Below are 65,298 nucleotides of genomic sequence, written 5' to 3'. Positions count from 1 at the left end.
GGTTTCGAAGAGTCGGACATGACTTAGCTACTGAACGACAACAGCAGCCATGTCTTCCAATGAACTTGCATCATTTTCCACATACAGATAATTCCCATCTTCCGTTTTGTACTCTTAGGTGCTCTATTGCTTTTGTTGTGGTAAATGGTGTTTTTTTAAGATTACATTTCAAATTGCTTTTTGCTGGTATATAGAAATGCAGTTGATTTTCAATATTGATTTCTAGACCCCAAAACGTTAATAAGCTCTCTTTTATGTATACTAACTTTCCCATAGACACTTGGAAGTTTCTGCAAAGACAGTCACGTCGTCTGCAAACGACAGCCGTTTGCCTTTTCCTTTCCAACGCTATGCCTTTAATTCTCTCTGCTTGTGCTGGCCAGGACCTATATAGTACAATGTTATTGTTATAATAGCTGACTTCTTTCTTTCATTCTTGTTTTCTTTTTCTTTTTGTTTTTTTAATGTTGGTTGCACTGGGTCTTTCTTTTGTCCCTGTCTTTTTTTTTTTTTTTTTTAAATTTTGGTGTATACAGTGATATTTCATTATGGTCTTAGTGTCCATTTCTTTAATAAGGTTGGCCATTATGTTCACTTATATGTTCATTGACCTTGTGGATTTCCTCTTGTGAAATGCTAGTTCAACTCTTTGAAAAAGTGAGAAGCATTAGTCCCTCAGTCGTGTCCAACTCTTTTGAGACCTCATGGACTGTAGCCTGCCAGGCTTCTGTCCATGAAATTTCCCAGGCAAGAATATTGGAGTGGGTAGCCATTCCCTTCTGCAGAGGGTTTTCCCAACCCAGGAATCGAACCTACATCTCCTGCCTTGTAGTTGGATTCTTCACTGTCTGAACCTCTGAGGAAGCCCAGTTCAACTCTTTAGTTCACATTTATCATTTTTATTGTTAGGATTTTTTTCTTAATCATTTGTAGGAGTTCTTTACACATCCGGGACACATCCTTTGTCAGTGATGATGTTATAAATGCTTCTTTCTATTCTGTGGTTTGTCTTGATGAACAGATGTTCTTCATTTTAATGTAGTCAAAAGTATCAGTCTTTTCCTTTATGCTTAGTGTATTTGTCTTGAGAAAGATTTCCTTACCTTGAATTCATGAATAAATTCTTCTACATTATCTTTTTTTTTTTTTTTTTTTTTGGCCAAGCTGCACAGCTTGATGGTATCAGTTCCTGGACCAGGGATTGTACCCAAGACAAGGCAGAAAAAGCCCAGAACCTTAATCATTAAAAGTGACTGGGAAACTCCCTGACATTATTTTCTGAAACTTTTACATTTAAGACTAAATGTAGCAGAGTGGGGAATGAATTTCTGTATATGGCTTAAGATAGGGCTTCTGTTTTATTTTTTCTTATAGATATCCAGTTGTCACAGCAACATTGAAATTTGTATCTTTCTCTCCTGCTCAAATGTGCAAACTCTATCAGAAATCACGTTTATACATTTGTGAATTTGTTTCTGAGCTCTGTTTTGTGTTAGTGCCCAATTTATCTATCTTGTGTCAACACTATACTATTGTAATCCTTGGGGATGGTGGTGATTTAGTTGCTCCATCTTGTCCAATTCTTTTGCAACCCCGTGGACTGTAGCCCACCTTGCTCCTCTGTCCATGAGATTTCCCAAGCAAGAATACTGGATTGGGTTGCCATTTCCTCCTCCAAGGGATCTTCCTGACATAGGAATAGAACCGTTGTCTCTTGCACTTTTACCATCTGAGGCACAAGGGAAGCCCATCTTAATTATTGTAGCTTTGTAATTATGGCCTGGTATCTGGTAAAGCAAGTCTTTCCACCTTGTTCTTTTCAAGAGGCTATATTTGGCCTTTTGCATTTCCATGTAAATTTTAGAATCAGTTTGTCAGTTTCATACGCCCACAAAAAAAAGCCTGTTAGGATTTTGATTAGGATTGCGCTGAATCTGTGAATCTCTTTAGAGAGAACTGACTTCTCCATGATATTAAGACTTCTAATCTATGACTGTGGAATACCTCTCCATATATTTGAGGTCTTCAGTGTCTCACAATAAATTATAATTTGCTGCATGTGAGTCTCACTCATATTTTGTTACATTTATATAAGATATTTGATATTTTTCATAGTATTGCAAGTGATAACTTTAAAAATTATTCATCTAATTGTTGTTCATATATAAATATATTAATTGATTTTATATTTTCTTAACCAAACTCTTATTGTAATAATAATTTATTTGTAGATTCTTTTGAATTTTCTACATATGCAATCACAATTTCACATTTTATGTAAATGATACCTGCTTTGTTTCCTTTAAATAGAATTGGTGATACCAAGCATTCTTTTATCAGTCACAAACTTCCTTCTGGTTTTTTGGTTTTTTTTTTTTGACCACGCTGTGTGGCTTGTAAGATCTCAGTTCCCTGACCAGGAATTGAACCTGGGCCACAGCAATGAAAGCCCAGAACTGTAGCCACCAGGCCACGAGGGAACTCCCACAAGTTCCCTTCCAGTTTTCTAAAAGAAGATTTTTTTTTTTACCACAAATATATGTTGATTTCATCACATGCTTTTTCTATTGAGATGATTGTGTGACTTATTCTTTTAATACACTAAAATGATGAATAAAATGAATGTATTTTCTAATATTAAGCTACATTTAAATTCCTGACATAGAGTCAAGTTAGTCTAGATGTATTATCTTTTTTACACTTTGCTGGATTTAGTTTGCTAGTGTTTTATTGAAGATCTTTGTATCTATGTTAAGTGAAATTGGCCTGTAATTTTTTTTTCTAATATTGCCCTATTCTGGTTTCGTTATCACAGCAATTCTGGCCCCATAAAATGTTTTTTCTTTTCCTAACTTTTGGACAAGTTTATATAAGGTTAAAATGAGCTGCACTTTGAAAGCTTGGTGCAACTTGCGTGAAGGATGTAATTTTTACCTCCTTATTTTCCCTTTACATCTCATATCTCATCCATTTGCAAGTTCTGTTCACCTCAGTTTTAAACTACTACTCAGCTTCTCTGCTACCACCTTCGCCTAAGCCACCACTATTTCTCACCTGAGTCATTGGAGTACATGCTCAGTCACTTTAGTCGTGTCCAACTCTTTGTGACCCCATGGGCTGTAGCCCACCAGGCTCTTCGGTCCATGGGATTTCCCAGGCAAGAAAACTGGAGTGGGTTGCCAGGCCCTTCTCCAGGGGATCTTCCCCACCCATGGACTGGACATGCATCTCCCGCACTGCAGGCATATTCTTAGCTGGTCAAATGATCATATTCAAAAGTGTGGATGAACAGATATTGGCAGCATCAAGGGCTGTGTATTATTCAGTGCTGAGTCTTAACAGTTTGAAAGAAATAAAGGTCACTCGGAGTGTGCTTAGAAAAGAGCAACTTGAAGGGCAAAGGGCCCAGAACCACTTCAGCTGAAAAGAGATCTTAGGAGCCAGCAGTATTTAGCCAGGAGAAGGGAAGACATATGGTCCTGTCTTCAGAGATTTGAAGAGCTTCTCTCAAGGAAGTGAAATGAGCCTCTATTCAGAGGTGCCTGGAAGAGGCTGTTTCCAGGTTGTTTGACATTCTGTGATTCTATGATAAGTTCTTCATGAATCCAAAGAGTAAGTCTTAGTTCAAGCAGTTATAACAAGGCACCGTAGACCAGATTTAGAAGGGGTCATGGATCTTCCCTCCTAGCTCAGTCAGTAAAGAATTTACCTGCAAGGCAGGAGACCCAGGTTCGATTCCTGGGTTGGGAAGATCCTCTGGAGAAGGGAATGGCAACCAACTCCAGTATTCTTGCCTGGAAAATCCCATGGACAGAGGAGCCTGGCAGGCTAGAGTCCATGGGGTCGCAAGAGTCAGACATGACCTAGTGACTAAACCACCCATTGGATTAGGCTCCTAAATAAACTCGTTGTTTCTGTTTACACAACTGTCACAATATTTTAAACATGTGGGTCAGATCCTGTTACTGAAGGTGCAATCATTGGAGTACTGCAGCAAAGGTCAAATCCTCCATTGGTCAAAGGTCAAATCCTCCATTGGCTGTCCATCTCATACAAAGTAAGAACCAAAGACCTTACAATAGCCCACAAGGCCTGATATAACCTGGCCACCGTGTTCTCTCTTCCATCTCAGCCCATACTTCTCTCCCTTGCTCACTCTGATACTGACCAGGGTTCTTGGCCTTCCCCAGTCAATAGAAATTCACTAAAGGCCAAACAAACAATTCAGGCAAGCCTTCACTGGGGCTTCTGTGCCCAAAGGAGGGAGCGAAAACAAGGAACAGATTCTTGTTCTCCTCTGGGAGAGAAGGAGGAAGCTGGTTTCTCATATGGGGTGAGGATAGAGGTGTGGCCAGGGGGTTTTCCAGAGGTTGGTAGGTGGTTTGCCCACCCCTTTGTGGTGTTGAGTGCAGGGGACATTCGCAGTACCCTGCTTTTGCTCCTGACACCTTTTTTTCTCCCAGATCTTCAGAAGTGGCCATTTGGGTTTTTTTTGGTCCTTTTTTTGTATCTTTTTGTTCATAATTTGCCCCAGCTGTGCATGCATGCAGTTATTTTTGGCCCCACATAGTTTCTTCATATTTTGTTGCTTGCTCCAGGAGAGGTGTGTCCAGGTGCAAGCATTGCAGGGCTGCAGCAAGCGGTCCCAGGCCCCAGATCCCATCTGGTCTCAACTCAGCTCTAGCCACACAGGCCCCCCCAATGCTATTCCTCAAACTCATCAAGTATGTTCTCATCACAGAGGCTTTGCACTTGTAGTCTGCTCTGCCTGCATCTGGTCCCATCACTTCATGGCAAATAGATGGGGAAACAATGGAAACAGACTTTATTTCTGTTGGAAATGGAAATGGACTTTATTTTCTTGGGCTCCAAAACCACTGCAGATGGTGACTGCAACCATGAAATTAAAAGACGTTTGCTCCTTGGAAGACAAAGTATGACAAACCTAGACAGCATATTAAAAAGCAGAGGCATTACTTTACCGACAAAGGTCCATATAGTCAAAGCTATGGTTTTTCCAGTAGTCATATGTGGATGTGAGAGTTGGACCATAAAGAAAGCTGAACGCTGAAGAGTTGATGCTTTTGAACTGTGGTGTTGGAGAAGACTCTTAAAAGCCCCTTGGACTGCAAGGAGATCCAACCAGGGAATCCTAAAGGAAATCAGTCCTGAATATTCATTGGAAGGACTGAAGCTTAAGCTGAAGCTCCAGTACTTTGGCCACCTGATGCGAAGAACTGGCCATTGGAAGAGACCCTGATGCTGGGAAAGACTGAAGGCAGGAGGAGAAGGAGACATCATAGGATGAGATGGTTGGATGGCATCACCGACTCAATGGACGTGAGTTTGAGCAAGCTTCGGGAATTGGTGATGGACAGGGAGGCCTGGTGTGCTGCAGTCCATGGGGTCACAAAGAGTCGGACACGACTGAATGACTGAACTGAACTGCACTGAAATGCCTGGAATGTTGTCCGCACAGAAACCCATGTGACTTGCTCCTTTTTCTTTTTTTAAAATCTCTACTCCATTGTCACCTTATCAGAGAGGCCTTTCCTTGCCACCACATACATCATAGGAAACGTCTCTTGCATTTTCCATCCACCTTCCTTGTTATGCTTGCTTCATAATTTGCTTCTGACCAATTTCATGTTTGGACCTGTGTATTTATGGCCCTAGTCTCACCACAAGAAAGTAAATACCAAGAGGGCAGGTATTTTGTCTGTATCCCCAATAGTTAGAACAATGCCTGGTAATGAGAGGTGCTAAATATACTCCTTTGAATCAGTGATGAATATTTTATTAAGTGTCTGACTCCTCAGACAGCAGGCTGCTTCTCTAGCTTTATTTCAGTGCATCTTGTTTTCTACCCTTAGCATTAAAAACAAAGCACCTGGCACATGGCCTTGTGCACAACTGTCACTTAGTAACAAATAAATAACTGTTATATCCTAGGCTTTGCTTCAGTTTAATTAGCTCCCATTTTCTCCCTTGGAGATCTTTACTTTTCTTCCCACTTTCCCCACTTCTTGCTTCATTTCTTTTTTTTTCCCATCACATCTACCCCTCCTCCTCTTCTCTCTCTGCCTTTTCTAATCTCACTTGTTTAGTCCATCCCCTCTTCTTTCTTTCTCCAAATTTTCCTTTCCTATTTATTTATTGTCCCCTCATTTTCTCCTCTTATTCCTCTTTCTCTCATGGAACCATGAAGCATCAGAATCAGAGTTGGCCTTAATCTCTCCACTTTCACTTTTTCACTTTCTCTCACTTTACACACATGGAAGAGGAGACACCACAAGATGGCACAATTCCCTTTAAGGTCACAGCTAGAGTAAAACTGAAAGAAATCAGGACTAGATCTCATATTACCTCTTTCTCCCTCTTGGCTTGTCCCTTTCATTTCTGCTTTCTCTTCTCTGTCTTAGCATAGTGTTGAAGTCAGACAAACTTGCATTTGGATCTCGGTTCTATCACTTATACTTGTGATTTTCAACAAATGATTTACCTTCTGTGATCCTTAATGCCCTCACTGGGCTTCCCTGATAGCTCAGTTGGTAAAGAATCTGCCTGCTGGGACTACCCTGATGGTCCAGTGGCCAAGACTCTGTGCTCCCAATACAGGAGGTCTGGGTTTGATCCCTGGTCAGGAAACTAGATCCCACATGCTGCAACTAAAGATCCCACATGTCACAACTAAGACCAGCGCAGCCAAATAAATAAATAAAAATAAATATTAAAAATTGCACATACATTAAAAAAAAACTTTTTTTTTTTTTTTAAGAATCTGCCTGCAATGTAGGAGACCCTGGTTCGATTCCTGGGTCAGGAAGATCCGCTGGAGAAGGGAAAGGCTACCCACTCCAGTATTCTGTTCTGGAGAATTCCACAGACTGTATAGTCCATAGGGTTGCAAACAGTTGGACATGACTGAGTGACTTTCACTTCACTTCACTTTAGTGTCCTCACAAGTTAACTAAGATATAAAGGTACACCGCAAAGCATTGTTAAGGTTAAATAAAAATGACACAAGCATATACAGACCAAAAAAACCCTACAACTAACATTATACCTAATAGTGAGAAACTCGAAGCTTTCTAAGATCAGGTACAGGGGCTTCCCTGGTGGTCCAGTGGTTAAGACTCTGCACTTCCACTGCACAGGATGTCGATTTAATCCTTGGCCAAGGAAGTTACCCATGCTGTGAGGTGTGCCCAAAAAGAAAAAAAAAAAATAGAGATCAGGCACAAGGCAAGGATATTCCCTCTCACCATTCCTTTTCAACATTGTACTGGACATCCTTGCTAATGCAATAAAGAAAAAGAAATAAAAGATATACAGATTGGGAAGGAAGACATAAAATTGTCTTTGTTCACAGATGACATAATCATGTAGAAAATCTTAAAGAATCAACAACAACAGCAAAAGTCTGCTGAAACTAATGAGCAATTATAATGAGGTTGCAGAATACAAAGGTTAGTTTACAAAAGTCAGTTGCTTCCTATATACCAACCATGAACAAATGGAATTTGAAATTAAAAACAATGTCATTTAGAAACCAGAAATGTGAAATACTTAAGTATAAATCTAGCAAAGCATTTATAAGATCTATAAGGAAAACTAGAAAACTCTGATTTTAAAAAAAATCAAAGAACTAATTAAATGGAGAATTAGTCCAAGTACATGAATAGGAAAACTCAATATCATCAAAATATCAGTTCTTCCCAACTCAGCCTATAGGTTCAGTAAACCACAACCACAGTTGCAGCAAGTTATTTTATGGGTAGCAACAAACTGATCTAAAGTTGATATGGAGAGGCAAAAGGCCCAGAATAGTCAATACAATGTTAAAGGAGAGGAACAAAGTTGGAGGACTGACACTACCTGATTTCAAGACTTACTATAAAGCATTTTAATCATCAAGACAGTATGATATTGGTGAAAAAATAGACAAATAGATGAACAGAACAGAATAGAGAACCCAGAAATAGACTCCTATAGAGCCAACTAATCTTTGAAAAAGAACCAAAAGAAATGCAATGGAACAAAGATAGCCTCTTCAACAAATGGTGTTGGACATCCACTTGCAAAAAAAAGAAAGAAAGAAAGGAATCTAGACACAGACTTTATGCCCTTCACAAAAACTAACTTGACTAGATCACAAGCCTACATGTAAAATGCGAAACTATTAAGCTCCTAAAGATAACATAGAAGAAAATCTAGATGAACTTGATACCTTTTTAGATACACCACTAAAGGCATGATATGTGAAAGAAATTATTGATAAGGTTGACAATGTAAAACTTCTGCTCTGAAGCAGATAATATCGAGAATTAAAAGACAAGCTACAGACTGGAAGAAAATATTAATATTTGCAAAAGACACATCTGATAAAGGATTGTTATCCAAAATATATACTTTAAAACTAATATCAATAAAACTCAATAAATAAACAACCCAATTAAGAAGTGAACCAAGACCTTAACAGACACTTCACCAAAGAAGATATACAGATGGCAAGTTCCACATCATATGTTACCAGGGAAATGCAAAATATGTAATAAAAGAGCAATGAGATGTAACCACACACCTATTCAGTTCAGTTTAGTCGCTCATTTGTGTCCGACTCTTTGCGACCCCATGAATCACAGCACGCCAGGCCTCCCTGCCCATCACCAACTCCCAGAGTTCACTCAGACTTGCGTCCATCGAGTCAGTGATGCCATCCAGCCATCTCATTCTCTGCCGTCCCCTTCTCCTCCTGCCCTCAATCTTTCCCAATATCAGGGTCTTTTCAAATGAATCAGCTCTTCGCATCAGGTGGCCAAAGTACTGGAGTTTCAGCTTCAGCATCATTCCTTCCAAAGAAATCCCAGGGCTGATCTCCTTCAGAATGGACTGGTTGGATCTCCTTGCAGTACAAGGGACTCTCAAGAGTCTTCTCCAACACCACAGTTCAAAAGCATCAATTCTTCGGCACTCAGCTTTCTTCACAGTCCAACTCTCGCATCCATACACAACCACTGGAAAAACCATAGCCTTGGCTAGGTGGACCTTTGTTGGCAAAGTAATGTCTCTGCTTTTCGATATGCTATCTGAGTTGGTCATAACTTTTCTTCCAAGGAGTAAGCGTCTTTTAATTTCATGGCTGCAATCACCATCTGCAGTGATTTTGGAGCCCCCCCAAAAATAAAGTCTGACACTGTTTCCACTGTTTCCCCATCTATTTCTCATGAAGTGATGGGACCGGATGCCATGATCTTCATTTTCTGAATGTTGACACCTATTAGAGTGGCCCAGATCTAGAACACTGACAACACCAAGTGATGGTGAGCGTGTGGAGCAACAGGAGTTTTCACTCACTGCTGGTGGGAACACAAGTTGTACAGCCTAGTTGGACAGGCTTTCACCATATGATCCAGGAATTGTGCTCTTTGGTATTTCCCTGAGGGATGAGAAAACTTATGTCCACACTGAAACCTGAACATGGATGTTTAGAGCAGCTTTATTCATAATTGCCTAAGCTTGGAAGCAACCAATGTTCTTCAATAGCTGCATGCAAAAACAGTGATACATCCAGACAATGGAATACTATTTGGCACTAAAAAGAAGTGAGCTAACGAGCCACAAAAAGACATGGAGGAAACTTAAAGTGAAAGAAACCAATCTGGGAAGGCTACGTACTGAATGATTTCTACTCTATGACAATCTGGAAAAGGCAGTATTATGGAGATGACAAAAGTATAAGTAGTTGCCAGGGGTGGGAGGTGGAGAGAGATAACTAGGCAGATCATAGGGATTTTTTAGGGCAAGGATATTATGTATATATTATACATAATAATTATAGATATGTCATTATACGGTTTTCCAAACCCAATGAATGTATGCCACCAAGAGTCAACCCTTAGGTAAAATTTTGACCATGCTGCACAGCATGTAGGATCTTAGCTTCCCAACCAGGGATGGATCTCATGCTCCCTGCAGCGGGAGCATGGAGTCTCAAACACTGGACCACCAGGGAAGTCCCTAGACTGATGTTAATAATGGAGATTATGCACGTGTAGGCTCAGGGCCTATATGGCAAATTTCTATACCTTCTTCTCAATTTTATTGTAAACCTAAAACTGTTCTAAAAATATAGTCTTTAAAACATTGAACAAATAAAGACCTGGCACATGATAAAATATATGTTGACTCATTTCTCATTCTTTCCTCATATTTCTCTTTTTCCTTTCCTTTTTAAATATTAATAGATATGGTTAGATCGAATAATTATTTGGTTCCTCCAAACTTTGGACGGTTTTTTATGCCTTTGATTCCTTCTCACTTTCAGGTACCAACTCATTTATTCTTCTTTCTCCTCCCCTGCCTCTTCTTCCTCATTCTTTTTTCATCTCCTTCTCTCTTTTCCCTGTTTACTTAACTCCCCGAGGCCTGTTTTTCCATTTGGAAAAGAGAAACAATAATGAATTGTTTTAAGTATCATTGAATAAGTAAACTATTAGCTCAGTGCCTCACCCGAAAGCTCCAAGACATCATTAACTTTGCTCTGATTTGACCTTCTGCAAGGCCAGTATGAAATATAGAACACAATAGAAATGTTCGGAGAAGGCAACAGCACCCCACTCCAGTACTCTCGCCTGGAAAATCCCATGGATGGAGGAGCCTGGTAGGCTGCAGTCCATGGGATCGCTAGGAGTCGGACACGACTGAGCGACTTCACTTTTACTTTTCACTTTCATGCATTGGAGAAAGAAATGGCAACCCACTCCAGTGTTCTTGCCTGGAGAATCCCAGGAACAGGGGAGCCTGGTGGGCTGCTGTCTCTGGGGTCGCACAGAGTCGGACACGACTGAGGCGACTTAGCAGCAGCATAGAAACGTTACTTGTTTATTTTTTTTCACCCAAAGTATCATGGTGAATTGGAAAGATTTGAAAACACATGGGTTCCACGTAAAGTCGATTTTTATTAGCCTCAGTTTTTCTAAGCTGTACAGTAAGAGTAACAATATATGCCTTCCCTCCTCTTAGGTTTTTTTTTTTTTTCCCTTCCCCAGCAAGTAAAAGAGTCAATATTACAGAAAAGCATCGCTGTATAAACACATGTAATCATGATAAGATGGTGTCCTGGAGTCACAATGGGGACTCTGTTAAAAGGATTCAGTGGGATGCAGTTTTAATTTTAAAAGATGTCTGATCAATAGTTCAATTTGTTCAATTCAATAGTTAAATTCAATTTGTTGTTTAGTTGCTAAGACTCTTTTGCGACCCCATGGACTAGAGTCTGTCAGGCTCCTCTGTCCATGGGATTTCCTAGGCAAGAATACTGGAGTGGGTTGCCATTTCCTTCTCCAGGGGATCTTCCCAACCAAGGGATCAAACCGGAGTCTCCTGCATTGCAAGGTAGATTCTTTACCATTGAGCCACCAGGGAATATTCACTACATGGCAGTTATTACTATCTCCTTTATTGTTTTCACTTTTTTCTCTTGCTCCTCCAAAAAAATGAGTGGTTGCTATACCCAGGTGATCTCTGCTACTGGACCTCTACTACTGATGTCGTCATCTTCTCTTCTCTTCATCCTACCTTCCTTTTTCCTTTCTGACCCTCTCTTCCGATCACAACTTTCCTCTCACCTCAACCACCCCATGAAGCCAGAAGTCGAGCTATTAGGCTGCTGCTGCTGCTAAGTCACTTCAGTCGTGTCCGACTCTGTGCAATCCCATCGACGGCAGCCCACCAGGCTCCCCCGTCCCTGGGATTCTCCAGGCAAGAACACTGGAGTGGGTTGCCATTTCCTTCTCCAATGCATGAAAGTGAAAAGTGAAAGTGAAGTCGCTCAGTCGTGTCCGACCCTTAGCGACCCCATGGATTGCAGCCCACCAGTCTCCTCCGTCCATGGGATTCTCCAGGCAAGACTACAGGAGTGGGTTGCCATTTCCTTCTCCGAGCTATTAGGCAGGCAGCTTAGATCTAACTCTGAACAAGCCCGGACCTGCCGGAGACTAGGAGCCCCCCGTCATTTAGCGTCTAGCACCCGACCAACAATAAAGTTTTATTAAAACAGAGCAGGAAAAAAAGCCGCCCATCAGCCTTTCCTCAACAGCCAATCAGAGAGCAGAATGCCTGCGTCGCTCTCGGGAGCTTCACAGTCAGAGGCGAGGGCGGGGCATGTCGCGCCCGAAATCCTCCCCATAAGAGCGGAAGTACGGCCGGAAGCCAGCCATAGAGTTTAGGGGCTAGAGTGACCCTGCAGGGAGGTGGCAGGAAAAGCTGAGAACAGCTGCCGGAGGTGACGGAGCGGTGGCCCCGCCCGGTGCGCTGGAAGACGGAGCTTCCAGGTAGCGGGCCGCAGAGTCTGACCCAGAGTACGACGGGGTGGCCGGCGGGAGCCCACGGTCCCTCGGCGGCCTCTTTAAGGGAGGGGGCGGAGCCACGTGAAAGGATCGCTAGGGTGAGGTCACGTGGTGTGGGGCACCTGCGGGGCACAGTGGATATTTGGGGGAGCGTCGTCTTTGGGGTGAACACTATGTGACATCCCTTTCCCCACTGAGACTTGTGCTTTGGAGTTCCATGGGGTGCACGTGGTGGGATTTGGGGATAGGTTCAGACATGGGGGAGGTGGGCGTGACAACGCTGTATCAGCCAGGGTGCCATCGAAGTGGCTGATCTTAGGATTCCTAAGATACAAGGGTTACACTATGGTTACAAAGTGGCTCAGTGCTTCTGCAATCCAGCCCGTAGGCCTTGTGATTTCCAGCTTCCCCAGTTCAGAAACCTCCAGCTTCCCATCCTCTTTCCTTGCAGCTGCAGACTTCCTGAGCCCAGGTCCCCCCAGCTCAGCGCCAACATGAGTGCGGAGGTCAAGGTGACGGGGCAGAACCAGGAGCAGTTTCTGCTCCTGGCCAAGTCGGCCAAGGGGGCAGCGCTGGCCACACTCATCCACCAGGTGCTGGAGGCCCCTGGTGTCTACGTGTTTGGGGAACTGCTGGATATGCCTAATGTTAGAGAGGTGGGTTCCTGACCTGGATAGCTTCCAAGGAGGCTTGGGGCTAAAGACTAAGAATGGGTGGACAGGGCTCATTTTCAACCCGATAACCATTCAGCTGAATAAGAGCTTGTGATTCAGAATAGGAGACCTGATTCTAGCCTGTCTCCATCAATGTCATGGCTCTTAATCATATTACCTTGATTGTAGTATGTGTTATTTGCTCAGTGGTATCTGACTCATTGTGACCCCATGGACTGTAGCCCACCAGGCTCCTCTGTCCATGGTATTCTCCAGGTAAGGATACTGGCATAGGTTGCCATTTCCTACTCCAGGGGATCTTCCCCAGGAAGGGATCAAACCCGGGTCTCCTGCATTGCAGGCAGATTTTTTTTACTGTCTGAGCCACCAGGGAAGCCTGTTACCTTATCAGGTCACTTTTATTTTAGGACCTACATTTTCTTTTTAAAAACTGGACACGGGGGCTTCCCTGGTAGTCCGGTGGTTAAGACTCCACCTTCCAGTGCAGGCGGTGGAGGTTTGATCCCAGGTGGGGAAACTAAGATCCCACATGCCACATGGTATGGCCACAAAAACAAAACAAAATGGACCTGTTACTGCCCCTCAGTGTCGTAAAAATCAGGTGAGATTATGTGAAAGTGTAAAGTCTGGTACAAATAGAAGGAATGAATGTGAAATTGTCATGACCGGTAAATTCGCTTAAGTTAGCTAAGGTAGAAGTTATCTTTTTCTTCAAGACGCACAATAATATGCTAGGAACACAGGGGAGAGAACTGTTCCCACAGAAGTGATAGAATTAAGAGTTTGAAGTCCAGAGTGAGTAGATTACCAAGATGTATGGCACTAGCCAAAGTTCTGAGATACTCTGACAGTGGTAGGTGGGTGAACTCTGAGTAAATTTTTTGAGGGCCAGTGATTGAGTCAATGCAGTTAACCTTTTGGGATCCTTCTTGTCCAAAGAAAACTGGCTGCCTTCTTTCCCTGCTTTCCTCTGCAGTGGAATCAAAGAGAATCAAGGGGAAGGAAAAGAGGTAGGTTTGGGGTGCCTGTTTAGCATTCTTCTAGTCATCTGGAAATACCAGAAGAGTACAAACCACGGGGCTCCCCTTTTGAAACATACATTCCAGTTGTGCAGATAAGATGAATGGATATCCATGTATAAATCACTTATTTAGCAAGTATTTATCAGCAAAGCCAAGTACATGCACATTTTCTGCTAGATCTGAGTGGGATAGCAGGAACTAGGCTGTAATCTTGTTGAAAAGAAAGACCTTGTTAGGTAACAGCATCAGGTGGGCTTTGATGGACTAAGTGGGTGATCAGTGGTAGGAGGAGAGGAGGCCTGGGTGGACTGGCTTGAGTGATTCATGCTCCCAGCTGAGGCCAGTGTGAGGCAGAGGCACCTCCCAATGCCGGCCCAGATCCTGCAGCTGTCCAGGGAGTGAGGCCAAGGCAGAAGTCCTTGGTGAATTGGCGAGTACAGCAGACTCCCTAAAGGTATTCAAATTCAGAAATACTAGATATACTCTAAGGATGAAACAACACAGTTTGTAATGTCCGGGGGGTGTGCGTGTGTGTGAAATGTGTTAGATAACTAAACACTACGAAAGTTTTTGACTTTAGGGTAGGAATTGGGAGGCAGATGGAGGAAGAGGGTGTTGTGGGTCTGGGGGACAGACTCCGCAAAGGCCTGGAGGTGAAAATGAGGCTTCCTTGGGGAGAGCAATCCGAGACGCAGAGAATTCCTTTCGATGAGCTGGGAGAGCTAATGTTGGAGGGGAGAGCTGGGCCTGGAGATTGGAGTTCAAACAGGCAGGGTCTGGAGGGTGGAGAGAGAGGCCCTTCCTGTCATCGCTTCTCTTCCCTCGTGTTTCCGCAGCTGGCTGAGAGCGACTTCGCTTCCACGTTCCGGCTGCTCACAGTGTTTGCTTACGGGACGTATGCTGACTACTTAGGTAACCGGAGGGGTTGGAGCTCTGAAGACTGGAGGTGGGAGAAGGGCAATTTACAGAGGGACTTATAAGACATTCCTGGGGTACCTGACTTAGATCCCTTGGGTCAGGGTCAGAGTCAAGACCTGAATTGGCATGGAAAACTAAAAAAGAAAAAAGGAGGCTAGGACTTCCCACAAAAGTGCAAATCAGGATTTCCTACACTTTATTTTTTTCTAGCCGAAGCCCGGAATCTTCCCCCACTCACAGAGGCTCAAAAGAATAAGCTTCGACACCTATCGGTCGTCACCTTGGCTGCCAAAGTCAAGGTGAGTGACAGTCCCTACCGGGTCCTGAGTCACAGAACACCTTTCTGTATGTCCCTTCTCGAGGGTCCATCGGAAGGGAACGGTCACCGTGTTGCTTCTTCTTGCCCCCCTCAACGATCCTCCAGGTCCCACATCTGAACTCCATTACCTTCGGCCTTTGGGGCTGAATATGATTCTGGAAGTTTTCTCTTTTGCTTTTCGACCAACTCAGGTTCTAAGTAAAACACCTTTTGCGTTTGGATTCAGGATAGCAACACGGATGCTGCTGGCTGTGTCCTTCAACAGCCCCCTCCTCCCCTAAGATCCTGCAAGCTGTACCATGTGACCAAAAAGAAAGAAGTCTATAACCCAGAAGTGTTACACATTTGTATTCACTGTTGGGTCCTGTTTTTTGACTATCCCCCCTCCCATCTGCATCTCCCAGTTGTTACCTCACTCTCCTCCGTCATGCTTACGGTTTTACTTAAATCAGGCTGTCTCCTGTGAGATGCCTCTTTGGAAGTAGATGGAGGAGCTCCAGACCTCCCCCACACCATATCCTCCCGTGATGTCAGGCGGGTTCTTTACCACTAGTGCCACCTGGGAAGTCCAAGAGGGTGTATGTCTTTTATTTAAGATTCTTACCGTGTTATTTCTCAGGTGGGAATACTTGTTATTTATGTTACCTTAGAACCAGCCTCTTAGAGGAGGTGATCAGGAGTAGGAGTGGAGGGTGGGCAGGGGGGTGGAGAGAAGGGGATCTTGGAAGCCGTCTCTGCCACGGTCCCACACAAACCCCACTGCCCTGGGGCCCCAGTGTATCCCCTATGCAGTGCTGCTGGAGGCGCTAGCCCTGCGCAACGTGAGGCAGCTAGAAGACCTGGTCATTGAGGCCGTGTACGCCGACGTGCTACGCGGCTCCCTGGACCAGCGCCACCAGCGGCTGGAGGTCGACTACAGCATTGGGCGGGACATCCAGCGCCAGGACCTCAGCGCCATTGCCCGGACCCTGCAGGAGTGGTGAGACCCCAGAAGGGAGGGGTGCTTTTGGAGAGGGAGGAGGGCTGGGCAGGGCAGAGGATGAGACTTCGGAAGGGAAGGAGGAGGGGTGGGGGCCAGAGGGAGAAGCATGCCTGGAGTACCTGGTGCGGGCGGAAGTGGTAACCTTGAGTGGTAGTCTCCTGGCTAGTGGGTCACCCGTCTCAGGCTGGATGCAGCTCCCCCGATCTGTGACAAGCACTGTCCACAGACCACTGGCCTCCCCCACGTCTGTTTTCTCTGTGTTCTTGTCTGACTTCAGTTTGTTAACGTGCCTTCCTTTTTTCCTCTGTAACCTTTCCCACCCTGTTTCTGTTTTAGCTCCTACTCCTATTTTGGGGGGGCTTCCAAGGCAGGTAAAGAACCTGTCTGCAATATAGGAGACCCAGGTTCAGTCCCTGGATTGGGAAGATCCCCTGGAGAAAGACATGGCAACCCACTCCAGTATTCTTGCCTGGAGAATCCCATGGACAGAGGAGCCTGGTGGGCTATAGTTCATAGGGTCGCAAAGACTCTGACATGACTGAGTGACTAACACTTGCCCTCTCCTGTCTTGCGCATCACTCTAGGCACTGCCTATCTCCTCCCTGAGTGTCCTTCTGTCCTGGGAATTTTGTCACAGGCGGTCCCCAGGTGCCCTGGCGAAGCTTCTAGCTCAGACAGGGTTCCGGACACCAGGACCGAGGGGTCTTCCTGAGTCTTTTTCTCGTGAATCTGTGGTCAGCGCCCTCCCATGCTGACCGCCTCCCCACCAATTCCCACAGGTGTTTGGGCTGTGAGGTGGTCCTGTCAGGCATTGAGGAGCAGGTGAGCCGGGCCAACCAGCACAAGGAGCAGCAGCTGGGCCTGAAGCAGCAGATCGAGAGTGAGGTGAGCGGTTGGGGGGCCAGCCGGCCAGACCCAGCTCCTCCTCCGGCCTGGGCCACTTGTCCTGGGCAGAAGGGTTTGGACGGCGGCGGTGGAGACAGACCAGGTGGGCAGGGATGGTCAGGGTCTGGAACCTTCCTTGTTTCCCCCCATTCCTTTCCTCTGGGTAGGTCGCCAACCTGAAGAAAACCATTAAGGTTACAACAGCCGCAGCAGCCGCGGCCACATCTCAGGACCCAGAGCAGCACCTGACTGAGCTGAGGGAGCCGGCCCCAGGCACCAACCAGCGCCAGCCCAGCAAGAAAGCCTCCAAGGGCAAGGGGTGAGGGGGTGTGGGGGGCCACTCGAGTCCAGGCTGCCTGCTCCTGCCTCCCTCATCCCTTCAGATGCTTGTGGGGGTCAGGAATGGGGGGTTGCAGTGCCTAGCAGTTCCCTACAGCACCCCCTGTCTCTCTTTCCACCTTGCCAGGCTCCGAGGGAGCGCCAAGATTTGGTCCAAGTCGAACTGAAAGGACTGTCATTTCTTCTCGGGATATGGGGTGCTCACTGCCCACCTGCCCGCCTCGTAGGAGTCCTCAGCCTTCCTGTGCCCCTGGCCAGCTGATAATCTAGGTTCCTGACCCCTAGCCCTGCCGGCTCCCATCCCTGCTCCCCCACCCCGTAGCATAGGCCGCACCTTCCCCAGGGATGAGGGAAGTACAAGTCATGGTTTTGTTGGTACTTTTTGTTTCACATGACTTTCTTACGTGTTCCATTGTCCCCTCCTCCTCCTCGTCACACTCTTCGCCTTGTTTCTTTAGGACCCAGCATCTGCCCCCATTCACTACATACCACTGTCCCCAGCATAACCCCCCAAGTTCCTTTCCTACCACCCACGCCTTGCATGCCTCTCCCCGCCTGCCCCCACCCCCCCACCCCCAGCCTGTTAAGGCAGCATCCAAAGAGCCATAGGGCTCCCACCTTTATTCCCACGCCAAGAGCTCTGGGAGCCAGCCTGCCATTCTAGGAGTCGCTGGACACTTGCAGCCTAGAATCTTGTCCCTCTGCAGCCGTTCCCATCCTCTCTCCCCCCGTCGGGTCCTGGGAGCACTGCTGCCCCAGTGACCCCAGAGCCTCAAGCCAGCTGTTCTCAAGCTGTCATGAGATGGTTCTTTCTTGGCCCTGGCTGTCCTTGAAAGCCTGACGGCCATCCTGGAAGGATTTATACTTCCTCTTGTAAGTTTGGTGGGGAACGGGAGGGGATGTAGATTGTATAAAAAGAGTATATATACATATATCTATATGTAACATGACACACAAATAAATCTATGAGAAGTCTATCTACAAACTATCTCACCAGCCCTGCAGGGGGTGTCTTCTGTCTTTGGTATTTGTGGACGCAAAGAAGGCTCGTTTCCAGCCCACTCTAAAGCAAAGTGCCAGAAAAACAAGAGAACCAGGTACTATGCCGAAGCCTACTGGGTGCCTGGAGACCTAGATCCTAGGCCGTTGGACTTTGAACAGGTTGTTCAGTATGTCGGCATTCATTCAGGAGCCGAGGGCGCTTGCTGAGCACCAGCGTGTGCTTGGCTGGAGATGCAAAATGATGGTCACTGTCCCTGCTCTCAGGGAACTCCGAGTTCAGCCTGTTTACATCCACCTCATAGAATTGTAGGGGAAGGGTTGATAGTAAACTTTGATTTTTGCATCAAAACCCCATAGGAGGGCTTCCCTGGTGGCTCAGTGGTAGAGAATCCGCCTGCCAGTGCAGGAGACACAAGTTTGATCCCTGATTGGGCAGATCCCAAAGGCCGCAGAGTGGCTAAGCCCGTGCACCGCAGCTACCGACTCCATGCTCTAGAGCCCGGGAGCTGCAACTGCTGAGCCTACGTGCCACAACTACTGGAGCCTGTGCACCCTAGCACCCGCGCTCTACAACAAGAGGAGCCGCCACAATGAGAAGCCCACACACCACAACTAGAGTAGCCCCCAAAAGCCTGAGCAACAGTGAGGACCCAGCACAGCCGAAAATAAAGCAAATCACACAGGACTTTTAGGTCTCGGTAAGAAGCCACAGTTGGACTCCTGTCCCCTGTCCATGGCAGAGCATTCGAGAGGTGTGCTGAGAGGTTTGGTCCCCTTGGCTCAGTGCTCTGCTGTGCACACCCTAAACTTGGGGTGCTCTAGTGTAAGGGACAGTTGCTCTCCCACTTGCATGAGAGGCAGTTGCCTCCTGAGGGTCCCAGTGTTGACCGAGCTGCTTTCCCTAGCTTGTGCTGTCCTCTAGGGGGAGACTATCGTTTGCTGCTGCTGCTGCTGAGTCGTTTACTGATCTTAAAGTATCAGTTGAAATAGAATTGGAAGTAGGGGTGGATCCTGAGTGGTTAAAAGTGGACTGGGTGAGTCTGTTGTCTTGAGGGGCAGTGGAGACTTACTGAGACCAGTCCAGTGAGCCCTGTTGTCGCAGTTGACGCTCTTGGCCTCTCATTTTAGCTTTGGTCTAGACTAGCTGCTTGTTCAGTTGCTAAGTTGACTCTGTGACCCCATACCCTGTAGCACACCAAGCTCCCCTGTCCTTCACTATCTCCCAGAGTTTGCTCAAACTCATATCCACTCAGTCAGTGATGCCATCCAACCATTTCATCCTCTGTATTCCCCCCTTCTCCTGTCCTCAATCTTTCCCCACATTAGGGTAAACTTTTCCAGTGAGTTGGCTCTTCACATCAGGTAGCCAAAGTATTGGAGCCTATTGAGACTTTCGCATCTTGATTCAAGTCTTTACCTTTGAAATAAATCCCTTTTTCCTCCCACACTGTCCATTTCTGTAGAAGTCGCTAACTCCTGGTGTTTCGAGCTTGTGTCCTCTCCCTCTGCCCATACCCCACTTTTTCCTTGAACTTTAATATCTCGTTTTCCGGTAAGCTGCCTCCAGCTCTGACTCCATAACTGCCCTGATCCCTGCAGTTCCAACCTTCAGTGAGTGGCTCCAGGGTCTGATGTGGGTGGTCTTGGCCTGCCAGGTCCTATACCCAGAGGGAGAAGGGGCCATTCACAGCCTCAGGGACATGCAAATGCAGTTTGTCTTTGACTTACAAAGACGGAGCACTTGCCTCCCAAGGCTTGGATATGGGGGAGTGAATTATTGTGGACTGTTTTGACCATGGGATTGGTTCAGAATTTATGGATTCCCACGTGGCAGTAGTGGTAAAGAGCCTGCCTGCCAATGCAGGAGATGCAAGAGACGCAGGTTCAATCCCTGGGTTAGGAAGATCCCCTGGAGGTGGAAATGGCAACCCACTCCAGTATTCTTACCTGGAAAATCCTACGGACAGAGGAGCCTGGTGGGATACAATCCATAGGATCACAGAGTCGAACAGGACTGAAGTGACTAGCACATTAGAGATTCCATGTATAACAAAGCCTGGGGTTCCAGGAAAATTCTCCCAGCTGAAAATTCTCATCACTTGTACATTCTCACATGATGCTCCCAACTCGATGGCAACCCTAGCTAGAGGAGCTTAGGGCTGGGCCACTGTGATAGGAGGAGAAAGAGAACTGCATGCGAATTCAGAGTTCACACACATGAAACAGGTAACTTTGAGAAGGTTAAGCCAAGGTCTCTGGATAAAAAAGTGCATTTGGACGGGGGTGCACCTTCTACACAGAAAGCAAAGACAATGTCTCCAGTCATTATTTGATGTGCGTGCGTGCATGCGTCCTCAGTTGTGTCCAACTCTTTATGACCCTGTGGACTGTAGCCCACCAGCCTCCTCTGTCCATGGAATTCTCCAGGCAAGAATACTGGAGTGGGTTGCCATTTCCTTCTCCAAGGGATCTTCCTGACCCAGGTCTCCCAGATTCCTCTTCTCAGACCCGTGTCTCTTGCATCTCGTGCATTGGCAAGCAGATGCTTTACCACTGGCACCACCTGGGAAGCCCATATTTGATGAGATCCTACTAAAGAGAAAGAAATTCTCTGCTTAGGTGTATCTTCCAACATGAGTGGAGAGACAGTAGTTTAGAGGGGCATGTCTAGGCAGTGAGTGAGTTCTCTGTTGCTGTGTAACAAATTACCCTGAAACCTAGTGGCTTAAAACAACACATAGTTATTATCTCGGTTTCTTCCGCCCGGAAATCTGCACAACTCAGCACTACAGTTTTCTGCTGAGTTTTCAGGGTCGCTTCCAAGGCTACCGCAGGGTGTGAGTGAGGGTGTCTCAGCTCAGGGTTCCAGTGGGTGGGACTTAACTTCCAGGCATAGCCAGTGATTGTCAGCAGGATTCCCTGCCTCTGGGTTGTCAGGCTGAGGTCCTCACTCCTTGGCTGACTATAGGTCAGAGGCTGCCCCCTTCGTCAGAGCGAGAGCCAGAGACCACCCAGCAAGGTGAAAGCCCAGTCTTCTGTAACCTAATTGGGGAGGAAACATCCTGTCATTTGCCAGTCACCAGGTCCAGCCTAGTGATCGATCGTTAGAAGGCAAGGATCTTTGGAAGGTGTGTCAGAGGTGTCCTACCACAAGCAGTTTTTTTGGTCCATCAGCATCAGAATCATCAGGGCAGCTTTTGAAAATGCGTATTGCTGGACCCCACTCACACCCCAGTTCCTACTGAATTCGGATCTCTGTGGTTGGACTGGAAAATGGGACTTCACTGCCCGTTGACTCAGCTCGGAGCTGTGATGGCCCATTTATGTAAGCAGACTTGTCCAGATTAGTGCCACCTTGGATCAGCCGAACAGGCTTTGACCATTGGGCCTTGGAGGACGGATGGGGAGGCCAGGGGCACCATCTGGGAGAGAAAAATGAGCAAATGTGAAACTCTTGAGTACAGAACCTGTCTGCTCTCTGAGATTCTTAACTATATGCTTACATAATTAAGTTCGTGGTAAGTGCTAAGAAGTATAGGGTGACACGAAAGCCCTTACCAGAGAATCTACTTCTCATCTCGGGTCAGGGAAGCCTCCTGCGAGGATGTGACCTTTAAATTGAAACTAGATACCCAAGTAGCAGTTAACCTGATAAAGATAGGGGAGGATGAGCATTCTGAGTGGGAGGAATCGTGGGAAGAAGGCCTAGAGCTGGAAAGTTTTCTTCCTGTGACCTGCTTTGGCTCCCTAAAGTGAAATGTATTGTTTGGGGGACAGGACAGGGAATATAGTTCTATGCTTCTACTAATTGTTCATGTATCCAATCAACTAATAAATATATCTTGACTGAAAAATCTGAAATAATACAAATCATAATGCATATATTATACTTCTGGGCATTGGGATTTTGGGTGACTTTCATCTTTTTGCCCATCTCTATTTTCCAATCTTTCTATGATAATTGCTAATGAAAAATATTATTTATTATTAAGTACTATTAGTAATATTTATTAAGCACTTACTGTGATCAAGCACTCTTAGTGCTTTATGGACATAAACTCATCTAATACAACAACCTTCTGAGGTTAATATCACTACCATCCACTTCTAAAGATGACGGACATGGTACAGAGAAGTCGTCTTAACCTGCCTAGGGTCACACAGATTGTAAGCGGAGTAGACTCACCCCACCCTGTCTGACAGTCCTGGACAGAACGCACAGAGCAGTTATCTGAGATCTGTGGTGAAGAGTAGACAAAGCAGGGAAGTCCCTGGTGGTCCAATGGTTGGGACCCATGTGCTTTCCCTGCTAAGGACCTGGGGTTCGATCCCTGGGACCTGGGATCCTGCAAGCCACACAGTACAACCAGAAAAACTCAAAATGCAAACAAGCAAACAAGAAGTAAATGGTAGTTGGGAGAAAGACACCAGAATTCAAAGTTCCACTAAAGCAGTGGTGAGTTTTCCTTTCCCCCCACTCCTCCAGTATCACCCGGAATGAACTCAAAGGCTGCGCAAACCTAGAAGTGCACATCTGGTGTGAGCTGAAAGGCTCCCCTTGGAGCCCTCTGCTGCAGGTCTTAAGAAAGGGGCTCTGACAGTGGGGGGAAGTCCCCTCTTTCTTTCGCCTCTCCCCTCCAGCCCCACTGGACACCAGGGTGGCGGTAGCCAGTGACGGCAACGGTAGTTGGGCAGACACTGCAAACTCTGGGAAGGAGAGCCCTTCTCTCTGACCACTGGAACTGTGGGCACAAAACTGTGGAGCAAATCTGCGCTTCTTTTTCCTTTCTCTCTTCTCTTATTGCTTGACTCAGACACAGTAAGAAATGTCCCGCAGAGGGACTTCCCTGGTGGTCCAGCAGCTAAGACCCCCCAATACAGAAGGGCCCAAGTTTGATCCCTGGACAGGGAACTAGATCCTATATGCTGCAACTAAACATCCAAGCACCACAACTAAGACATGGCTCAGCTAAATGTTAAAAAAAAAATGTCCAGCAGAGCAGAGAAACTAAAACTCTGAATTTTGGGCCAGAGGATTGGAAAGAAAAGCTCCAGAGAACCAGAAAGTACTAGGAGATCACAGAAAGAGAAATCCAGAGAGCAGCCCAGATAGCTCTGTGCAAACTCCTGGGCTCACCTCTGAACTGGGCAAGGATAAATCTGAGCCTGAACAGCTTACCTGAAGCCTTGTGAGCTGAGCTATAGGATGGGCCACTGTCCAGGTCTGACTGGCCACTGGGTGGCACACATGTAGGACTGATCCAAATAGCACTGCAAACTGAAAATTAAATTGACCTTGGAACCACAGTGCAAAAAAGGGCAGGTTGCTGCCTGACTCTAACCTGATTGGTCACTTGCTGAAACAGAGGATATTCTCTTTAGTATTTTCATAAGACTCAGAGTCTTGAAACTGTATTCAAACTTTCAGGGTATGATCTGAAATTACTCAGCATACAAAGAGATCTCTAGGAAAAGCCAGAGATGACAGAGTTTTTGGAAGGCAAAGACTCCAAAACAGTATAACTGTACTGGAAGAAGAAAGGGAGAATGCTCTTGAAACAAATAAAAATATATAAATTAAAAGTTTCAGCAAAGAAGTAAAAGGTACAAAGAAGAAGTAAATGGAGATTTTAGAACCAAAAAATAGGAATAACCAAAATAAAATATTTGCTGGATAGGTTTTAATAGCAGAATGAAGATGACAGACAAAAGCATGAGTTTGAAGGTAGATCAATATAAGTTATGCAATTTGGGGGAATTCACTAGTGGTCCAGTGGTTAAGACTTGAGCTTTCACTGCCAGCGCCTGGGTTCAATCCCTGATCAGGGAACAAACATCCCACAAGCCGAGCGGCACAGCCAAAAAAAAAAAAAATTATGAAATCTAAACAACAGATAAAAAAAAAACAAAAACAACAAAAAAATGACCAGAGCCTCAGGGCCTGTCAAACAATGTTAAAAGGTCTAACATTTGTGTCAACAGATTCTCAGAAGGTGAGGTGAAAAATACAGAACAGAAAAATTATTACAATGGAAAATAATTTAAAAAATAATATGTGTATATGTGTAACTGAATCACCTTGCTGTGCACCTGAAACATTGTAAGTCAACTATAGTTCAATAAAATATATATATTAAGGAAAAAAAGAAATCGTAGCTAAAAATGTCCCAAATTTGGCAAAAGATAAACATCAGTTCAGTTCAGTTCAGTTGCTCAGTCGTTTCTGACTCTTTGCGACCCCATGGACTACAGCCAGGCCTCACTGTCCACAACCAACTTGCGGAGTTTACTCAGACTCACGTCCATCGAATCGGTGATGCCATCCAATCATCTCATCCTCTGTTGTCCCCTTCCCTTTCCGCCTTCAATCTTTCCCGGCGTCAGGGTCTTTGCAAAGGAGTCAGATTTTTGCATCAGGTAGCTAAAGATTGGAGTTTCAGCTTCAGCATCAGTCCTTCCAATGAATATTCAGGACTGATTTCCTTTAGGATTCATTGGTTGGACGTTCTTGCTGTCCAAGGGACTCTCAAGAGTCTTCTCCAACACCACAGTTCAAAAGTATCAATTCTTCGGTGCTCAGCTTTCCTTATAGTCCAACTCTCACATCCATACTTGACTACTGGAAAAACCATAGTTTTGGCTAGATGGACCTTTGTTGGCAAAGTAATGTCTCTGCTTTTTAATATGCTGTCTACATTGGTCATAACTTTTTTTAAAGGAGTAATCGTCTTTTAATTTCTTGGCTGCAGTCACCATCTGCAGTGATTTTGGAGCCCCCCAAAATAAAGTCTGTCACTGTTTCCATTGTTTCCCCATCTATTTGCCATGAAGTGATGGGACCAGATGCCATGATCTTAGGTTTTTGAATGTTGGGCTTTAAGCCAACTTTTTCACTCTCCTCTTTCATTTTCATCAAGAGGCTCTTTTTTTCTTCTTTGCTTTCTGCCGTAAGGGTGGTGTCATCTGCATATCTGAGGTTATTGTTATTTCTCCCAGTAATCTTGATTCCAGCTTGTGCTTCCTCCAGCCCAGCATTTCTCATGATGTACTCTGCATATAAGTTAAATAAGCAGGGTGACAAGATACAGCCTCGACATACTCCTTTCCCTATTTGGAACCAGTCTGTTGTTCCATGTCCAGTTCTAACTGTTGCTTTCTGACCTGCATACAGATTTCTCAAGAGCCAGGTCAGGTGATCTGGTATTCCCATCTCTTTCAGAATTTTCCAGTTTGTTGTGATCCACACAGTCAAAAAAGGCTTTGATGTAGTCAATAAAGCAGAAGTAGATGTTTTTCTGGAACTCTCTTGCTTTTTTGATGATCCAGTGGATGTTGGCAATTTGATCTCTGGTTCCTCTGCCTTTTCTAAAACCAGCTTGAACACCAGGAAGTTCACGGTTCACGTACTGTCGAAGCCTGGCTTGGAGAATTTTGAGCATTACTTTACTAGCATGTGAGATAAGCGCAATTGTGCGGTAATTTGAGCATTCTTTGGCATTGCCTTTCTTTGGGACTGGAATGAAAACTGACCCTTCCCAGTCCTGTGGCCACTGCCAAGTTTTCCAAATTTGCTGGCATATTGAGTGCAGCACTTTCACAGCATCATATTATAAGATTTGAAATAGCTCTACTGGAACTCCATCACCTCTACTAGCTTTGTTCGTAGTGATGCTTCCTAAGGCCCACTTGATTTCTCATTCCAGGATGTCTGGCTCTAGGTGAGTGATCACACCATCGTGATTATCTGGGTCGTGAAAATCTTTTTTGTACAGTTCTTCTGTGTATTCTTGCCACCTCTTCTTAATATCTTCTGCTTCTGTTAGGTTCATACCATTTCCATCCTTTATTGTGCTCATCTTTGCATGAAATGTTCCCTTGGTATCTATAATTTTCTTGAAGAGATCTCTAGTCTTTCCCGTTCTGCTGTTTTCCTCTGTTTCTTTGCACTGATCACTGAGGAAGGCTTTCTTATCTTTCCTTGCTATTCTTTGGAACTCTGCATTCAAATGTGTATATCTTTCCTTTTCTCCTTTGCCTTTAGCTTCTCTTCTTTTCGCAGCTATTTGTATGCCCTCTTCAGACTTTGCCTTTTTGCATTTCTTTTTCATGGGGATGGTCTTGATCCCTGCCTTCTGTACAATGTCATGAAACTCTGTCCATAGTTCTTCAGGCACTCTGTCTATGAGATTAATCCTTTGAATCTATTTGTCACTTCCATTGTATAATCATAAGGGATTTCATTTAGGTCATACCTGAATGGTCTAGTGGTTTTTCTTACTTTCTTCAAAGATAAACATACAGACTCAAGAAACTTGGTGAGAGCAAACAGGATACACTCAAAGAAATCCATATCCAGACTCATCATAATCAAATTGCTAAAAATTAAAAACAGAAAAACACTCTGAGGCCATTCAGAGAAAGACAATGCATTTCATATACAAAAACATATATCAAAAACAATGACTCAGATTACAGAAGATTTTTCATGAGCAGCTACAGAAGCCAGAATAAAGTGGAACAATGCTTAAAATGCTGAAAGGACACTGTCAACTCAGAATTCTGTACCCAGTGAAAATATCACTCAGGAATGAATGTGGAATAAAGACATTCTTGGTTGGAGGAAAAGTATGAGAGCTTGTTACCATCAGATCTACTGTAAAAGAAATGCTAAAGGATGGTCTTGAGACAGAGGAGAAATAACAGAAGAGACGTAAGATGTCAAGAATAAAGGAAGAGGTGCTTCCCTAGTGATCCGGTGGTTAAGAATTTATGCTTCCACTGCCTGGGGTCAATCCCTGTTCAGGGAACTAGGTCCCATATGCCGCAACTAAGGCCCAGTGCAGCTAACTAAATGAACAAATATTACAAGAAAAAAAAAAGTAAAAGGATGGGAATAGAAGTACCATGCAAATACTAATCAAAAGAAAGATGAAGTGGCTGTAGTAATATCAGACAAATTAACTTTAGAGCAAAGAAAATTACCAGGGATGAAGAACAATGATAAAAAGTTGTTTTCCAAGAAGACATAATTCAAAATGTCTCTGTGTCTAACTACAGAGCTTCAAACTACATGAAACAGAAACTGATATATATCAAGCAGAAAATGGACAAGTCTACAGTTACAGCAAAACAAAAAAAAAAGTCAAAACTGCTCTCCCAGTAATCAATGGAACAAGTAAACAAAATCAGTGAATATATAGCCGTATATGGCAACCCACTCCAGTACTCTTGCCTGGGAAATCCCAAGGAAGGAGCCTGGTAGGCTACAGTCCATGGGGTTGCAAAGACTCAGACACGACTGAGCAACTTCACTTCATAGAACTGAATGATGCCATCAAACACCAGGGACTAATTAAAATTTCTAGAACACTCCCACAAGATAGTATAATACACTTTTTTTCTCCAAGTGCACACAGAACATTTACCAAGATAGATTATATCCTGGGTCATAAAATTAACAAATTTAAAAGGTCATACAAAGTATATGTTCTGAGCATAATATAATTAAAACTAGAAATCAGTAACAGAAAGATAAAAAGGAAGTTGCCAAACACTTGGAAATTAAACAACACACTTCTAAACCCAGAGTCCAAAGGTAGCCTCAAAAGAAATTAGGAAATATTGTGAACTTAACAAAAAGGAAAATATAAAATATTAAAAATATGTATAATCACTAAAGTAGTGATTATAGGAAAAATTAGAGTATCAAATGCTTGCGTTAGAAAGGTCTAAAGTCAACAATCTGTACTTCTCTACCTTGAGAAGGTACATAAAGATGAGCAAAGGCAAGTAGGAGGAAAACCCAAGAGCAGAAAATAATGAATATGAAAACAAACAAAAAAAATCAATGAAACAAACATTGATTCTTTGAAATGATCAATAAAATTGATAAACCTCTAGCCATACTAAACAAAAAGAAAAGAAAGTACAGATAACCAATATCAGAATAAAAGGAGATATCACTGCACACCCCACAAAGATTAAAGGTTAGTAAGGGAACTCTACAAATAATTCTACACACAAATCCAACAGCTTTGATGAATGAGACCAACTCTGAAAGTCACAAGTTACCAAAACACAACCAAGAAGAGAGATGTAAATACAAATGTACAACCAGAAGACTTTCAGAAAATAGCAGAAGAAAATCTTAGTCAGATACCAAGAGTTCAGCAAAGTGTTCCTGGATATGACACCAAAATCATGATTCATAAAAGAAAAAAAAAAAAGTGAGAAGCTGGACTTCATCAAAATTTAGAATTTTGCTTTGAAAAAGACAACACCAAAAAGAGGAAAAAACAAATTACAGAATGGGAGCAAGTACTTGTAAATCCCTATCTAACAAAAGACTTCTAACTAGAATACATAAGGAAAGCTTGAAACTCAATAGTAAGAAAATAACCCAATTTTGGAAAAAGATCTGAAAGCCTTAGACTCTTCATCAAAGAGGTTATAATGATGACAAACAAGCACATGAAAGGATGTTCAACACCATTAATCACCAGGGAAATACAAATTAAAACCATGGTGAGATGTTTATAGATGTTTCACTGTGCACAAAAGAATACCCACACACCTAATAGAATGGGTAAAATAAAATAGAAACTGACAATACCAACTACTGGCAAGGATACAAAGCAACTGGAACTCTTCTTACATGGCTGGTGGGGTTGCAAAATGGTCCAGCCACTCTGGGAAACAGTCTGGCATTTTCTCACAAAGTTAAATATGCACTTGCCTGTGACCTAGAAATCCCATGCCATTTCACTCCTAAAGAAACTAAGACATGTTCACACACGTGTACATGGTTTTTTATGGCAGTTCTATTCATAATTGCCAAAAACTGGAAACAACTGGAATGTTCTTTGACAGATGAATGAATGAACAAACTATAAACACACAGTGAAACAGTACTTGGCAGTAGGAAGGAGTGAACTATTAATACACAGAACAACATGAGTGCATCTAAAAGGCTTTATGCTGAGGATAAGAGTCACTCTCTAAAGGTTACATGGCATAGCGACACCTTTATTGCTGGTTTGGTTCCAGAGTGAGTCAGATGATTTTTTTGGTTTCCCAATGCACATAAAAATTATGTTTTCACCATACTATAGTCTATTATATGTGCACTGGCATTATGTCTAAAAATTAGTTAATTTTAAAATGCTTTATTTTAAAATGCTTCATACCTTAATTTAGAAATGCTTCATCCTTAATTTAAAATGCTTCACCGCTAAAAAATCATCAGGGCCTTCAGCAAGTCATAACATCAAAGGTCACTGATCGAGGTCTTCCCAGGCGGTCCAGTGGTTAAAACTTCACCTCCCAATGCAGGGGATGGTGAGTTTGACCCCTGGTCGGGAACTAAGATCCCGCATGACTCTTGGCCAAAAAACCAAAACATAAAGAAAAAACAGTATTGTCACAAGTTCAATAAACACTTAAAAAAGCTCACTGGCCACAGATCACCTTTGCAAATATAATGATAATGAAAGAGTTTGAATGTCACCAGAATTACCTTCTCCAGTGGCTCAGCAGTAAAGAATCCATTTGCAGTGCAGGAGCCAGAGGGGACATGTGCTCCATCCCTGGGTCAGGAAGATCCCTTGGAGGAGGGCATGCTCCACTCCAGTATTCTTGCCTAGAGAATCCCATGGACAGAGACACCTGGCAGGCTACAGTCCATAGGATCGCAAAGAGCTGGGCACACTGAAGCGACAGCATGGCATAGAGACATGAAGTGAACAAAATCTGTTGGAAAAAATGGTACCAATGGCCTTGCTCAGTGATGGGCTTCCACAAATGTTCAATTTGTTAAAAAAAAAAAAAAACACACACAAAAACAGAATCTGCGAAGTAAATAAAGCAAAGCACAATAAAACAACGTATGCCTGTGTATCATTTCATTATATGACATTCTGGAAATGGTACATTTGTACCAATGATGAAACACATCAGTGGTTGCCAAGGGTTAGGACTGGGGGAAGGGGGTGGCCACAAAGGAGTAGCAGAAGAGGGTTTGGGGTGACAGAACTTTCTTTAGAAATATCTATGTATGTATTTATTTGACTGGGCCGGGTCTTAGTTGCAGCCTTCAGGATCTTTGAACTCTTAGTTGCAGCCTGTGGGATCTAGTTCTCTGACCAGGGATTGAACCCAGGGCCCCTGCAAATGGAAGCTTGGAGTCTTAACCACTGGACCACCAGGGAATAATTCCCTGTGAGGGAATTATTTTGATCCTGATAGTGGTGGTGCTTCCATAAGTCTGCACGTGTTCAAACTCATAGAATCCATGCACAGAAATTTTATTGTATGTTAAAAAACATTGAAAAAAAAGCACAAATAAACCAGACATACTGGGCCACTGGCATCCATCATTTTAAACACTATGCTTTGACTTGGGTAAATGTTATACATTTGAAATTAAAAAAAAAAAAAAAAAGGAATGTTCTATTTAAAGGACCACCATGTGGAATCATGCCACACAGCACGTTAGTATGGTTTGTGTCTATCTGGACTTTGAGTCCTGGCTCTTGAGTTCTGCTAGGTAGCTGCATGGGGTTCAACAAGTCACCTGTTACCTAAGCAGTGAAACAGGAGCAGGGGTTTGGAGGGCATCTATAATTGTTGCTAGGCTGCACTGGAATCCTCTTCAACCTTGAGATTCTGCTTTAGTGAGTCTGGGGTGGTGGTTCTGATCAGCTGCCCCTTTCCAGAGAAGGTGATCTCAAAGGTCTTCAACTCCACAGCTGTTACTTATATCATATACTGGCTTTGCTTGGAATTAAGGTCTATCTGTGCCACCTTCCCTGTGGATTGGGAATTGCCCCCACTCCAAATCTAGGCTAAGTTCAGCAGCGGTTTTCTTAGACTCTAGATTTGTTTTCTTTGTTTTTTCTTTTTAAAATATAAGACTTTTAAAATAATTTTATAGGGCTCCCCAGATGGCGTGAGTGTAAAGAAACTGCCTGCCAAGGCAGGAGATGAAAGAGAAGCAGGTTCGATCCCTGGGTTGGGAAGATGCCCTAAAGGAGGGCATGGCAACCCACCCCAGTATTCTTGCCTTGAGAATCCCATGGGCGGAGGAGCCTGGTAGGCTACAGTCCATGGGGTTGCAAAGAGTCAGACACAACTGAAATGACTTAGCACACATTTATTTATTTTTGGCTGTGTTGGGTCTTAGTCGCTGTGAGGGCCTTTTTTCTCTAGATGGGGTGGTCAGGGGCTACTCTCCAGTGGCAGTGTGGAGGCTTCTCATCCCAGTGGCTTCTCTTGTTGTGGAATAAGGGCTCTAGGACGCTTGGGCTTCAGTAGTTGCGGTTTCCAGGCTCTAGAGTGCAGGCTCAGAAGTTGTGGTGCACGGGCTTATTTGATCCACAGCATGTGGGATCTTCCAGAACTAGGGATTGAACGTGTGTCCTGCATTGTCAGGCGGATTCTCTACCACTGAGCCACCAGGGAAGCCCTAGCTCTGTTTTCTTTCATTAAACCATTTCCCACATCAGTGTCACCTTGACCTTTCCCCTGGTATTTCTGCTCCTCCTTTTAGAGACTCAACCCCACTCCACGCCCCTTTCTCACACCCGTTTCTCTTCCATCCGCAGATGTCCTAGCCTCAGACCTTCAGACGCTCGGTCGGTCTCCATCTGGAGAAAACTGACATCTCGGGGATAATTGTTCAGACCCTGCACACGATCTAGGTGGCAGGTAACAGAGCAGATGAGGAGAATGGGCTGGATGCTGGGAGAAACCAGTGATTTAGTGGTGTCTAACTCTTTGCGACCCCCTGGACTGTAGCCCACCAGGCTCCTCTGTCCATGGGATTCTCTAGGCAAGAATACTGGAGTGAGTTGCCATTTCCTTCTCCAAGGGATCTTCCTGACCCAGAGATTGAACCCGGGTCTCCTGTACTGCAGACAGATTCTGTACTGTCTGAGCCACCAGATGGTGGACCAAAGGTTCAGGACAGGGGCAGGGTCACAGGGACAAAATCAGGCGTCTGTCTCACGCACTGAGTCAAACGCATCCTCTGTACTCATGCACCCCACTCTCATAATTCTGAGTTATGAAATCTGTGTCCCCACTGCCAACAGGGCCTGGAAAAAGGCCCATTTTACAAAGCAGGACACCAACTCTGAGAGGTAAATACTCTTCCCCCGGGCTTGCTCCTGCTGGTCTGTACTCCTAATTTCACCCCTTTCTCTAATTCATAGTCTCCCACCAAGTCTCAGACTCTCCCACCCTGTCATTTTCTCAGGTGGGGGAAATCGTCCAAGTGAGTCTGGCCACGTCCTCTGGACACCTGGCAGGTCGAGGCTGGGTCACGGCGATTGAGCCATTTCAAAGAGCTGACCCAGAAATGGAGCATCAGCATTCCTCCTGCGTGCTTTCCTGCTCCCTGACCCTCACCTGCCATGGCAGACAGGTAAGTGCCAGGGGGCTGGTTTTAGGGCATTTCATTCAACTTTGCTAGTGCCTAGTTGCCCACCATGTATCTTAGCTGAAGAATACCATCACGGGCCTTGCAAATATGAGCTGGGTTTGCAAGGTGGTCATCACCCAGGAGCTGGGAGCAGGGGTGAAAATTGATTTATTCATGTGTCTGAAGCCAGGACCCAAACAGCAATGCTTGTGAAACCCTGGATGACTCACCTGGATGGAAACCAGGGCAACCCTTGGCCTGCTCCAGCCCCCACTCAGAACTGCGCCCAAGAGCATGGGCACTGGAGCTGGAATCCAGGTTGAGAGGTTGGGCTTGAGCTGCAGCCTGAGACGTTGGAGTGAGAAGGGACACCCACAAATGCAGTCCAGGGAAGGGAGGTCTTGCCCAAGGCAACATGACTGGGCTGGTGGCAGAGCTGAGCTGGGGAGCCTGGGGGCTCCTTCTACACTCCCATGCTTTTTCACCTGCAGCCTCCTCAGGAGATTGACGACAATTCCTCCACTCCCAGAGGAAGAAACTAGGGGCAATCTGGACAGGGCACAGGTTACACTGCAAGTTGAGGACGGGGGGACGCTGTGAGCTCCAATTCAGCATCCCAGGTGGAGATGAATTCACTCCTGTTTGACTTCTGGGATTTCTGGATTCTTTTCATCACTGGTTGGTTCCTTTGACCCTGGAAGTGCATGTCAGTGGCTGGGTGACTAAGACTTAGTACCTGATCTGAACAGGACGTCAGTGCTTGGTTGCTGACGAGCTCACCTTTGTCTGCTCGTTGTGTGTCTGGATAAATCCGCTTGAATCTGTTTGCCTGTCAAGGGCATGGGAAAATCTCCTTCCCAGAAAGGACCCGGTGCTGTTTTTACCTTTGACTTATCAACTGAAAAGGGCAGCAATGCTTATAAAGCAGAAACCACTCTCAGACTCTCACAGGCACTCTCCATCACTGGTGAGTTCCCGGGAGGGACAGCGTGACCCATTTGCTGAGCCAGGTCAAGCAGGAGCGAATGTCTTAAGAAATTAGAGCTCCTCAAGCTGGTCCAGAGCTGCTCAGGTTCCAGGCTAATTTTCTTCCCTGGGCTCAAATTCTCAACAATTGGGGCTGGAGGTTTTGAAGAATGTTGCTGCCTCGAGTTCCTCCCGTTTGAAGACTGGAACAGGGTCCTTCCTGCTCGTACCCCAAGTGTTCCTGCCCACAGTCCAGGCAAGAAATGCCCAAGGGACAAGGGGTGGAAAACTTGTTGGACACCTACAGGTATGCTCTGCCACACCCTCAAAAGCGAGGAAGCCTGCAGGACAGTCGCCGTCAGTCTCACCCCTAACCTAGCCACATGCATTGCTGCTTCTCATGAAGCACTGACAACTCCACTGCAGGACCACTGCGGTGCTGGGCTTGAACGAGTTAAGAAGGCCACACACGGAGACAGAGGGAAGGTAAGGCGACTAGAGAAGGAAATGGCAACCCACTCCAGTATTCTTGCCTGGAAAACAGTTCATGGGGTCGCAAAGAGTTGAACACGACTCAGCAACTAAACACAAGGTAACTAGGAGACAGGAGGGTTGAAACTGAACATGGAAGAGATCAACAAAGCCAGACACAGCACCATAAATCAACTATACTTCAATAAAATACATTAAAAGAAAAAAAAAGTAAAGCCAGATGCCTACTTGGTCTTTTTTCCATTCTCCTTTATTTCATAAACACCTAGTTACAAGTTGCACAAATCAAAAAATAAAGGCAGAGAGGGTGTGGGGAAGACCTTTGTGATGTGAAGCGGGTTGGAAGGGAGAAAGGGCTGGGGACAGGTCCTCTCCCTCCACACACAGCCCTGGACAAGGGCTGTGGCCCCTACAGTAGGGGATCCGAGGAGGAGGTGGGCAGAGAGCCAGGGTCGCTGGGGCCCCTAAACCCAGAGCTCACCCTCAAAGCCCCATCAATGCATGGCAGGAGTAGAACAAGGAAGGGAAGGAGATTCAGAGATGGAGTAGCAAAGTGAAAAATCAAGTCATCCTCGTAAAGATTAAAGAAGGAAAGGAAAAGGGGCAGTGAAAGGTTCTCCCTGAGACCCCCAGGGAGGGGCTGGGGCCAGCTTGCCTGTTAATTTAATATTAAATTGGGAGTGGGAGTTGAAGAGGAAAAGTTATCTCAGGGGATGACATCTCAGCCTCTCAGCTTGTACCTGGGATGGGAAACAGAAACACACAAATTAAAAGGAAGACAGGATACAGAAGCCAGGAGTTCTGTCTTTCTCTACCAATTAGAACTTCTACTTGGGGGCTTCCCTGGTGGTCCAGTGGCTAGGACTCTGTGTTCCCAGTGCAGGGGGGCCTGGTGTCATCGCTGGTTGAGGAACTAGATCCCACAGGCCACAACCTAAGACCTGGTGCAGCCAAAATAAATAAACATTAAGGGACTTCCCTGGTGGTCCAGTGGGTAAGACTCTGCGCTCCCAATGCAGGAGACCTGGGTTTGATCTCTGGTCAGAGAATTAGATCCCACATGCTACAACTAAAACTTGGTAACAGCCAAAATTTAAAAATTAAAAAAAAAAAAACAAAAAAACAACCTCTTCTACCATCCAAGGTGGTGGTTGCTGGGTACCTAGGCTGCTTCTGCCTCAAGGCTGAGTGACGCTCACATAGTACACGCCTCACCCTCTCCTGTCCCTGTCCGCCCCATGGTACTTACAAGAGATACAAGAGAGGCCGAGGGCCCAGGGCCCTCACCAGTCGTAGCGGCGCGACTGTCGGGATGGGGAGTCCTCGGGTCCCTGTATAGCCAGGCGGGGAGGCCCCTCAGCCCTTCGTCCTCCACCCCCGGAAGCCTCGTGCCTCCGAAATTCCAGAGGGCGCTGCTGCCGGAATCGGGAAGTCTCCCTCCGCCACTCGTCATCAAAGGCCGCGGCCTCACCTGAAGAGGACACGGAGACCACACAGGGCACCTGAGTACCACCCCACTTGCTAGGCAGACCCGTGCCCGATGCAGGCTTGAGCCACAGGCTCTTGAGACCAAAACCCAAGGCTGAAAGGCCTTGGGGAAGGGAGGCGGGGGGAAGGGAGAGGGGAAGTTGGATTCATCATGGTTGCCTGAAGCCACGAACAGGAAATCAGGAATGGATACTTAGTTAAGGAGCATAATCCCATACACACCGTTTTTAATAAATGTTGGCTGATTTGAAAGAAATAAAAATGAGAAAGGAAGACACTGACGGAATAGGGTAGATTACTATCAATATCTGACTTAGGTGACAAGAGTTTGCCCTCCCCGGTGAGGCCATCTCCTGCACTGACTTAGCCCTAAGCTGACAAAGAGGCCCCGAGTAAGTAAAGAACATGGAGCTCATCCACAATGTTGCCCAAGACACACGTACAGAGCCAGGGAGCATGCATGAGGGCTCAGTCCTGACTCTTTGTGACCCCGTGGACTGTAGCCCACCAGGCTCCTCTGTCCATGGGATTTTCCAGGCAAGAATACTGGAGTGGGTTGCCATTTCCTTCTCCAGGGGATCTTCCCAACCTAGGAATCGAAGCAGGGAGAAAATGCTGCCATTTCTCAGCTCACGAGACGGGGGGCTAGGAGCTGGTGGCAGGAAGCCGGCAGGCTGGAGCCAGAAGGGGGCTTACTCTCGTCCAGGTTGATATAGTCCTGCCGCTCCTCCTGGTCCCCCGTGCGATGGTTTCGGGAGCGCTGGAGGATGTGAGCCCGGTCCCGGATGTGATGCCCAATGGACATCTGCTCCAGCCCGCTGTCGGAGTCGCGCACGGTCCGCCGGGTCTCCCGGATCTGGGGGAGGCGGAGCGCCACATGCTCAGTGGATCCTTCCAAACCTAACTACGCCAGGCTGGAAACACTTTGAAAGGAGCCAGCCAGGCCACCCGACCGTGCCTCCCTGGGATAGAAGGAGCCCTCCAACTCACCCCGCCTGGGGCCGAGCGCATCTCCGACGTCTCTTGGTAGACCTTGGGGGCCCCGTCGCCGGTGTTGGAGTAGGAGATGACAGTGGAGGAGGAGAAGGTCTGGCAATTGCCTCCGGCTGTCATGTGCTCCTGGGGAGGGAAGGGAACTGCACGGCTGAGTGGGCAGGGCCTGGATTCCGGAGCAGGGATCCCTCCCTGCAGCCCCGGAGCAAACGTGAGGACTCACCATCACCCCCTCAATCCCTCTGAGTCCAACAATAAGCCAGGCAGATCTGGAGAGGCCGAGCCTTAACTGCCCATTTCATGAGATGCCTGCCGCTGCTTCCTACTCAGGACCCCTGCGCTCTCCGGGTCTGGCCCTCTTATCTAGCCTGCAGGCCTCTGTGAGCACAGCCTTCCCCACTCCCACCTCCAGGGACTCGCCAGGGGAGGCGGGACACAAGACCCTCACCATGTTGCCGATCATGTCGTTCATCATCCCAAACATGTCCATGAAGCCGCCTGACTGGAGCAGAAAGGAAACCGAGTCAGGTGGTCGAATTCAGGCTCCCACAGGCCACCTGGCTACATGGTCCCTCTCTCCCCTTCCTTCACATCTGGCAGTGGCTCTTCCTCATTCCTCTTGAGCAGGAGCAGAACAAGTGTGCCTCTCTGCGCTTCTCTTCCCACCCACCCCGCCCTCCTCCTCAGGCTCTGTGGCTACTAGGATCCCATCTTCTTCTTGCCTGCCTGACCTATTTCCTCCTACTTTTAGGAAGCAAGTCTGTGTTACTGGAGTCTAACCTATAAAGTGGTTGTTTCTGAAGCTGTAGAAAAATCTCCTATACATCTCTAGTTGGCCCTCCAACAGCACCTCCCTCCTCAAAAGAAGACATCTTGCCAGGCAATTATATCTCCCTAATGGGGATGACTCCTAGAAGCACAGGAGTCAGTAAGTTAGCGTCATCAGCTCACAGGACTCAGCACACAGCAGGCCCGGAGATCTGTGAGCACATGACGACTCTAGGGTTACCCATTAGTCTATATTTCAGAGAGGCAAATTTGGAACTAATATCTAAGGGTTACAGAGCAAGTTTGAAATGGAAGGATGCAGGGAGATGAAGACTTACCATTCCCAGCATTCCAAAAGGGGAGACAGCCCCAGCCTACAGGAACATGTCAGGAATAGAAATTAGAGGCCACATGCGACCTCACCCTCCCAAACCAAGCCCATGGCCTCCCTTGCTTTTTTCCATCCTTCTCTCAAAGGAGCATCGCAAAGCCTGTCTTCCACACCCTTTTCCCCACTCCTAGAAGGCACGCCACTTGCTAAGTCAGCCAGCATGCAAGAAAAATGAAGCACTGCATTAACCACCCTCCCACCACAGTCTCAGGTCTGTGGCAGCACCATTACCTGCATCCTGCGGCTGGCAGGCCGGGTCCCTGGCAGATTGCCATCTGTGATGCTGAGGAAGGGGCTATATCCAAACCCCCCTGACAACATCCGGTTCATGTGCTGACGGTGAATGGCAAAGGGGTCCCTGTGCAGGGAGAGTACAGAGCAGGTGGCAGAAGGGGCAGCGGTGAGCACCTCCCTCCTCCCCCAAGCCCCAAAGAAAAGAGCCATAGGGAACCAGTGGCACAGACATCCCCTCCAAGTCTAAGCTGGAGCTTAGAGTGGCCACCCAGGTGTGATCCGAGCCTGCAACAGGAGCCCAGGTGTCTGTCTCAACTACTCAGAGACTAAGTGGACCGATGTGTGCTCTGGAGCAAGAGGGGGAGGGGATACTCACATCAGGAACATGGGGTCCTCGGGCTCCACGTCCCTCATGAAGCGGAACATCCTGATTTCAGCTCCAGGGAGCTCCACGCTGTGAAGATGTGGAGGCTCAAAGGTTGGAAGGGGCCAGGCTTTTTGCACACCCCTCAGGGCAGGGACTCTCAGAGCGTGGTCCCTTCCAAACACTGTAACTGGCCCCCAAACTCCAGGGAGACCCTTCTCCAGGTGTTCAACATCAGCCTCTAGGGAGAGCAGAGCTCTTCAACCCTCTCTCCGAAGGAGGACCGTGGAAAATTTTCCCGAGCCTGTTTTCTGCCTCCCCCACTCAGAGCCATCCTCTTCCCAAAGCCACCGCCAAAGGCACACTCCCCCAACCCCCGACGCCACCTTTCCGGATGCGAATCTCAAGTGCCACCCCCCACCCCCGCCCCATAAATGACCCCAACCACTCCGCTCCCTCCTCACATCCCGGCCGCCGCCAGACCTCCCCCGGGTGGGCCTCACCGTCCCCGCCGCGCCTGGAGCCTTGCCCCCTCACCCCGAACCCTGCTTTCCTGCCGGGTGAGCAGGAGAGGCAGGCTTGACCCGCTCCCCTCCCCGCATCCCAGGCTCCCGGGGACCCTGCAGCCCGGCGGGCCGCTCCCGCCCGGAACCGGCTGCCCGCTCCGCTCGAGCCTCACCGGTCCCCGGTCCGGGCTCAGCGGCCCATCCGGCCGGTCTCGCCTCTCGTGCGCGGCAGGATCGGGGCTAGCGGCCCGGGACGCGGGACTGGTCCGGGCGTGAGCTCCTCGGCCTCCCGCACCGCCTCCTCTCACAGCTGCCACCTCCGTGCACCCTCCGCCCGTCGGCCCACGGAGCCCGAACCCCAGCCAGGCCCGGACGGAAGTGACGTCACGATGGGACAGCCCACCCCAGGCCGGGCCTGCGGAGCTCCGCCCACCGGCGGGCGTGGGGCGCACGCGGGGCGGCTCTCAGGCCTAGCTGCTGGGGACCTCGGGGTCCTCTGGGACTTGGGGAGTGGAGGCCTCGTTAGTAACCTGGACTTGGGTTCTGTGGCCCCGAGGAGGCTCCCTGTCAGGGTGCTGGGGAAGGAGCAGCGGAGTCCATCGCCGGGAGGGGAAGAGGGGGGAAGAGGACGGGGGCAGATTCCCCCGGACAGGGCAGGCTCTCAGTGGGTGACGAGGTGGGGCGGATCCCTGGGGAGAACTTTCAGCAGATTTCTACCGGGGAAGCGTTCATCCCGAGATGGAGGAAGGACGGCAATTCTGCGGGGGAGGCGCTGGGGCCAGTCCCCTCGGGAGGAGGCGCGTTCCAGGCCGGGGCGGCGTCCCCTCGGAGTGACGTAGCGGGAGGAGGTGACAGTGCTGCCCAGGTCTTCCTCTGGCTTTGAGAACTCGGGCTGGGGCACGGAGGATCCAGGCTGGGGGTCTGGTCGCCAGATGGCGCCCTTCGGCCGGGCTGGAACTGCAGCCCCTGGGGAACTGGAGTTGGCGGGGCTCTAGAGACCCGCCCACCCGCCCCCCCCCCGCGACCACCCCGCGACCACCCCGCCGCCCCCAGTTACCCTGCTGTGAGGAGTCAGACTAGGGAGAGAGTTCTGAAATCTTTTCATTGAATGCCAACCTCCCCTTTCCTTTCTCTGAGTATCCTCAGGAGCTCCCAGTCCGCACTGTTTTTCTTCTCTAGTCAGGCAGGTTGGTAGGTGGGTCGAGGGAGAAGAGCGCTCCCCGTTCACCAAGCTCACCGAGGGGCAGAGTTGCAAACAGGCCCAGGAGACCTGACTCGAAGGCCAAAGGCTGACACTTTGACATACTGAATGTGTTGCATAAAATCCTGCCCAACTGGAGAGAAGGGCCCTCCCCCTGGGTGTCCAGGGATTTGGGCTGTCTGGGCTGGACTTTAGACCGGACTCAACCAGACGCCAGCTCGCCTGGTTCTTTACACTGGCCGCTAGCCACGTTCGTGCTCCGTGGGCCTGACAGCCAGAGAGACTTGTTCCCATCTCCAGCACTTCCCTGGAGAGGAAGAGGGGTTGCTCCCTGGTGACTCAGGAAGAAGTGGAACGAGTGGGGCTTCTCAGGTTTCTTTGGACTTGATTATTATTACAGAGAGAGGAAAAAACGAAGACAATAGTGGCAACAGAGGGGAAGAGAGACAGAGAAATTAGAAGCTGGCAGACTGGCAAAGCCAAAGATAGAATAAAAGAAAATGTGTTTTCCATTGATATTTCTGGGGAATAGACTTAGTAAAAGCTTTCGTCTTCCAAATGCTCTGTCTCTGAACAGCCCACCATGCCAGTGCCCCTTTCTTCTTGCCTCCAAACAGAAGCAGTGTGACAAGTGGTTAAGAATTGTCCCAGTGAGAGTTCTGCAGCCCAAACTTAGTGAAGTGTGGGCCTCACCTTCAGCATCTCCGTCCCGGTTCCATCATGTCCAGCCTGCTCAGAGCTGGATAGGAGATGCAGCTAGTCTTCTAGCCTTCTCCTTTGGTCTTCTTTGGTTACTTGGTGTTCTGTGTTGTTTAGTCGCCAAGTTGTGTCCAACTCTTTGCAATCCCATAGACTGTAGCCCACCAGGCTCCTCCATCCATGGGATTTTTCAGGCAAGAATACTGGAGTGGGTTGCCAGTTCCTCCTCCAGGGGATCTTCCTGACCCAGGGATTGAGTCTGTGCCTCCAATGTCTCATGTACTGCAGACAGATTCTTTTCCACCGAGCCATTGGGGAAGGTGCCTAGTAGAGCTCTTTCTCTTCTTCCTTCCAAGACTTAAGAATCTGATATCGGGGACTTCACTAGCCATCCAGTGGTTAAGACTCTGCTTTCACTGCAGTGGCCATGGGTTCCATCCCTGGTCAGGGAACTAAGGATCCAGAATGCCACAGGGCACAGCAAAAAAAAAAAACAAAAAAACCCTAATATCAGTCATTTTTACTTTTGCATGATTTTTAATCAATCACCTCCCCTAAGAATAATTACAAATGACAGCTTAGCATCCATCTATGACACAAAGCTCTAAACCTAGGCTTTCTCTCAGGTTAAAAAGAGAGCTTTGAAGAGGTGGGGATGAAGGAAGAGACGCAAGAGTTCATTCTCAGCATGCCCAGCAATGGACTGTATAGGCAGCCATCCACTCCAGGAATTGAAGGAATGTAATTTTACAAGCAACCTTTCTGTCCAGACAGAGTTTGTATCTGTTTTCCTTCTCTGTCACCTTCCTATTCCTTCCCTTCCCTCCCCCACTCACTGCCTTCTCTTCCTTTCTTCCTTCTTTCCCTGCTTCCCTTCATCCCTCCTTCCTTCCTTTCTTAAATATGTCTCTGTCCCGTAAACTCTGATGAACAGAAATTCCTCAGTCATCAGAGTTTCCTGTAGATGATAAAATGTATGAGGGAGGGTGGGCCCAGTCTTGGGTGAGGCTGAACTCGAAGGGGATAAGCATTGTTGGGAGGAAGAGAAACAGTTTCTCCTCACTGCTTTATGTGATGAAGCCAAAGTCCCGATGTCCTTGAGAGGGGAAAGAAAGTGTTAGTTGCTCAGTCATGTCAGACTCATTGTGACCCCAGGGGCTGCAGCCCACCAGGCTCCTCTGTCTGTGGGACTCTCCAGGCACTAATACTGGAATGGGTTGCCATCTCCTTCTCCAGGGGATCTTCCCAACCCGAACCCAGGTCTCCTGCAGATGGAATCTTTACCATTTGAGTCGCTAGGGAAACTCAGAGTGGAGATCTAGGTCAGAAAAGTGCCCTTGTCAGATGTGAGGTCTGGCATCTGGAACAATCCCAGGGCAGCTGGCTTCTGGAGCAGAGTGAGGATGGGGTGATGGTGGATTTACGGGACACTGGATTCCAACTTGAGCTAACATGAGTGTATGTGTGTATGTGTGTATGTGTGTTGGAAAAGTGAAAGTGAAGTCTCTCAGTCGTGTCTGACTCTTTGCGACCCCATGGACTGTAGCCTATCAGGCTCCTCCGTCCATGAGATTTTCCAGGCAAGAGTGCTGGAGTGGATTGCCATTTGGGGGGAGGGAGATAAATCCTGACATTGAGCATTAAGTTGCCCCAGGAAGAGAGAGTGAGTTGTGTAGTGGACACCAGATCAAAATGAGATTGAAAAATGGCTCAGGAACAGTTTTTTAAGTCCATCTTTTCAGTTTGTTTTATATCCATGTCCACTTAACAAATATTTATTGAATACCTACTGTGTAAGGCTTCCCAGGTGGCGATAGTGGTAAAGAACCCGCGTCCCAGTGCAGGCAACATAAGAGATGTGGGTTCGATCCCTGGGTTGGCAAGATACCTTGGAGGAGAACATAGCAACCCACTTCAGTATTCTTGCCTGGAGAATCCCAAGGACAGAGGAGCCTGGCGGGATACAGTCCATGGGGTCACAAAAAGTCAGACACAACTGAACAACTAACACTTTCATTTTTTACTTTCCAGCGGTTAGAATTCAGTGCTTTCGCTACTGTGGTCCCAGGTTCAATCCCTGGTCGGAGAACTAAGGTTCCCTACAAACCATGAGGCATAGCCAAAAATAAATAAATAAAAATAAACAAAATTTTTAAGTGACTCAAGGTTTTTGTTTTTGTTTTGATCTGGGCAATCTGAATGAGAAATAAATGACCATTCTGTATCAGGACAGGCTTGAGAACATATGGAAATTACATCTGGCTGAAATTGTGATCCTGACCAAGTGGCTACACAGGGTAACTGAGTGACAGTCTTCTCTTTACTATTATTTTTTTAATCTATGTATTTTATTTTACGGCCACGGCATGTGGCATCTTAGTTCCCTGATGAGGAATCAAACCTATGACCCCTTGCTTTGGAATTGCAGAGTCTTAACCACTGGACCACTAGGGAAGTCCCACAGTCTTCTCTTTAGAATTGAGCCACCTGAAGTGGAGGAGGGCGACAGGAATATGGGAATCCTGAGGCTAGTTCGGCTATCAGATATGAGATGTTGGATCACCTTGGGTAGATATGCTAATATTAACGGTCGGCATGAGCACTGGAGTTTTAAGTCTTAAGAACTTCCTGTTGTCCCTTGATCATTTCAAGGAGCCATCCCTAAGGAGGCCATATATCTCATGATTAACATGGGCTTTAAGGATTGAAGCTTGTGCTCTCTGTGTGGTGAAAAGTGAAAGTGAAAGTCACTCAGTTGTGTCCGACTCTTTGAGACCCATGGATAGTCCGTGGGATTCTCCAGGTCAGAATACTGGAGTTGGTAGCCTTTCCCTTCTCCAGGGGATCTTCCCTACCCAGGGATCAAAACCCAGGGAGTCCCACTTTGCAGGCGGATTCTTTACCCGCTGAGCCACAAGGGAAGCCTGTGTGGTAGTTCATGTCAATAAACATTTATGGAGCTCCTACTATGTGCCAGGCACAGTGCAAGGTGCTGGGGATGAAGGACAAATAAGACATAGTCTCTGCTCAGCAGGGTTCACAGCCCCAGTGAGGTGGCCAACATGGAGTCAATGATAATCCAGGGATGAAAGCTGCCATAGAAAGATAAAGATGTATATTCAAAGGGGAAAGGTGGTTCAGAAAAGGGAGAGGATGGCTTGGGCATCCTGGGGCAGGGCAGCCAGGACAGCATTCTAATTTTGGGGGGGGGCGCCCCATGTTCATGTGGGACCTTAGTTCCAAGACCACGGATCAAAACTGCACCCACTACATTGGAAGCATGGGGCCTTAACCACTGGTCTGCCAGGAAGTCCCCAGGAGACCATTTTAGGCTGAAGTTAAGATCAAAGCAAAGACGCTGGGACTCCTCTGGCTGTCCAGTGGTTAAGACTTCACGGTTCAATGCAGGGGGCGTGGGTTCCACCCCTGGTTGGGGAACTAAGAGCCCATATGCTGTGCAGTATGGCCAAAAAATTTTTAAAAATTTAAAAAAAAGCAAAGGCACAGAGGTAGGCTCCACTGGGGAGGAGCTATGAAGAGTGTTTTTTTTTTTTTTAATGCCAAAGCAAAACTTTTGAGGGAACCTTGGTGAGAGCCAAGGCTACAGAGGTTAAAAGGGACCAGATCTTGAAGAGCCATACTTACTTTTGGACTTTATCATTGGCCTGGGGAAGCTATCAGGAGGTTTTATGGAGGGAGATGGAAAGAGTCTATTTGTATTTTGGGTAGAAAGGCAGTTTATACATTTCAGCAAACATTTCTCAGCTACATTATGCCATATACCGAGGTAGGTGTGAAGATCCAAAAATTCTTAAATCATGGTTGAAAACCCAAATGAATTAAGCTTAAAGTCAAGTGAGTGATGTTGACCTCTGGAGGAGGGGCAAGACTGAGCTTGGAGAGAAGAGAAGCTCAAGGAATCTTTAGAAAGTGAAAATTGAGGGATCTAGGGAGGGAAAGAAGAGGCCATGTCTCAGATGACTCCTTGGCATGAATGAATGGGTGGAGAACAGGACCTTTAACTGAAATAGAAAAACAGAGGAACTGCAGTTGGAAGGTGTGGGGTTGAGGCACTGTGGAGGATCCAGGGAGAGAAGACAGAAGAGAATTGGAGTCATGATTTGTGCTCAGGAGTGAAGCAGGCACTGGAGGTGTGAGTTTGAGAGTCATCAGGGTTTTTGTTGTTGTTTTCAATGGATTTTTATTTAATTTTTGGCTGTACGCTTCGGCATGTGGGATCTTAGTGTCCCGAACAGGAATGATCAGGGATCAAACCTGCACCCTCTAGATTGGAAGGGGGAATCTTAACTACTGGACTGCCAGGGAAGTCCTTGAGAGTCATCAGGGTTGGAGATCTGTGTTGGCAGTGGGACTTAAGCCATTGGAGATGCATGATGGAGTCGCTTAGGGAGACTGAGAACAGGACTCCCAAGACCCAAGCTCTGGGGTTTCCCAGGTGCACACTAGTGGTAAAAAACTGCCTGCCAATGCAGAGACCTGAGACATGGTTTCAATACCAGGGTTGGGAAGATCCCCTGGAAGAGGGCATGGCAGCCTCCTCCAGTGTTCTTGCCTGAAGAATCCTATAGACAGAGGAGCCTGGTGGGCTACAGCCCATAGCATCACACAGAGTCGGACACAAATGAAGCCACTCAGCATGTGTGCGTGACCAGATCATCTCCTAATTTCTCAGTTACTTAGGCTCTTTGAGGAAAATTATGTTTATTCCCCTGAGACCTGAGCCACCTGGAAGGGATCAGTTGACCCAGCAATCGCCTCCTCCAGGTTGTGAAGTCCTCTCTTGGCCTTTTACCTGCTGGGCAAAATAAGCCTCTAGCTGTCACTCCTGGTCCCTGTCCCCTAGCCTTTTCTATTTTTTTCATGATAATTTAGTTTACTTCTGAATATTTTAAATATAATGGAAACAAATATAACAGTTTTGTTTCAAAACTTGAGGTATCAACCATTAAAAGATGGGGATTTTAAAAAAAGTGGTTTATTGAATACTTAACATTGTTTACACCTTTAATATTAATTCCACTTAGTTTTGGAGGATGGAAGTGCACAAAACAAGGAGCTGTTGGAAACATCTTCAAAGTGGGAACCACAGCAGATGGAACTGTGGTGCTAGACATCCACCCCCAGTGGTGGTGGTGGTAGTTTAGTCGCTCAGTTGTGTCTGACTCCTGCGACCCCCTGGGCTGTAGCTCCCCAGGCTCCTCTGTCCGTGGCATTTCCCAGGCAAGAATATTGAAGTGGGTTGTCATTCCCTTCTCCATCCCCTAGCCTTTTCAATTTCACTTTCCTCTCCTCTGGGTCAGCCACATAGTCTATTTCATCTGTGAAAATGTGGAAATTCTGAGCAAACATGCATCTATGGTAAAGTATACGACGAGAGTGGCCCACGTGACCCTCTAACACGGCAGCCAGAGTTTCTCTTGACTTTTCTACCTACTGAACACTGGGATGGAGATGGAAAAAGAGGCAGAAAAAGAAAAGGAGGTTTAGGACCAAGGCCCGAAGTGGTGCTGCACCATACGGTAGCCACTAGGCACAGGTAGTATTTAAATTTAATTAAAATTGGGAATTCCCTGGCAGTCCAGTGGTTAAGACTCAGCAATGTCACTGCTGTGGCCTGGGTTCAACCCCTAGTCAGGGAACTAAAATCCCACAAGTCAATTAGCAAAGCTGGAAAAAAGAAAAAAAAAAGAATGAGGCAGACTTATTTTAAATACATAATACATTTAATTAAAGTAAAAAAATTGCAGTTCTTCAGTTGCACTAGCCACATTTCAAGTCTTCAGTAACCACACATGGCTCACAGCCACTGTATTGGAAACTATAGATATAGAACAGTCCCATCACCATAGAAAATTTTACTGGACAGAGTCAGAAAGCATTAAGGCTTTTGGAAAAGAGGGGAAAATTGGATGAAGGCAGTCAAAAGGTATAAGCTTCCAGTTATAAGGTAAATATGAGGATGTAACATACAACGTGATAAATATAATTAGCAGTTGTATGTTATACATGTAAGAGTTCTCATCACAATGAAAAAAAACTTTTTTAATTCATTGATTTTGCATCTGGATTTGATGATGGATATTCACTATTCACTAAACTTGCCCCTTCCCAGGTGGTAAAGAACCTGCTTGCCAAAGCAGGAGACATGTGAGACACGAGTTCAATCCCTGGGTCGGGAAGATCCTCTGGAGGAGGGCATGGCAACCACTCCAGTATTCCTGCCTGGAGAATCCCATGGACAGAGGAATCTGGCGGGCCACAGTCCATAGGGTTGCAAAAGAGTCAGACAGAACTGAATCAACTTAGCACACATGTACGCATGTTCACTAAAATTATTGTGGGTATCATTTCACGATACATGTAAAGTCAAATCATTATGCTGTACACTGTAGACAAACAGTGCCAGATGTCAAATATATCTCAGTAAAACTGAAAGAAAAAAAAGAAAGAAAAGCACACATAAAAGGGAGAAACTGAAAGGAGGGCAGCAGAGAATTGGGCAACAGTGAACTCTAATTGTAAAAGTGAAGGAGGTCATGAAGGATGCACAGAGAAAAAGAAAAGCCAATCAAAGAATCTAGAGGAGAGCTATGATGATAAAACCCATGATTTTTTAAAAGTTTTTTAAAAACTTTATTCATTTTTGGCTGTGCTGGGTCTCTGTTGCTGCACAAGGGCTTTCTCCAGTTGCAGTGCTCAGGCTTCTCTTGTTGCAGAGAATGGGCTCTTAGGTGCGTGAGTTCAGTATTTGTGGCACATGGGCTTAGCGGCCCCGAGGCATGTGGAATCTCCCCGACCAGGGATCAAACCCGTACCCTGCATGGACAGGCAGATTCTTAACCACTGGACCACCAGGAAAGTCCAAAACCAATGATTTTTGCTAGAAAGAAAGCTCATGAGGAAGTAGGAAAGCCATAGAAATTTTTATTGTGATGCTGATATCGTAAAAGACAGACTGACCACCAGGACACCAGTAGTTGCTGAGAAGACCCCAAGTCAGAGAGAGGCCAGCCCATACCCTGATGCATGCCCTGTGCTTCCACAGCTGCTCAAGGAAGGAAAGCTGAGAGTGCTCTGAGGCAGAATTGAAGATGTGGTGTCAGGGTTGTACAACTCAAGGATGTATTGAACATCCTTGTGCCAGGCACCCTTCTCAGGAGAAGGAGACATCAGTAAGGGTTGGGGAGTGAGGAAGGCAGTTTGGAGTTGGGAACAAGAGGTCTAGAATCCAGAGAGATCAGGGAGGTATCCCAGAAAAGGAGCACCCCTGGACATGGGACAAGGTGCTGTCCGGTGTAAGACAGTGCTGGATACCTGTCCCTTTTCAGGTTTGTACTTTGAATGACCTCTCCCATCTCTTCCTGGAGGGCACGGAGGGACCAGATCTTTTCCATTCAGCTTTGTGTCTCCACCACATAGCACAGGGGCTCATCACCAAGAGCAAAAGTGAACGTCACGCAGTCGTGTCCGACTCTTTCCGACCCCATGGACTATACAGTCCAAGGAATTCTCCACACCAGAATACTGGAGTGGGTAGCCATTTCCTTCTCCAGGGGATCTTTCCAACCCAGGGATCGAACCCAGGTCTCCCACACTGACAACTTGATGGGGCATGTTCCTGACAAACGTGGCTTCATGTTGTCATGAAGAGGATTTCTTGGGACTTCCCTACCGGTCCAGCAGTTAAGAATTTGCCTTCCAATGCAGATTTGATCCCTAGTGGGGGAACTAAGATCTGACATGCTGCAACTACTGAGCCCAGAGAGCTTAACAAAGATCCAGCATAGCACAGAAAAAAAAGGAAGAATAAGGAAAGATGATTTCTTTAGGAACGCTCCTGTGGGTAACGTCCTCAAAGCAAACTTGACCAAAGTTAGGCTGGTTGAAATCTCTTTAGCAGTCTGTCTCCTCTTGATTCTGACTCTCCACTGTCTTGAGTTTTGAAATTAAAAAATTTTTTTTTTAAGCAAAGGAAAAATGAAGAATAGCAAATGAGTTCATCGGCAGTGAGTGAGATGAAGAGCATAGTGAGGAGTGGAGGGGTCCAGCTTTCAGGTTTTTGTCCTCCCACCCTTGAATAATAGCTAACCGGCACCCCACTCCAGTACTCTTGCCTGGAAAATCCCATGGATAGAGGAGCCTGGTAGGCTGTAGTCCATGGAGTTGCTAAGAGTTGGACGCGACTGAGCAATGATTTCCCTTTCACTTTTCACTTCCATGCATTGGAGAAGGAAATGGCAACCCACTCCAGTGTTCTTGCCTGGAGAATCCTAGGGACGGGGGAGCCTGGTGGGCTTCTGTCTGTGGGGTCACACAGAGTCGGACACGACTGAAGTGACTTAGCAGGCCTTCCTTAGCACTTGAACTAACAGATAAATAGGCAAGCTAGGAAAAAAACAAAACACCAGGAAGTTGGAGAGGGGGAAGAATTCGCTTAAGAATGAGATGGAAATAGCTGGAGTTGAACATCTTCCACACAGTGGTGAGGGAACTGCTAGGATGTCGGAAGGCAGAGTTTCCAGGGGACTCAGGCCTCCCCTTTTCTCAGTTGGCCTCCCTTTTCCCACCTCCAGAAAATGTGTAAGAAGCAGAATTTCCCCCCATTCAACTAGTGGAAAATTCTCTGTTGAGCTGTGGAGTAAAAACTCTAGAACAGGCAAGGCCTCAGAGATGGTGCTCTAGAAAGGAGCAAACAGACAGGGTGGCGTCATTTAACTCTCAGCCCCAGAGGCCCAGAGACCAACCCCAAGGAATAGGAGGTGCGCTTTCAGCACCCTACTCATTCCAAATTCATCCTAAGTGTCCTGTCTAGCTTTTTCTTTCGTGAAGCCAAAGCTTCGGGAGACTGATCTGCTGTCCAACCAGACAGCGAGGGCTAAGGGGTGTTTCTCCCAAGCAGGAAAGGACTTAGATCCAGGCCTTCTGCTTTCTAGATCTTTTTCCTTTGGTCCCTGCGGACCCTAGTGTCCAAACTCTTAAATTCTCAAGGCTCTCCCTTGGGCCTTGGGGCAGGATTCCCATTCTCTGCCTCTCCATCTCCCTGGAATTTTCCACTGCAGCTGCCTCCGCTCCCAGACACCCCTCCCTGGGCAAAATTCCCGGCTCCCTCCGCCTCCCCTTCCTAATCACACCTCGATCCCACCCCCCAGGCCTTAGGCCCAGCCCACAGTCCAACCCACAGCCCACACTAACCCCGGTGGTCTCAGTTAGAGAAATGGGAGGCCAGACCCTTATAGAAGGGTGAGAGGGAGGGACCCAGGCTCCTTCCGGGGCAGGGAGAAAGGGCAGTGGAGGGGCTGGCCCCCTGTGGGGCTGGAGTGGGGGGAGTGGCCCTCCTCAAATCCCCATATAAGGCAGGGCAAGCAGTGAGGCTCCTGGATTGGCTGATTCAAATGAGCATTCCACCTGGCAACAGGGTTTCTATTGGCTCTCAGGAAAAATAGGAGGAAGGTGGATGGAGGTTGTTGGTGGCGGTGATTGGAGGGGGGGAGGGGAGTGGAGGTGACCGGAGTGGGGGGCGGTTACCAGGGCAACAGGGTAAGAGCCCAGCAGGGTGTCCGAGACAACAGGCGGGGCTGCGAGGTGGAGAAGGGGGGAAGAGGAAAGGAGGGTGGGAGGGAGAGGAAAGAGACTGACGGGGAGGGAGCCAGACAGGGAGACTGGGGCGGGGCGGGGGGGGGGAGAGGAAAGGAGGGGGGAGAGGGAGGTAAATGAAGCCAGAGAGAACAGAGATGGAGAGGGTCAGAGATCGCTAAAGACATCAGCGAGTGTGTCAGAGAAATAGAGAGCGAGAGATGGAAAGGTCTGAGCAAGATGGACAGAGTTCGGCAAGGAAAAACCTGGGTGGGGCTCCAAGATTTTTGAGGAGTCAGAGACTGAGAAACTGACAGAAGAGTCAGAAAGAGAAATTGGGAGGTGTGGACACCAAAGGACCAAAAGAGGGAGTATTAATGGACTCAAAGACTAAATGGTGCCGATGGGTCGGTTATGTCTTTATTAAGAAAATGAAAATGATGACTGAGGGACAAATACAGGAGTGCGCATACACCAAAGATATCTTGGTTCAAACCCCAGCCTTCCATTCCATCCATCTTCCTCACGACCTTTGCTACACATCCCAGCTGCTGTCCCCTCCTGAAACTCCAAGCTTCTCAAAATGACCCAGGGACTGAGACTGAGGGCAAGGAGCTGAGGGTGCGTGGAACAGTTGTGGCCTGGAAACCCCTGCAGAGGAGGCAGTTATGAATATAATCCAGAAAGGCTGGGGAAGATGGCAGAAGAAAGAGACACCAAGAGAGGGAAAATGTGGGAAATAAGGACGTGAAGAGGAGGAAGATGAGCTAAAGATGCAAGGCCGGTGACAGACTCAGATAAGACAAGAACAGTGTTGTCTGGAGAGGGAAGACAAACAGAGATGGGAGGTAGAAGAGGGCAACTGAGGAGTGAAGAGGCGACAGAAGATGAGAGATGTGAGACAGAAATGGATGAGAAGGGATGAGGAGAGATGGAAGGACCAGGCAGAGAAAAGTGAGGTGGGATGGGCAAATAAGAAAGGTCGAAGATGAAAAAAGGGAGAGGCGATTGGAAGGCCTCTGACTTCCCTCAGATCCTAGACAAGAGCAGGAATGGAGGAACCCAGCCGGGGTCACAAATGTCAGCCTCAGGCAGGACGGAGGGTGGGCTGCCTTTTCTGCTCTCCCACCCCCTCTCAAGGCCATCCAGAGAACGAAGATGCCGGAGGAGAGGGGAAATCCAGCGAGAAGTGGAAGTAGCTCCCGCCCTCTTCCTCCTCTTTCAGCTTTTGGTTTCTCAAATACCTGCCCGGCCTTTCCATCTGCTTTCCCCCCACCCCATCCTTTAGCAAAATCTCAGGGGCTTTTTTTTTTGGAGGGGGTGTCGGCAGGATCCAGGCCATCCCTCTAGTCCGCCCCCAAAAGCCAGACTCGACGTTCGCAAGCAGTGGGTAGGGATTCGGGGAGGTCCCTCCCCGCAGGAACCCCACCCCTTCCCACCTCCGCGCCCCACTCCATTCTCCGCGACCACAGTCTCTCCATTTCCCCCTCCTAGTCTAGTGCTCCCTCCCGCCTCGCGCGCGCTCCCTCCCCTCGCTTTCATCCTCCTATCCCCACCTCTCCAACCTCCGCTTTCATCCCCCTCCCCTCTCCTCTCCTCCCAGCTCCCGCCTGCCCCACCCCTGGGAAGCCCCTCCCGTCGGGCAGCGCCGCTTTATAAGCGGGTTCCCTGCCCGGGGGCGGCCGCGGCTGGTCGGCGGCAGCTCTGCGGGTGCGGGGGCGGCGAGCCGAGGACCGAGCCACCACGGCCTGAGCGCGCCGGCCACCGCCCGCACCGCCCTTCCGCCCGCCCTCCGGACGGCCGCAGCCCTGCGGGTCTCCGCTCCAGACCCACCCCCGCCCCACCCCGCGCGCCTCTGCCGCCTCTTCCTGAGCCCCAGCTTGCCGAGCGGCCGCCGCTGCCGCTGTCGCCGCCGCCGCCGCCACCGCGCCAGGTTCCGGCCGCGGCCAGCCTCTGCCGTCCAGGGCCCTTCTGTCCAGGCCCCGGGACCCCGACTCCCCGCCAGCCCCGGCCCCGGCCCCGGCACCATGTCGGAGAAGAGCGTGGAGGCAGCGGCCGAGTTAAGCGCCAAGGTACGGGCGGGGTCGGCTGCGGCCCGGCACCCGCGCGCCCCCCGGGCTCCGCGCAGTCGTGCGCCCCTGGCCGCCCCCGACGGCCTCACACTGCTGCCCGGACGCGGGGTCCCCGCGGACCCCACTCTACCCTCCCCCCGCGCCCCAGCCTGGCGCTGCCTGCCCCGCTCCGCGCGGCTCGCGCCAGCGCCCTCTAGCTTTCCGAGCGCCGCGCTCCCGGCTCCCGGCCCGGCCGCTCCGGCCCCGCGCGGTCCCCACCCCTCTCCGGCCCCGGCTCGCGCGCTTCCACTCCGGCCCGTGCCCGTCGGAGCTCTGCGCGTCTCTTCTACCCTGTCCCCTTCCCCGCGTCCCTCTCCGGTTCCCCGTCCCCCGTCTCCCCTTCCAGTCTGACCTCACCTTCCTCTGCTAAGCGGTTTGAGAGCCTCTGGTGTAAACAGGGCTCTCCCGGGAGGTTGCTCCTCGAGGCCCCTCCCCTCGAGGCCCGACCGTCTCTCGCTCCTCTGCTCAGACAGCTACTGCCTCTATTTTCTCCTTCCATCTGTACCCATTCCTTCGTCCACTGGCCTTCAGCTTTCCTAGTCCCCATAACCGTCCTCCAGTATCTCCCCCCACACTTAAAGAATCTTGAATTCCTAAATATCTGAAGAGGGCCGGCACTAGCCTTCGAAAAAGCTGGGGCTGCTTAGCACTGCATGGCATGGCATCGCGCCGCCCCTGCTCTCATCAGCTCCCTTCCCCGGCCTCATCCCTTCGCCCTTTCCTCTCTTCCAGCCTTCCTCTAATTTCCCTAGGGAACCCGCTCAGTGTCGCTTGGGGAAATTAATTCGGCCAGGGTTTGGGGGCTGGGAGCCCGACCTTGGGCGGGGGTGGCTGCTGAGGAGGTCACAGAGGTCTCCCGGAGGCCAGGGAAGTGAAAGGGGGAACCAATGGGATTGGAGGCAGTGGGAGAGAGGGGCTCCGTGTGAGAGCTGACAAGGTGTGCCAAGCGGCCCTCCGGTGGCATGTGACTTCACTGAGTAGGTGTCTTTGTGTGTCTGAAATCCAGCGAGTGTGTGGGACTGCCCGTGTCAGTTACATGTGTGCATGCAGAGACGTAGCTGTTCCGGGGCCCTGTTGCCGCTTTGTGAGTGGCGAGTGGCTCCACTGTGCCCTTGTGCTGCCTCGAGAGTGTGTGCCAGAATGCCCAAACACCGGGCCATGTGTCTCCGGATCGCGTGGGCGCCCCTCTGTGCCGTGAGTGTGAATCAGTGTCAGCCTGTGTCAGTGTGTGTGCCTGTGCTGAGTAAATGAGGCCAGAGAGTTGCTTAGCACAAGACCTAGGTCACATACCCCCCTGGAAAAGGGATCATAAAAGGACAGTGACCAGAAGGACAGGACGGGGCCAGACAGGGCAGGAGAGGGCCCGGCCCCTTGGACTTTGGCCTCTGGTAGACTCCCTCCCTCCCTGGCACTCACTCACTCTCCCCCACTGCATCAGCCCCATGAGAAACTTGGGCCAGGGCCATGCAGATCTGGTGCTGGGACCCCCAAAGAGAAGCCAAGGCTCCCCAGGCCAAGGCTGTAGGGGGAAGCCCACCAGGTAGGAGAAATGCCATAGTGACCATCTGGCAGAGAAATGAGGACAGCAAAGTGGCATGGGGAAATGAAGTTGGAGTGAGAGGAGCTAGTGTTTTGTGTGCCCCATAAAGGGAGAAGGGAATTGAGTGTCCTGCCTGGCCAACCACCCCCACACCAAACCTCTCTTACCCCCAACCCTGCTCCAGAAAGGACACACCCTCCTAGGGTGATCCACTCACCCAGAAAACTTCCATCCCCATGGAATCGGATATAGAGTTGCACACCAACACCAGATCCCACCTGATCATCCAGAGCACCACAGTGCCTGCCAAGGGGTGGGGTGGAGAGAGGACTGGAATGTCAATGGGAAGAACCGATGTGTCCCCAGAGACTAGGACTCTCGTGAGCACCTCTCTCAGCCACATCACATCAAGACAAGACGTCAAAGGTGTGCCTGCTGGGGTCTTGAGGAGGAGAGAGGGACCAGTGTGTGGAGGGAGGGGACTCCAGGCAGGTACCTTATTCTCACCAGCTTTCCCATCCCACCCACACAGACCTTATGTCTCTTCCTGTACTATATCCTGTCCCATAGACTTCCCCTTCCACGGTTCCCTTACTCTGCTCCCCCTACATCCCCCAGAAATGGTCACTCCTGCCCTTCTACACACCAGCGCATATACCACACCAGGGTACACACTGTGCCCATGCACACACTCCAGGTGGTCGGGAGGAGGAAGCCCTCTTGGCCAGGAGTGGGCAGAGGTGAGAGAGGGCACTGGGAGTTGTCCCCCGGGGGCTCTCCCTATTCCTGTAGTGTTGGGCCAGGTAGGAGCCTGAAGATGAGGGAGGCACACAGATGGAGAGAAACAAAGCCTTTCGAAGCTGAGGGGGAAGCAAGAAGGGATGCCCAGGAGAGAGTCCTCCGGAAAAGGCCCCAGAGGTAGACAAAAGGCAGAGCCGGGCCTGCAGTGGGAGGGGGCAGGCGAAGGAGGGACCTCAAGAGGGGGTGGGGCGTCAGGGCTGCGAGCAGATGGAGGGGGATTTGCTTTGCTGAGCTGAACTCTTCAGCCGGTGAGGCTGGGCAGAGCTTGGTGGGGGTGGAAAGCGATTACCTTGACTGCCTTTCCCCTGGCTTCATCACTCTTCCTCCTCCCTTGGGGAAGCGGTCTGGTCTCAGCCCCTTCGCGGCAGCGGCGAGCCTGGGACCTCTGCTGGGCCTCCGAGCCGCCCTGGCCACCTTTTCCATTTTCCACCCCTCTAAGCTTACTGGGGCTTCCCTGGTGGCTCGATGGTAAATAATCTGCCTGCAGTGTGGGAGACCTGGGTTCAATCCCTGGGTCGGGAAGCTCCCTGGGAGAAGGGAATAGCAACCCAATTCCAGTATTCTTGTCTGGAGAATCCCATGGACAGAGGAGCCTGACGGGCAACAGTCCATGGGGTCGCAAAGAGTCCGATTGGACTGAGCAACTTGACGCACAAGCTCACTGCAGAGGGAGAAGCGCAGCTGGAGGGAATTAAGGGCAGCAGATCATGTGTGGTCAGAGGAAGGTGACCTTTTTCTCTGTCTTGTAGGACCTGAAGGAGAAGAAAGAGAAGGTGGAGGAGAAGGCAGGCCGGAAAGAGCGAAAGAAAGAGGTGGTGGAGGTGCGCAGGGGTCACCTGCCCACTGGGCCCCCAGCCACGTACCCCCGGGGCCCGCCTTTCCGTGACCCCGCCCACCAAGTCGCCCCGCCCCGGGGGCCCGCCCAGGCCCCTTGCCATTGGTCGGGACGATGGGTGGAGGCACTGGCTAACCTGCCGCCTCCCTCTCCCGGTCCCCGCAGGAGGAGGAGAACGGCGCCGAGGAGGAGGAAGAAGAAACTGCCGAGGACGGCGAGGAGGAGGATGAAGGGGACGAGGAAGGTGGGGAGGGGCGGGGAACCGTCAGGGCGGGTTTGAAGAACTAAAAGCAGGGCTGAGGGCCGCCACAGGGGGTCTCTGCTGGAGCTTCCAGCCCTTCCCCCAATGACCCATTTCTGGCTCCTCAGATGAGGAAGAAGAAGAAGATGAGGACGAAGGGCCCGCGCTGAAGAGAGCTGCTGAAGAGGAGGTTTGGGCTGGGTTGCGGGCTTGAGGGGCTGTCAGGGATGCAGCAGGGCCGGGAGCCCTTGGATTTGGACCGAGATGACGGTGGTGCAGGGGTGCAGGGCGGGGTGGGCTGGAGCAGGACAGGGGGCGGTCCCTCTCCTGGTTGACAGCTACCCCAGCTCTTTCCCTCTCCACAGGATGAAGCGGATCCCAAGCGGCAGAAGACAGAAAATGGGGCGTCGGCATGAGCCCCCTGCCAGTGGGCTGGGGGTGGTGGGAGGCCCCTCGGGGCCTGGAGGTGGGGGTGGGGAGCGCCGCGGGCAACCACTCTTCACCTGGCTCCCTGCTCTGGGCCCGCGCCAGAGTTGCCGCCCTCTCTTCCCCCCAGCCTTCTCATGCCGCACCTACTTCCTCACTGCCATCTTCCACCTCCTTACCTGCTCCATCTGAGCTCCCCAGCTGGTCCCCAGTCACCGCCTCCCTCTCGTTCCTCTCTTCCCGCCCTTCCCACAGCCAGCCTCTCCCTCCTTCAATAGCCTCTCCTTCCTAACCTCTGCATCCCAGCCTCACGTCATCCTGCCCTGCCCATCCCTACCCTGCCTGATCCCTGGGTCTCCTCCCTCAGATCCCTTTCAGACAGCGCCAGGACGGGGTGGGGCCAGGGTTGGGGCCGCGCCCCACAGCTGCCCCCCTCCCCTTCCCTTTTTTTGTATAATTTAATAAAGAAACGGTCGCGCTTCTGTTTTTAACCTGTCTCCTGCTTTCCCGGGACAGCGAGGAGGGTGGCCCAGGGCACATTCTGTCTGGACCCTTCCCCTCTGAAAAAGCAGCAGTACCTTCCTACCACCCCACCCTCCACCCCCTTGAGAAGATAACTGCTGCACTCCGGGGTGGACAGGGGGCGCTGTGGCTCTGAGAGCCGACTGGCGTCCCGGTTTTGAGTTCCTGGTGATGCTCCTCCCAGCCATACACACCCCCTGTGCTGCGAGCCCACACCAGGCTAGACACTGCTGAGCCCAGTGGAAAGCTACCAAGCCCTACTGTGCTGAGCCAGGCACAGAAGTAGCCTCAGAAACAGGAAGTCCCGCCCCTGAAGTGGGAGAGGGCAGGCGGCCTAAATCTTGGCCTCCTTGGACATAGTGAGAGTTGGCTGGCACTGAGGAAGTCAGCTACCTCCTGGTCAAGCTGGGAAAACTCCAGGGCTCTTGTGGTCCCAGGCCTGCTTGAGTTTTGGCTCCTTAGCCTGGGCGGGGTAGGGAGCATGCGTTCCCCTCTGGCCTTCTCAGGCTTCCTTTCCTAGTTCTGCTTCAGTTTTTCCTGAGTTTGAGCTGCAGGATTTCTGCATTTTTTCCATATCACTCTCTCAGTTCAGAAGGTCTGGACTGGGAGAGCCTGCTGATTACACAGAGGTCTAATCACAGGAGTGTGTGATTCATTGATGCCATTCACCCCAAAAGATGAGAAGACTGAGAACTTCATTGGCAGTCCAGTGGTTAAGACTATAGGCTTCCACTGCTGGGGGTGAGGGTTTGATCCCTTGTCAGGGAACTAAGATCCTGCATGCAGCATGGCCAAAAAATTAAGATGAGAAGACATATATAAGTCACCTGGCATCAGGACTACACACACACAACTTTTGTCTTCACGTTCCCTGACCTTGGCAAATTGTTTAATCTCTGATCCTGCCTCAGTTTATGCATCTGTACAATGGGGGGTAAGATTAGATTTCATGAGTTACTGTACAAAGTGCCCTGCATTGCAATGCCCAGTATATAATGAAAACAATACAGTGTAGCTATTCTATCCCCTGTGCTTAGGTGTGCCCTTCAGACCTAACATCTTTTAGAGTTCAGTAAAGCTTCTAGGGGTCATTTGATGGGTGGGGAGGCAGGTGGACAGGGTAATGAAGTTCTGGGACATTAAGGGATGAGCACCAAGGGAAGGGCTTGCCAAGAAAGTATGAACCTGGGGCCTGGGGAGGCAATTCAGAAATGAGCAAATGGGTACTTCGAGGCAGAGGCAGAAGTTCCCCCGGGAAAGAGAACAGTCAAGGGTGGGGGAGGGGGAGGGGGCGGTGGGGACACCCAGGACTGAGGAAATAAACAAGGGGAGCGCCACCACAAGGGTGGAGGGTAACGCTGCTGGGAATCAGCCCCCTCAGACTTTCCACTGCGAAGCGAAACTGTGAGCCCTGGGGTGTTGGGGGGGGGCAACGGGGAGGGGAAGTGGGGAAGGTGGAGGGAAGGCAGGACAGGGGCCAGGGCCCTGGGAGCAGTAGAACAGCCTCAGCTCAAGACAGCCACTGGGCCTCCCCCTGCCCGCACCCTGCTCTTCCCTGGGGGCCCCAACCCCTCCCCTGACCCCGGCCTCAGGCTGCCTGATCTGGCTAGCTCTCCTCTAGACTCCAGCTTCTGGTCACTGGTTCCTCCCTCTCTCTCCAAGCCTCCATCCCTCTTTTTTCTAGATTCTCTTCCTCTGGCTCCCTCCTTGCAGAACCTCTCTTTCAAACTTGAGTCTTTCCCCACTTTCAACTTTTGTCTTTCCCCACTTTCCGACCTCTTCCCTTTGGAGGGCTGTGTGGTCCAGGCCTCGGGGGAGATGCTGTGGGAGGCTCAGTTCCAGGTCTGGCTGTTTCTGCAACTCCTATGGGCAGCTGCAGGTAAGATGGGGACAACTCTCTGGGAGGGTTGACCTCCAGATCCATAGCAGAGATTCAGCAGGGAGCTCCCGGTGACCACACAGATGCCAAGGTCCTTAGATCGGGTGGATTCTCCTATGCCTTCCTTGGGGCCATTTTCAGCCCCTAAAGCCTCTCTTCATCTCTCCCTTGGCAGGGAAGGGGCAGAAACCCAAGGTCTCCCTTCTCCCCAGTTTCTCCCTCAGGAAACACTGAGGCTCCTTCTCTGCTTTGAAGTCTCTAGGCTCATGGCCCCTCCCCTTGGCCTCTCTTTTCCTCCCCAGTGGAGGCTCCAGAGCCGGGGGCAGAGGTCCCAGTGGTGTGGGCCCAGGAGGGGGCTCCCGCCCAGCTCCCCTGCAGCCCCACAATCCCCCTCCAGGATCTCAGCCTTCCGCGTACAAGACAAGTCACTTGGCAGCATGTACCAGAGAGGTATGCACCCCAAACTGCGATGACAGGGACCCCCAGATTCAGCGGTAATGGCACCTAGATTTAGGCTCTAAAGCCCAAGCCAGCCCTCTGTAAATACAGAGGTGCCCCCCCCATTCCTGCCCCTCCCCCCATCCTCTGCAGACTGCTACTCGCACACCTGCATCCCCAGGCACGGCTGCCTCTCCGGTAGTGGATGGTGCTGGCCCAATCGGAACGAGGGGACAGGACGGTTAGCAGTTCAGAAATCTTCCCTTTGGGTGGGCTCCTTCATCCTCAAGGTGTGGTTGGACTGCCTCTTCCCCGGGGCTTCTTCCCCTCGGATTTCTCAGTCCCATCTTTCTGTCCCGTCCAGTGGCTCCGCGGCGCCCACCCCCCGGGGTCCCGGGCCCCGCCGCTACACAGTGCTGAGGCTGGCCCCCGGAGGCCTGCGCATTGGCAAGCTGCCCCTGCAGCCCCGCGTGCAGCTGGAAGAAATGGGCCTCCAGCGCGGGGACTTCTCGCTGTGGCTGCGCCCGGCCCGACGCGCCGACGCCGGCGAGTACCACGCCGCCGTGCGCTTCGGGAACCGCGCCCTTGCCTGCCGCCTCCGTCTGCGCGTGGGCCAGGCGGCGGGTAGGTGGGGGCGGGACGCGGGGAGCGAGGCTGGGAGGAGGGCGCCCGGTATCCCGCCGCCCAGGAGGCAGGAAGGGCAGGGCAGAGGCTGCTTGTGCTTCTAAGGATGCGCCCCAGGCCCTGCCGGAGAGCTTCCAGCCCAGGGGCGGAAGGGGGTGGTGAGCCTGCCTGCAGGATGGGAGGTGCCCCCAGACAAGCACGTGTGTTGAGGGGAGGGCTCGGTGGAGAGATCGTATCACCCCTTGAGCTCTCCTTCCCCCACCCACAGCTGGAGTGCCAGGTTGGAGGAGGGGAGGCACCCCTTGGAGGGGAGACTGAGCGGCTGGAGTGACTCAATTTAGATACCTGTAACTCCGAGAATGGGCTTAGGGAGATCCTCAAGCAAGACCTGGAGAAGCGGAGGGTAGCCCAAGCCAAGTGAACTGGAGGCAGGGGGCGGGGGAAATAGGCACCGGACTCCTGGGCTTGTATTTGAAGCACCTCCAGGGGCCAGGCTCTGGGCTGGATAGGTGGTCTGGAGGAGGGTTGGGAGGGAGAAGACAAGGAGGTCTACAACCAGGTACCTGTTTCCGGGAGCTTCCAGCTTAGCTGACCTGACGTGTTGGGCAAGCAAGCTGATCAACCTTCTCTGTCTTTGTCCAGTGACCGCCAGCCCCCCAGGGCCTCTGTGGACCTCCAGCTGGGTCGTCTTGAACTGCTCCTTCAGCCGCCCTGACCTCCCAGCCTCCGTGCACTGGTTCCGGGGCCCAGGCAGAGTCCCTGTTCAGGAGTCCCCACATCACCACTTAGTTGGAAACTTCCTCTTCCTGCCCCAAGTCAGCTCCTCGGACTCTGGGACCTGGGGCTGCAGTCTCACCTACAGAGATGGCTTCAATGTCTCCATCACGTACAACCTGAATGTTCTGGGTAACTCCTCCAGTCTGCCTTCACACTTGACCACAACCCCTTCCTGCCCCCTGACACCTTCTGCTGACTTCTGAGCCCCCAGATCAAGTCTCCGGCAGCAGATGACACCTGTGATTACTCTGGGCCTCGCTGTCCCACCCGTTTCTTTTTCCTTTACGGCCTTTCCTCAGCTTTTCCCCTTCAAGCTTTTCCCTCGGCCATCCAGCCTCCCTTGCCAGCCTTTGGTCTTCTGCTTGCCGGCCCGCATTTGGGCATTCTTGGCATCCTTTGTTCATCCACCTTGTTCTGCTCCTTAACACCCTTCAAACTGGACCACTTCCTTCATGTTTCTGCCTGCCTCCCCTGCAGACCTAGTGCTCCAGCCCCTCTGTACTCCTCAGCTTTAACTCGAGGTTCCCTTTTCTCCACAGGCCTGGAGCCCCAAGCCCCTCTGACAGTGTACGCTGGAGCCGGTTCCAAGGTGGAGCTGCCCTGCCGCCTGCCTCCCGGTGTGGGGATCCAGTCTTCTCTCACTGCCATGTGGACCCTGCCCGGGGGAGGCCCTGATCTCCTGGTGGCTGGAGACCGGGGCAACTTTACCCTTCGGCTGGAGGCTGTGGGTCAGGCCCAGGCCGGGACCTACACCTGCCGCATCCACCTGCAAGGGCGGCAGCTCAGTGCTACTGTCACTTTGGCAGTCATCACAGGTTAGCAGGTGGGACAAGACAGGAAGGGCAGGTTGGTTGGGCAAAGACTGGGCAAGTCCACCTCATGATGCCAGCCCCCTGGGCACAATTGTGCAGGCTGCCCCCTTGGCCTCTTCTTTTCTCACCCCCGTATAATGAACAGAAACTGAAAATCTCCCCTGAGTCACTGGATAAATGTTCCACCCTTCTGTAAGGGACTCCCCAGCTCTGAATTGGGGGGAGGGTCAGAGAAGTTAGAAGGAGAGGTCACAAAAGTTTGAATGTTTCCAAAGAAGTGGAATATTTATTTTCAGAATTCTTGCCCATTTTGGAGCCAGGGATTGAATTAAAGTTGCAGGAGGCAATCTGGACTGGGGGGAGTTGATAAATCAGTCCCTTAGTCAGCAAATAGGGCTTCCCTGATAGCTCAGTTGGTAAAGAATCCACCTGCAATGCAGGAGACCCAGTTCGATTCCTGGGTCTGGAATATCCACTGGAGAAAGGATAGGCTACCAATTCCAGTATTCTTGGGCTTCCCTGTGGCTCAGCTGGTAAAGAATCTGCCTGTAATGCAAGAGACCTGGGTTTGATCCCTGGGTTGGAAAGATCCCCTGGAGAAGGGAAAAGCTACCCATTTCAGTATTCCGGCCTGGAGAATTCCATGGACTGTATAGTCCATGGGGTTGCAAAGAGTCAGACATGGCCAAACGACTTTCACAGTCAGCAAATATTTACTGAACGAGGGCTTTTCAAGACAGTGTAAAAGAAACATAGGAGAAAACACCAGACTCAGAAAGTATGTGTTGATTGATCGGTAACTATCACAACTTGTCCGAGTCTGCAGTGCTCATCTATAGCCACTAAATAGTAGTGCCGCATAGGTAGTAAAGAAGCCACCTGCCACTGCAGGAGACATAAGAGACGCTGGTTCGATCCCTGCGTGGGGAAGATCCCTTGGAGGAGGACATAGCAGCCCACTCCAGTATTCTTGCCTGGAGAATCCCATGGACAGAGGAGCTTGGTGGACTATGGTCCATAGGGTTGCAAAGAGTCAGACATGACTGAAGCAACTTAGCATGTATGTGTGCACATAGTAGGTGCTTAATAATGTATATTGGTTGAATGAATAAATGAATCTACTAATAAATAACCCATATCTCAAAGACCAGGGCTGAATTTGCACTTGTTTCCCATGTTTCTCTACCTAGATATGGTACCCAAACTCAGCCTCACTCTGAACCCCATCTTTTCCTCATACCCAGTCCTCTTGCTAAGTCACTTCTGCGTCAGTAGCTCCAATCATGTTTTACTCATCCTGAAACCTGACCTCCTTCCTCCTAATCGGTTGCCACAGTCTGCCAGTTCTTTCTGTCCAAGGTCATCTTCTTTTTTACTATTATGAATTTTTAAAATATCTACTCACGTCATTGTGGGATGTGGAGTCTTCATTGTAGCATGCCAGCTTCTCTCTAGTTGTAGCATCAGAGCTTAGTAGTTGTGATGCAAAGGCTTAGTTGCCATGTGGGATCTTAGTTCCCTGACCAGGGATTGAAACTGTGTCCCCTGCATTGGAAGGATGATTCTTAACCACTGGACCACCAGGGAGAAATATTGTTGTCTGTGTTTTACAGAGAAGGAACTGTCTCAAAGTCACATAGCTGGGAAGAGCCAGGTTGGGGCTAAACTCAGGTATCTATGCCATCAAGTCTTCAGGGGCCTGTACACCACGGTCAGCTCAAGGTCCTCCATCAGTTGTCTCCTCCCACCCCCTTCCCTCACCTTATGGCTTCCAGGTGCTCTGTCTCTAGACCTAGGGATCAAACCCGGGTCTCCTGCATTGCAGGTGGATTCTTTCCCATCTGAGCCATCAGTTGGTCTGCTTTCTAGACATTCAGAAATGGGAATAGGGTTCATTAAGGGGACACAGATGTAAGCCATAGCATGGAGGCAGAAAAAGTGCAAAGTCTTCTGGGGACCAACTCACGTGACTGATATTGGGGGTTCTGAGTCTTTGAAAAGTCATGAAAAAGAATCTGAAAAGATACCTGTTTATGTGATCCCTCCGGGCCAGTTTGAGTTTGAACATTCCCCCCGAGGCAGTAGGGAGCCTGGAAAGTTTGGGGGTAGCCGAGTGACCTCACCAGAGCTTTGTCTTGAGGAGATTAATTTGGCCTTGACCCCGATCTCCTCCCTTCAAGTTCACCCAGTCAGAGCCCAGGTGAATCAAGACTTGGGTGGAACCTATGCTTTCAAGGAATGGGGTCAGGTCCCCCAAAGATCTCTTCCCTCTGTTTTTTCAGTCACTCCCAAGCCCTACGGATCATCCGGCAGCCTGAGAAAACCCTTCTGTGAGGTGACTCCGGCATCCGGACAAGAGCGCTTTGTGTGGAGCCCCCTGGACAAGCAGTCTCAGAGGAGTTCCCCAGGCCCCTGGCTGCTGACACCGGACTCTAGACCCCTCTCTCAGCCCTGGCAGTGCCGTCTGTACCAGGGGCAGAGACTTCTCGGGACTGCAGTGTACCTCACCGAGCTGTCTCATCCAGGTCTGAGACCCACAGCGCCACAACCCCAGCTCCAGACCAGCCCCCTCCATCCCACTTCCAGACCGAACCCCACCCCGACTCTTCCCTTTCCAACCAGGGAGCTGACTACGAGCTCTTCTCAAGGCCTGACCCACTTCCACCACGAATTAGCTGAGTGACCCTGGACGAGTCCCTTAAACTCTATGGGTTTCATTGTCTGTAAAATATGGGAGTGTGGCTAGACGTCCCTCCAGCTGAGACCCTGTGTGTGGTGTGTGTGTGTGTCTCTGTTCAAATCCTGTTCTCTCTCCGTAGGTGCCCAGCGCTCCGGGAGAGCCCTGGGGGCAGCGAGAACAGCTCACCTCCCTCTCCTCATCCTTGGTCTCCTCTTCCTGTTTCTGTTGGTGACTGGAGCCTTTAGCTTTCACCTTTGGAGAAGACGGGTGAGCTGGGAACCTCCCTCCCCAGTCCTCAGCATGCTGTCTGGCACCCCTTTCTGAGGAAGATGAGCAAAGCGGACCCTGAACTTGCTTCAGAGTCCCTCTTCATGAGCCTCTGCGCTCCAGGGATGCCTTGGGCCCGAAGGACCCAAGGAAGGCTCATGGGGCGGGGTGGGGTAGGGGGTGCTGAGAGGCCTGGGACCAGATGGGCAGGGTGAGGGCTGGGAAGAATAGCTTCTTCCCTTTCCCCTCTTCCTCCTCCTACCCTCCATGTCTTCTTCCCACAGTGGCGACCCAGAAGATTCTCTGCCTTAGAGAATGGGACTCACCCCTCTCAGGCTTCGAGCAAGACAGGGGAGCTGGAGCCAGAGCTGGAGCCAGAACCAGATCCGGAGGTAGAACCGGAACCGGAACCTGAGCCGGAATCTCAGCCACAGCTGCAGCCGGAGCAACCCTGACCTGCAGCAGGCAGCCACCCTTGTCTCCGCAGCTCAATCCAAATAAATTCCCCGTCAGCAGCAAGCCTGAGTCTGGCCCCTTCTTGCCTAGGGGATGTTCTGTCTTTGCCCAACCTCTAGGGCTCCCTTCTCACACCGGCCTTCTGACCTACTTTCCCCATCCAGGCTCACCTCTTCCCCTTTTCCGTTCCTGGTTTCTTGGAGAGTCTCTCTTCCTGGTCTCTCTCTCTGTCTTGCTCTTTCTCTCTCCTGAGTAGTTCTTTTCCTGAACGTCCGAGAAGCCC

General features: G+C 49.4%; 4 protein-coding genes across 6 annotated transcripts; 3 read left to right on the top strand and 1 right to left on the bottom strand.

The window, feature by feature from the left end:
- The first annotated feature begins 12,219 nt into the window (after positions 1-12,219).
- Positions 12,220-18,477, top strand: COPS7A (COP9 signalosome subunit 7A). Of its 3 annotated transcripts, none has more exons than XM_012175510.5 (8): positions 12,220-12,335; positions 12,802-13,006; positions 14,883-14,958; positions 15,175-15,263; positions 16,060-16,262; positions 17,045-17,150; positions 17,318-17,469; positions 17,617-18,477. In XM_012175510.5, the coding sequence occupies exons 2-8, from the start codon at positions 12,845-12,847 to the stop codon at positions 17,654-17,656; spliced, it is 828 nt and encodes a 275-aa protein (XP_012030900.1). In that variant the 5' UTR covers positions 12,220-12,335; positions 12,802-12,844; the 3' UTR covers positions 17,657-18,477. The 3 variants fall into 3 exon arrangements, with proteins under 3 accessions (XP_012030900.1, XP_004006977.1, XP_042104147.1); XM_004006928.5 differs by having other exon boundaries at positions 12,220-12,448; XM_042248213.1 differs by lacking the exon at positions 12,220-12,335 and adding an exon at positions 12,424-12,514.
- A 16,123-nt stretch (positions 18,478-34,600) lies between these two features.
- On the bottom strand, positions 34,601-39,492 carry MLF2 (myeloid leukemia factor 2). Its single transcript, XM_027967942.2, has 9 exons — positions 39,286-39,492; positions 38,619-38,696; positions 38,240-38,366; positions 37,956-37,991; positions 37,298-37,351; positions 36,847-36,975; positions 36,553-36,712; positions 35,618-35,839; positions 34,601-35,108 (listed from the first exon to the last, which is right to left on the bottom strand). The coding sequence occupies exons 2-8, from the start codon at positions 38,666-38,668 to the stop codon at positions 35,652-35,654; spliced, it is 744 nt and encodes a 247-aa protein (XP_027823743.1). The 5' UTR covers positions 38,669-38,696; positions 39,286-39,492; the 3' UTR covers positions 34,601-35,108; positions 35,618-35,651.
- PTMS (parathymosin) lies at positions 39,041-57,051 on the top strand. The gene is made up of 7 exons (XM_060413679.1): positions 39,041-39,166; positions 39,214-39,684; positions 52,106-52,678; positions 55,808-55,879; positions 56,059-56,137; positions 56,263-56,324; positions 56,500-57,051. The coding sequence occupies exons 1-7, from the start codon at positions 39,041-39,043 to the stop codon at positions 56,548-56,550; spliced, it is 1,434 nt and encodes a 477-aa protein (XP_060269662.1). The 3' UTR covers positions 56,551-57,051.
- LAG3 (lymphocyte activating 3) lies at positions 56,621-65,078 on the top strand. The gene is made up of 8 exons (XM_027967941.3): positions 56,621-58,961; positions 59,264-59,411; positions 59,764-60,023; positions 60,666-60,929; positions 61,340-61,615; positions 63,895-64,137; positions 64,432-64,559; positions 64,844-65,078. Exons 1-8 carry the CDS (start codon positions 58,901-58,903, stop codon positions 65,012-65,014), a joined length of 1,551 nt encoding a protein of 516 aa, XP_027823742.1. The 5' UTR covers positions 56,621-58,900; the 3' UTR covers positions 65,015-65,078.
- Positions 65,079-65,298: the final 220 nt, after the last annotated feature.

Source organism: Ovis aries, chromosome 3 (assembly GCF_016772045.2).
Source record: "Ovis aries strain OAR_USU_Benz2616 breed Rambouillet chromosome 3, ARS-UI_Ramb_v3.0, whole genome shotgun sequence".
NCBI lineage: Eukaryota > Metazoa > Chordata > Mammalia > Artiodactyla > Bovidae > Ovis > Ovis aries.
The sequence above is the reverse complement of the archived record's forward strand: the minus strand, read 5'-3'. Positions and strand labels throughout refer to the sequence as shown.

Coding starts and splice junctions, on each gene's coding strand:
- LAG3 (XM_027967941.3), top strand. CDS start 58,901: ATGCTGTGGGAGGCTCAGTTCCAGGTCTGGCTGTTTCTGCAACTCCTA. Junction 59,412..59,763: donor TGGCAGCATGTACCAGAGAG/GTATGCACCCCA, acceptor TGTCCCGTCCAG/TGGCTCCGCGGCGCCCACCC. Junction 61,616..63,894: donor CACTTTGGCAGTCATCACAG/GTTAGCAGGTGG, acceptor CTGTTTTTTCAG/TCACTCCCAAGCCCTACGGA.
- MLF2 (XM_027967942.2), bottom strand. CDS start 38,668: ATGTTCCGCTTCATGAGGGACGTGGAGCCCGAGGACCCCATGTTCCTG. Junction 36,976..37,297: donor ACGACATGATCGGCAACATG/GTGAGGGTCTTG, acceptor TTCCCTCCCCAG/GAGCACATGACAGCCGGAGG. Junction 36,713..36,846: donor TGCGCTCGGCCCCAGGCGGG/GTGAGTTGGAGG, acceptor CGCCTCCCCCAG/ATCCGGGAGACCCGGCGGAC.
- PTMS (XM_060413679.1), top strand. CDS start 39,041: ATGACCCCAACCACTCCGCTCCCTCCTCACATCCCGGCCGCCGCCAGA. Junction 55,880..56,058: donor GAAAGAAAGAGGTGGTGGAG/GTGCGCAGGGGT, acceptor CGGTCCCCGCAG/GAGGAGGAGAACGGCGCCGA. Junction 56,138..56,262: donor GGATGAAGGGGACGAGGAAG/GTGGGGAGGGGC, acceptor CTGGCTCCTCAG/ATGAGGAAGAAGAAGAAGAT.
- COPS7A (XM_012175510.5), top strand. CDS start 12,845: ATGAGTGCGGAGGTCAAGGTGACGGGGCAGAACCAGGAGCAGTTTCTG. Junction 13,007..14,882: donor ATATGCCTAATGTTAGAGAG/GTGGGTTCCTGA, acceptor GTGTTTCCGCAG/CTGGCTGAGAGCGACTTCGC. Junction 14,959..15,174: donor GACGTATGCTGACTACTTAG/GTAACCGGAGGG, acceptor ATTTTTTTCTAG/CCGAAGCCCGGAATCTTCCC.